This window comes from Leucopleurus acutus, assembly GCF_964270905.1.
Source record: "Leucopleurus acutus genome assembly, chromosome: 3".
NCBI lineage: Eukaryota > Metazoa > Chordata > Mammalia > Artiodactyla > Delphinidae > Leucopleurus > Leucopleurus acutus.
The window spans coordinates 82956607-83028695 of record NC_139145.1 but is presented as its reverse complement, the minus strand read 5'-3'; positions in this window follow the sequence as shown (position 1 = coordinate 83028695).

Genomic DNA, 72089 nt, shown 5'->3' with positions numbered 1-72089 from the left:
GAGATGTGGAGAGAGGAGACAGCCTCCCAGTACCTCAGAAGAAAGGTAAGAGGTTCCAGTTTTACATGCCTGGCCTGTAAGTGTGGAACATGCTGTGCTTGCAGGTTTGCCACAGTAGAGAGATCTCAACAGCCTGACTGCACAGTATGGAAGGAAGGCAGGACTGTGAGCGGGTGAAGAAAATTTACAACCTGTTCATTGCAAGAGCAGGACCTAGCTGATCAGAACAGACGGCTCCCAGTGAACTAGAACTAATGGAAGAGAATTTAAATAAAAACCTATGGGAACTCTCAAGGAGATAAAACAAGAGCATTGAAAGTACTCAGGGAACAAGATACCAATCTTTCTGCATTTCAAAATTGAAAGGATGAACCTCAAAATAGATGATTTCTTCTGAGCACAGAATTAGTACCTTGAAAGAGATATCTCACAACAGAAAGCCAAAACACAGAGGTAGATATCATGTAGAACAGGGGTCCGCGGCCTGTTAAGAACTGGGCCGCACAGCAGCAGGTGAGCGGCCGGTGAGTGAGTGAAGCTTTATCTGCCGCTCCGCATTGCTCCCTATCGCTCGCGTTACTGCCTGAACCAACCCGCTGCACCCCACTTCCGTGGAAAAATTGTCTTCCACGGAACCGGTGCCTAGTGCCAAAAAGTTTGCTGATGTAGAAGACGATAAGATGTTTGGAGGATAGCCCTAGGAGAATTATGCTGGGTATCCTGAATTCTAAAATACAAGAAAAAATATTTTTAGATTCCAGCAGGGAAAGAAAAGATGCTCTTTATATATGAAAAAATATCCAAATAGCTTCGGATATCTTGTCAGCATCACTAGAAAGTAGAAGACAATGGAATAAATTAGTGGGTCATTGAGAGCGAAAAACTGTGGTCCAAGAACTGAATTTCCAGTTGATAAATCATTTATCACTCATCTATGAGAATAGTATGGTAGGCAGAATTGTAAAGATGTGATCCCAGCATTCCTCCCTTATTAGTCAAACACTAATCTAGATACTGATGTGAAGGGATTTTGCAGATGTGATTAAAGACCCGAGTCAGTTGGCCTTAAGATATGGATATTATCCACATAGGTCTGACCCAATCAGGTGGGCCCTTTATAAACAAGAGAGTTTTCTCTGACTGGTAGCAGAAGATAAAGTCAGAGATTTACCCCATTGCTGGCTTTGAAGATGGAGGGGACCACATGCTAAAGAGTGCGGGCAGCCTTTGGGAGCTGAGAGTGGTCCCTAGCTGACAGCCAACAAGAAAATGAAGACAGCCCTGCTGTACAATCACAGGGAACTGAATTTGACCATCACTCTGTATGAGTGAAGAAGTGGATTCTTATCCAGAATTTCCAGATAAGGAAATATCTTGGACAACACCTTGACTTTGGCCTATGAATCCTTAAGCAGAGATTCCAGCCAAGTTTCCCTGAATTTCTGACCTATAGAGTTTTGATATAATAAATGTTTTAAATTGTGGGGTTTTTCCCCCCAGTTTTATTGAGAAGTAATTGACATACATCACTGTCTAAATTTAAGGCCTACAGCATGGTGGTTTGGTTGTGAAATGATTACCACAGTAGGTTCAGCTAACATACATCATCTCATATAGATACATTTTAAAAAGAAGGAAAGAAGAAAAAAATATTTTTCTCCTTGTGATAAGTACTCTTAGGATTAACGCTCTTAACATCTTTCCTACATACCATACAACAGTGTTACCTGCAGTCACCATGTTGTACATTACCTTCCCAGTAGTTATTTATCTTATAACTAGAAGTTTGTACATTTTGACCACCTTCCTCTAATTCCCTCTCCCCCTACCCTCTGTCTCTGGTAACAACAAGTCTGATCCTTTCTTCTATGAGTTTTTTTGGGTTTTTTTCAGATTCCACATATAAGTGAGGTCATACAGTATTTGTCTGTCTCTGTCAGACTTATTTTACTTAATGTAATGCCTCTAAGTTCCATCCATGCTGCTGCAAATGGTACGATTTCCTCATTTTTCATGGCTGAGTAATATTTCATTTTATATATATATGTGTGTGTGTGTGTGTGTGTATACACAGACACACACACACACACACACACACACACACACATATATATTTATCAGAACTTCTTTACCCATTCATCCATCCATGGACACTTAGGATTATTTTCACTTATTGGATATTATAAATAATGCTGCTGTGTACATGGGGTTGCAGATATCTTTTTGAGTTATTGTGTTCATTTTCTCTAGCTATATTCCCAGAAGTGGAATTATTTGCTGGATCATATGGTAGTTCTACTTTTAATTTTTTGAGGAATATCCATACTGTTTTCCATAGTGGCTGCACCAATTTACATTCCCACCAACAGTGCACAAAGCTTCCCTTTTCTCCACACCCTCATTAGCCTTTGTTATCTCTTGTCTTTTTTTAATAGATGTTTATTGGAGTATAATTGCTTCAAAATACTGTATTAGCGTCTGTTGCACAACAAAGCAAATCAGCTATATGCATACACATGTCCCCCTTATCTCTTGTCTTTTTGATGATGGCTATTCTAACAGATGTAAGGTGATATTTCATTGTGGTTCTGTAAATTGTAAGGTTTGTGTTCATCTGTTATTCAGCAATAGAAAATTAATACAAAGGTATTTTGAATCATATATGTTTTCAGAGAGAGCTCTGCCCCATACCATATCTTGAAGGAAACACTGAAGAAAGTACTCTCATTGAATCAAAATAGAAATTTCAAGATAGAGGAAAGCAAATGTAGAGCCAACAGGGATGAGCACTGAGCCTTTCATTATAGGTGATTAAATGTACATGAAAATGATTGAAATTGGTAAGATGAAAATTCATGTAAATGTTATTGAGTTAACCTGGTACTTAAAATTCTAAATTATCTCAGCAAAATCCAGAACATGAAAGGGATTGGTGGTAAAGTATCAGCATCTCTTCCTAAATGTTTTACTTGGTCAGTGAGAATAGGGATGGGAGAGCGGAGGGAAAAGTCACACAAGACTTTAGTTAAGGAGGTAGAATGAAGAGATGGTTCACTCAGCCAGTAAAAGTGAGGGAAGGAGAAAAGAAGAAACAACTAAATTTATTAAATAATTAAAATAAGATGGAGGAAAGAAATCCAGGTATATTGGCTGCTGTAATAAATGGGAAGTGCTGAATCCCCCATCGAAAGACAGAGGCAGTCGGATTGGGTTAAAAATCAGTACTTGTGTTATTTGCAATACATTTAAAACAAAGCGATAGAGAAATGTAAAAAGTGAAAGATTAAGCAGAGATGTATAAAGCAAACACAAACTCAAAGGAAACAGGAACATACCTGGTGTAATAAAAGGACCTTCAAAGCCAAAAGCATTTAATGAGACAAAAAGGGATGTTATATGGTGATAAAAGTCACAATCCACCAAGAAGATAAAATGACCACAAACTTGAGTCATCAAATAAGAACTGCGAAGTGTATAAAGCAAAAATTCCTTAAAATACAAAGAGATGAAGATAAAAATGAAATGATGCCTCTTAATATATGTCTCTTAGAATTTAATGAATCAAGGAGGTAGAGGATTTAAATAATACAACCAACAAAATTGTATATCTATATTTTATAACTATTTGGAGAGATAAGAACATAGGACAGTTGCAGAACTTTGTACAGTACAATAAAATATGCTTTGCTTTCTCATGCTCATGGAACATGAGCATGAAAAAGCCGGCTGTTTTTTTTTTTTTAACATCTTTATTGGAGTATAATTGCTTTACAATGTTGTGTTAGTTTCTGTTGTATAACAAAGTGAATCATCTATACGTATGCATATATCCCCGTATCCCCTCCCTCTTCATCTCCCTCCCACCCTCCCTATCCCACCCCTGTAGGTGGTCACAAAGCACTGAGCTGATCTCCCTATGCTATGCCACTGCTTCCCACTAGCTATCTATTTTACATTTGGTAGTGTATATATGTCCATGCCACTGTCTCACTTCATCCCAGCTTACCCTTCGCCCTCCCCATGTCCTCAAGTCCATTCTCTATATCTGCATCCTTATTCCTGTCCTGCCCATAGGTTCATTAGAACCTTTTTTTTTTCTTTAGATTCCATATATATGTGTTAGGATATGGTATTTGTTTTTCTCTTTCTGACTTACTTCACCCTGTATGACAAAATTGTATATCTATATTTTATAACTATAAAAAGGACCATCCACCTCACTACAAATAACTCAATTTCGTTTCTTTTTATGGCTGAGTAATATTCCATTGTATATATGTGCCACATCTTCTTTATCCATTCATCTGTCGATGGACACTTAGGTTGCTTCCATGTCCTGGCTATTGTAAATAGAGCTGCAATGTACATTGTAGTACATGACCCTTTTTGAATTATGGTTTTCTCAGGGTATATGCCCAGTAGTGGGATTGCTGGGTCATATGGTAGTTCTATTTTTAGTTTTTTAAGGAACCTCCATACTGTTCCCTATACTGGCTGTATCAATTTACATTCCCTCCAACAGTGCAAGAGGGTTCCCTTTTCTCCACACCCTCTCCAGCATTTATTGTTTGTAGATTTTTAATGATGGCCATTCTGACTGGTGTGAGGTGATACCTCATTGTGGTTTTGATTTGCATTTCTCTAATGATGAGTGATGTTGAGCATCCTTTCATGTGTTTGTTGGCAATCTGCATATCTTCTTTGGAGAAATGTCTATTTATGTCTTCTGCCCATTGTTGCATTGGGTTGTTTGTTTTCTTGATATTGAGCTGCTTGAGCTGCTTGTATATTTTGGAGATTAATCCTCTTGTCAGTTGCTTCGTTTGCAAATATTTTCTCCCATTCTGAGGGTTGTCTTTTCATGTTGTTTATGGTTTCCTTTTCTGTAGCATGCTGGGTTATTTTTACACCAGTTGTGTGCTTAGACAAATAAAGCTTAATACATTTTAAAATTCAGAAATTTTACAGGCTATATTATCTTACCATAATCTAGTAAAACCAACTACCAGAATTTTAACTATGTGAAAAGTAAAAATTCACTGTTAAAAATGTGTGTATCAAAGAGGAAATCAAAGTTGAACTCAAATATTATCTATAAATTTGCAAAAATGAGAAAAAAAATTTCAACCAAGACAGAAGAACATAACTAAATCTACACACAGAGGAAATTTTATGGTCTTAAAACATATTAACCGGAAAGGAGAGACTGAAAATAAACTAATAGATTATCTAATGATTAAACATTTTTCCATTTCTGGAATAGAACAACTTCATCATAATGTATATTTTTATATTGTTTCTTTGGCTAACTAATATTTTGTTTAGAATATTTGTATATATTTTATTATTAAAAATAGTCAATTTTATTTTTATAGTATCTGTCACATTTTGATATCAGGTTTATACTTGTCTTATAAAATGAGTTGGGTGGTATTCTTTTTTTTTCTCCATGTTAGAATTTGTTTAAGCTTGTTATTATTATTGTCACTATAACTATTTCTGTTAAGTGCAATGTTTAGTAGTACTTGACCAAAAAGTATGTGGGCTTGATGCTGTCTTTGTGGGAAAGAATATTTACTACTGATTAAATTTCTCAAGCAATTAATGATTTTTAATTTCTTCTTAAATCATTTTGGTAATTTGTATTTTCCTAGGAATGTGTGCATTTCATCAAAGTCTTTAAATGTGTTGATGTAAAGTTGTTCATAATATGCTCTTATCTTTTAAATCTGTGTTCCACCTAGAGTTCTCTCTCCCTTTTCATTGCTAATATTGTTTCTTTGTATCTCCTTTTTTCTTGATTAATCTTGACAAAGATTTTTTTAAACTAGGCTTTTCAAAGCACCAACTTTGATTTTGTTGATCCTTTCATTTTATTTATTTCTGATCTTAATATTTCATTTTTTCTACATCATTTGTAATTTTTTTCTGTTTTTCTTTCTTTAGCTGCTTCTGCCATTTATCTTTCTCCTACTATAAGCAATTACAGGTGTAATTTTCTTCTGAGCATCACTCTAGCTGTAACTGCAGCTAGAGCCCATAGTATTTTTTAACATTGTGCTATATTTGCACTCTCTTCCTCTCTCTCCCCAACCATACAGACACACACTCGTACACATACATAAATCTGCACACAAAAAAATAGCAATTCCTTATGGTTCAACCATAAAATGTAAAAATATATCATCAGTCATAGAAAAATTACTTAATTTTGTATTGATATTAGTCAGATTTCTAAGAATGTATCCAAAAACCTGTTTAATTGGGTGTTTGTGTATATGTCCTTCATCTAAGCTCATGTCCTTCTATAATGATTGCAGAGTGATAAAATGTTTTGTCTTCTTGCCCTGGTTTTAGTTTCACTGTTGAAGTTGATATACTATTTTACTAATTTGGATTTTAGATTGGTTTCTGATTTTATGAAAAATATTCCACAACATTCAACATTCACATTTTCTTTGCTTTGCAGTCCCTCTAATGGTAGCCTATAGTGAATATTCAAACAGTGGAAAAGGCAGCAACCTTGATTGTGTAGTTTTAAAAAAAAATGTAATGTTCTGATCTCCTGGCAAAATTAACACTACTTCACAGAATCACGTGTCAATGTTGCCAATTTAAGGACTTATTTTGCTACTGAAACTTATTTTTTAGAATACCACTTAAAGGATGTGTATAGGGTATATTATGCATATAAATTTCTTGATCTTAATTTTATTTGTAAGAATGCCTCATTGTTGCCAACACGCAGGGCCACAAAGGAGCACTTACAATGTGGTAGCGTTACAAGCAAGGTGGATTAGATAGTGATGACTTCTTTCTTCCATACCCCGGGCACCTGCTAGTGTTTCCTGATCTTGCTTTCTACTTGACGTGGGTGCATTCCTTTGAACCACTAACATCTCTGTGTTGATTAAACCCTAAGACTCATAGCAGAAGTATACATCTCCAAATTTTCTGTTTCTCAACTGATTTTTCTGGAATTTAAGATTTGGAAAAACTTGCACATCTGCCTGGAAATGCTGCAGAGGAACTCCTATGTGGACACACTGCCTTTGTGTTTACTGGTCTGTGCGTTCCGTCTCTTCTACATCTCTGACCTTCCTCCTGCCATCATTATTCCTTTGTCTTGGGGCATCTTTTCTCTAGTGAGAGGCTGCTGATAATGAAAATGTCTTTATTCAAACTCATTCTTGACAGATAATATTAATGAGCATTCAATTCTTGTTTGATGGCTACTTTCTCTAATCACTTTAAGGTTATTATTACTTAGTTCTTGCCTTGCTGTTGTTGGGAAATCAACTCCTGGTAGTGTTGACTTCTCTGAGTAGAGAGTAACCTACTTTGCCTTAGACAGAGTGGGGGTTGCAAAACAGCTGTTGCTGATTAAAAGGATTACTGTTGACCTTGGGTCGGGTCCCAGGAAAATGAAAACGATCCCATGTGTCTTTGACTTTTACGTCATTGTAAGGGGCCAATTATATGGGCCCAGAAGTTTGAACTCACTATTATATACAAAATTCAGAGGTTGTTGTTTTTTAAAGAAATAGAACTAGCAAATGTTAGCTTCAGATGTTTATAAGAAATTATATTACTGTTTTGCTATAATATAGGTACTCATTACATATGTTAGAGAGGATTTTTATTCATATTTTTTAAAATTAATTAATTATTTTTGGCTGTGTTGGGTCTTCGTTTCTGTGCGAGGGCTTTCTCTAGTTATGGCGAGTGGGGGCCACTCTTCATCGCGGTATGCGGGCCTCTCACTGTTGTGGCCTCTCCCATTGCGGAGCACAGGCTCCAGACGCGCAGGCTCAGTAGTTGTGGCTCACGGGCCCAGCTGCTCTGCGGCATGTGGGATCTTCCCAGACCAGGGCCCAAACCCGTGTCCCCTGCATTGGCAGACAGATTCTCAACCACTGTGCCATGAGGGAAGCCCTATTCATATTTATTTTAAATTCCTATGTTCTTTATTTCTTTAGTCAGAGTGCATAAGAAAAGAACTAGAATAAATTTTCTATCAAAGTCAAGGAAAATACATAGCAAATGTTCTTACATTTTCATGTAAATTATTGTAGAAAATGTGGATTCAAAGTCTGCTTGGTTTAATATGACACTGTGGCATAATAGATCTAGGAATGGCTCCAACAATTGAATTCAATTATCAAAATACAAGTTGACCAACAAGCTAATAAAACTTAACCTTGTCAAAGCAATTTCTCTAAGTATAAATTAAATACCTACTATCTCACTACTTTAACCAATTAGCAGAGACTACATTTTAGATGAGGCGTTCATTGAATTATACATGAATAACATTTCCTGTGTTGATACAGCATATGCTAGTCTTACTGTAACCCTAGTGCCTTTCAAAGTAAATCACTGCTTTGTAGAAAGTACTTGTTATATGTGTTAGTATTTGATATTCTGCAAAACATCATTTACTCTCTACTATATTTTTCACACTTGCTAGGAAAGAGTATTTGTCTCTTTTGGGAAAGGTGAAAAATTTAGTTTTGTTTCACTGTCTATTCATATTTGAGGAGGATAATTAAATATTGTATGTGTGACAAGTTTAGTATTTATTTGCAGGATTAGCCTAGTATCTAAAATGAAAAACATTGGTCTGATAAATGTTTTCTCTTCTTAAGATATGGATGATTTTGAGATACAAAAGTAGCAATAATATTTAACTACTATTAATATGACTGAGTCAAGTTATTGTTCTAAGGTTATAAAATGGAGTGTAATAGCATTAATTTGTTATGCTCAAGTACATGCTTATTCATGCTTATTCATTTTTAAACTAAGTGTTGTGAACCTACCTTACCTGCACTAGGTACTTGGGAGATATGGCGGTAAATAAGAGAACCCCTACCCTCGTGAAATTTGTAGTTTATCAAGGAAAGTCTGTAATGAACAAATATTAACTGTTGCACTTAATACAGGTATATCTTCTAGAGCTGGTATTAAAGTTTCCAAATAATTCATATTCTACAAAATTATTTAATAAAACAGGGCTTTATTGGAATAAGCTAAGTTTTGATGAGTTAACAAGAACAACAAATGTTCCTTAGTGATAAGAAGCAACAAATTTGTATTTCTCACTTAAGCTAGATATCCAGAGCTGGTTGGCAAAGGGCATCTGTTCATCTTAGTCTGATGGAGGCAAAATTATCTTATAATGCTGCCATTTCAACTGGGGTCATTTAGGGTCCAATTTAGTAGAGGCAGAGAGGTAGAAATTCTTGTACTGGCAATTAAATGCTTCTGCCCCAAAGGGACATATGTTATTTTCACTCACATTTCGCATGGCCATCTAATTTCAATAGGATGGAAGAGTGCAGTCCTCTAGGTACCTGAGAAGTAAAAGAGAACAGAACATTGATGAACAATGGTAATATTTCCCACAGATCGTAAATCTGATTACCAAATTTTCAATACAGTCTTTCTCCCACCCACGTTACACACTCCACCCTCAACAAGGGAGATAATCTCAAATTCTCATTTAATCGTGGCATTAAGATCAAAATCCAGGATTTCTGAATGATCCAAAGTATTCTTCATATCAAAGGATAATGTGTAGTGGTTATCAGATTCAGCTATGGTTACTGTTGATCCTAAGAATTCTGAAGTAAAAATACAAGTTATCTCCCCTGACCCCATGCCACGTACCCAATATATAATGGTGAGATAAAGATAGGATAACAGTAATAAACAACCCCATTTATGATGAGAAAAAATAGAAGACACACAAGAGTCACTGGTTCATACATTTTCTAAATTCCACTGGCAGGTAACGGTGAGGGCCACATACTTTGGGAGTGAGGACTGCTCATTAATAAGCCCTTGAAAATACTCTTAGGAGGAGATCCCTTGCTCACTGTTGTCCGTGGCCCTTAGCTCCGTCCTCCTAGAGAGCCTGCCTTTTCTATTATACTGCTTGGCCAAATCTGAAATAGGTATTGGGGAATGTGCTGATACTGGGAACTTTGTAAGTTAATTGATCACTTTCTATGTGTGGGCATCTGGGTGACCAAGAGTCATGTTAAGTCTCAAATAGTCATGAGCTCTTGATTCTTTTATCAGTACAGCTCTCTCAAAAATTTAATAGCATTCTTATCTATTCGATTCTAGAAATCTCAATCTGCCAGTAGCCACACCCCTCATTCTTCGCAAGGATCCCAAAACTGCTACCTGGGCAAAGTTGAATCAACAATATTTTTCTCCACTTTTTGACTAATGGAAGGCACCTTGAGTCTGTTGGCTTTGGTGCAAGAGCCACATCTTATACTCTTTACACTGAGTCATTTTTTTTTAACATCTTTATTGGGGTATAATTGCTTTACAATGGTGTGTTAGTTTCTGCTTTATAACAAAGTGAATCAGTTATACTGAGTCATTTTTTTCCGGTTGAAAAGTTACTGTGTCAGGACTCCCATTTCTGGCCATGATGGCAAAACATGCACCTGATTTAATCTCCCACTTTATACAACTAAAGAGCTGGGAAAATATATGAAACAACTGTTTTCACATATTGGATATAAGGCAGCACAGGACTGTGATTGCTGAGAAATAGGAAACAAATGAATTGAGTTCTAGGATGGCCTAATTTTCTACCTGGAGCCACATTTGGACCAGTGAAGAAGGAAGAGGATGCCAAACAGAACTTCAGTTGCCTCAATAAGTTAAGAAGGCAGAGGTGAGAGTTCAGAGTGTCTGAGGTAGTCAGAAATTGCGAAAGAGTTCTAGAGGGGAAAAAAAAATGTCACAGAAAAGAGCTTAAGAAATCTGACTATGAGTTCCCTAGACTCTTTAGCTGAAAAACAATCTGTTTGTGCCTCGGATGAAATTCTGTAAGATCAAGCAAGGGAGCCTCTGGGGAGCTGTGAGCTGAACAGTTCCCAGAACTCACCCAGAGCCACAGTAAAGAGTTCTCGATGATCACTCAGCAGAGACTAAGGAGGGCCACACCTTAGTCATGGGGTTAAACTAGACCTAAAAGTAAAGGCTACTCTACATCCTAACAAATCTTAAACAAAACTTGGAAGGATCCAACTAAACAGCAAGTATAATAACTTAATTGTCCAGCAGAACAAAGCCCAAACTCCTTAAAGGAAGACAACAAAATCAAGATTCTCATCAATATAAACTTCATGATGTCCTGGGTGTGAAAAAAATTTCTAAATATAAAAAAATCAGGAAAATGAAACCCATAATTAGAGGACAAGTCAGTCAACAGAAACAGACCCAGTAGCCAATAAATATTAGTAGAGAAAATGCAGTCTTTTAAACAAACTGTGCTGGCTTTATTATATCTATAAGGAGGACAAATGAATTTTGACTTTTACCTCATGCCATACATAAGAATAAACTTGAAATGGATAACTAAATATATATGCTAAAGCTATAAATCTTCTATAAGAATAAATAGGTAAAAATCTTTATGACCTTGGGATAAGCAAAGTTTTTTGATAAACACCAAAAGCATAAAAATCATTGATACATTAGAGTTTATCATTATTGAAACAGCCACTCTTTGGAAGACATCATTAAGAAACTGAAAGTAGAAACTACAGATTAAATAAAAATATCCAACAGGTACATAAAATACATGTAAGAGTTATTTATATATTCTAAATACATAAAGAACTCTTGCAACTCATAATAAGAAGACAAATTGTCCAATATACTAAGAACCAGAGATCTGAACAGGCATTTCACAAGAGTGTGTACGGTGGTCAGTAAGCACATGAAACAATGCTCAACATTATTAGTCATCAAAGAAATGCAAATTAAGTTCACAATGAATAGCACTACACATTAACTTGAATCGCTGAAATTAAAACTGACAACCCTAAATGTTGGTGAGGATGTGAAGCAATTGAAACTGTCATATATTGCTGGTGGGAAGGTAAAATGGTACAACCACACTGGAAAACTCTTTGGCATTTTCTTATCAAGATAAACAGGTACATATCATATGACCCAGCAATTCTACATCTAGATAGTTACTCAAGGGAAATAGAAACATTTGCCTACACAAAGACTTGTATATGATTGCTCAAAGAAGCCTTATTTATCATAGACAAAAACTGCATACCATCCAAATTTTCATCAGTGTATGAATGGATAAACAAATTGCAGTAGTCCGTGCAATAGTATACTACTTAGCAAAAAAACAAAATGACTTTCTGATACACATACCAGCACAGACAAATTTTTTAAACATGCTGGGTGGAAGAAGCCAGATACAAAGAAGTACATACTGTATAATTTTGTTTTATAAAATTCTAAGGAAGACATATGTAATCTATAGTGGCAGAAAGCAGATCAACTGCTGTTTGGGGGCCAGGAGTAGAGAGAGATTGGGAAAGGACATGAAGGAAACCCTTTATGAAGATGAAAATGTTCTGTATTTTGATTGTGTATTGTTGCCAAAAGTCACCAAACTTATAATTTAAAATATATGAATTTTATTGTTCGTAAATACAGTTGATTTATTACATTATGGTTCTTTGTCTCTTAAAGGCATACTCAAGCTTACCCTTTATTCTTCAAAGTCAAGAAAAACTTTTCATTTTGAACTTTTACCTCTACAAGACCCTGAATATTTTGTGTTCTGTCTGTTCCACTTTCCCTTGAAAACCAAACAATTCTTTTATGAGCCCAAGTCTTTTTTATTTTACCTTGTCAGATACAGCCTATGTTAGTCTTCTAAGGCTGTCATAACAAAATACCACAGACTGGGTGGCTTAAATAACAGAAATTTATTTTCTCACAATTCTGGAGGCTGGAAGTCCAAGATAAGGTGCTGGCAGGGTTGATTTCTCCTGAGGCCTCTCTCCTTGGCTTGCAGACAGCTGTCTTTTGGCTGTGTCTTCACAAGGCTTTTTTCTCTGTGCTTCGGTCCCTAGTGTCTCTCTCTCTCTCTCTTCTTACAAGGACAACAGTCATATTGGATTATGCCTCGCCCTTTTGACCTCTTTTAACTTTACCTCTTTAAAGGTCCTATATCAAAATATTGTCACATTGGGCATTAAGGCTTCAACACAGGAACTGGGGGGACATGTTCCAGCCTGTAACTTTCTGCTCTTTCCCCTGCCCCCAGATTCATGTCCTTTTCACATGCAAAAACATTCATGTCGTCTCAATAGACCCCAAATTCTTAATTCATTCTAGCATAAGCTCAAGCCCAAAGTCTCATCTAAATATCTAAATCAGGTATGGGTGAGACTCGAGGTACAGTTCATTCTGAGGCAAAATTCCTCTCCAGCTGTGAACGTATGAAGCCAGACAAGTTATGTGATTCCAGAATACAATGGTGGGACAGGCGTAGTTCAGATATTCCCAGGTCAAAAGGGAGAAATTAGAAAGACAAAAGGCGTGATGGGTTCCAAGCAAGTCCACAACCTAGCAAGGCAAATTTCATTAGATTTTTTTTTTTTTCCATTAGATCTTAAAGCTCAGGAATAATCCTCTTTGGTTCCACTCTCTCTGCTCTCCAGGCCCACTGGGGCATAACTCTTTGGCGGGGGCAACACAGTCCTCCAAGGCTCTGAGTCATAGTCTTGCCTTTGAAGCCAAGGAGAAGGTAGCCCTGACCCTGCCTGTGGTGGCAGTGGCAGCCCTACTGATTTCTGACTCATCCTTGGTCACTCTTACCTTTTCTTGAGCCACAATGCATGTTGGCAGTCAGATAGCTCTATTGTCCCATCCTGTAGAATCCCAGAATTCTGACAGCTGTCCTTCATTTCATCCTGCCTCTGTCCCCTTTACTTCATACTGGTAGTGTCCCTGCTGATATAATCCCATCTCTATTCCTGGTTTCTGCTGCAATGGCTGATTAAACCCACGAGTCACACCCAGGATCTCTTTATCAAATGATTTTCCAACCACTCCCTTGCTATTCTTTTCTGAACTCATTTTCTCATTTTTTACAATATGGATAGGCTGAGAATTTTCCAAATCTTCAAGTTCTGGTTACTTTTTGCTTAAAAATTACTTCAATTTCTCTCTTTCCTCTCACATCTTACTATAAGCTGTCAGGAGGAATCAGGCTGCACTTTCAACACTTTGCTTAGAAATCTCCTCAGCTAAGTATCTAAGTTCATCACTTTTAACTTCTACTTTCCACAAAATATAGAACACAGTTTGGCCAAGTTCTTTGCCACCTAGCTGGCACTGTAAGTCTTCACAGGGCCATTCTACCATTCTATCAAGCTCAGGATGGTGGGGAAGATGGTAATACCGGTGAATTCTATGAGCACGGGTCCATTGTCTCACTTCATTTGCTGTACAGTGAGTTCCTTGATCAGAAGCAGTGCTGTGTGGAATACCGCGACAGTGGGTAAGGCATTCTTTACGTCCAAGGATGCTACTTTTGGCAGAAGCATTGCATGCACGGAAGACAAATCCATATCCAGAGTAAGTGTCTCTTCCAGTAAGAACAAAATGTTGTCCTATCCATGGTGGAAGGGATTCAGTGTGATCAAACTGCCACCAGGTAACTGGCTGATTATCTTGGGCAATGGTGCCACACTGGGGACTCAGTATCATTCTTTACTGCTGGCAGACTGGGCACTCAGTAGCAGCAATAGTGCAGTCAGCCTTGGCGAGTGGACGTCCATGTTGCTGAGTCCATGCACAACCTTTATCCTCGCCACCATGGCCACTTTGTCCCTGAGCCCATTGGGTGATGACAGGGGTGACTGCGAAAAGAGGCTAACTAGTATCCACAGAACAGGTCATTCTTCCGTTTAATTATTCAAATCCTCCTCTGCTGAGGTCACCCATTGGTGAACATTCACATTGGATACAAATATATTCACATTTTTTTTCCCATTCAGAGAGGTTTATTCACATAAATGGTCCCCAGATTTCCTTGTACCAATCTTCCATTGCTGCTCGTTCCTTGGTACATAATCTAACCCCAAGTTTCTGCAGGCAACAGTGTTATCAAATATTTTTCCATTGTGTAACATGGACACTATTTTTAAACTTCCATTATCATTATCCGTTACCTACAGAAGAACTACTTAAGCCAGCCGCACATATTTTAAGATTTTTGTTGTGGCATCATCCTACTCCTCACACCAAACTATGAATTAATCAGGTTGGTCTACGATCAATCTCAGGGGCTTAAAGCAGCAGATATTTATGCTTCATGCCCATTACTTGTCCAAAATGAGTCTTCTGCGGGGGTGCTCTGCTCATCATTGTTGCGCAGGGACTCAGGCTGAGGGAGACCCCATACATGGCTTCAGGGTGAGAGAGAGGTGGAAAGCTTCACATTGTCAAAGTGGTAGAGAAGTATTATCCTTTTTTTGTACTCAGGATTAGAGGATGTTAGTGTTAGTGTACTTAAGTATTTTCTACCTTAAGAGCATAAGTTTAGACATTGAAACTCACCACCTGCTTTCCATCACTGAGAACCTATGCAACTCTGTAACTAGGGCACCAACAAAAGCAATCACAAATTCTTGCACAGTTAAAAAGCATAAACTCTATGATACATATAGATCTTTGCTTAAAAAAACAGAAAGGTAGGCTTGGCTTGACGGAGTTGTTATACAGAAGAGTTGAGGTTCTTGAGTTATGGAGCTAGGAGAAAAACATACATAGTTTTGGGGAATCGTGCAATAAGCCCTTCTAAGAGAGAACAGTTGGCTAAACTCAACCCAAGAAAAATATGATTGAATAGGTTTCATGTACACATTCCTATTTCTCTGTGGCTTGCTGTATTTTGCTATATTAGTGGAGTTTGTTTTGAACTGTGTTACTTGTGTAACACGTTAGTATGCTGGAGAGAAAAAATTCATATATGAACCAATGCGACTTCAAGAGTACATTGTTATTCCCTACTCACCAGTGACATATGAGCTTATTTATATTGCAGGAAATATGCATTGTAGCAGAAAGGCTGTATTAATTAGAAAAGTGGAAGGGTGCCAGAGAATCTATAGTTGTCAGCCTTATTCTAATCTGAAGTCATGAGGGAAGGCTTTCTGGAGGAAGTGATTGACGCTAACACCTGCAGGATTTTTCAAGACCATGTTGTTGTAAAGGTTAAGAGAAAAGCATTTCAAACAGAGGGAAAATTTGGGGAGAAATATTCAGAGACAAAAGGGCAAAAACAAACAAAAATCTGGGACTTTTGCAAGGAGCTAAAGAAAGTTCAGTATTTTTGGAGGTGAGAGAGCAGTTGGTGTGAGATGAAATGAGAGATGTACAACAGGGCCAGACCAGGATTTTCTTCCTTAGTAGAAATGGAAGACAGTGACAAGAAAAAATTTGGTTGTTAAATGGAGAATGGTTTATTACAGGGGCGACAGTGGGATCAGGGAGACCAGCGAGAAGGTTATTGCAGTTGTCGAAGAAAAAATTTGATTGTGGCTTGAACACAGCTAATGACAGTGGGGAAAAGAGCAAATGGATTCAAGAGCTACCAAGGAGGTAAAACAAGTAACACCTAGGGCTGTGTGTTTGCGTGTCAGGGGTCAGAACAGGAAGCATGAAGAATCAAGAATATAAGGTTAATTTTAGATCTGTTATACCTGAAACAGTAGAGATATTGCCCAGTTGCTAGTCAGATATATGAGCCTGGATTTCAGAAATCAAGTATGGGCTGAGGATAAATTTGGGAGTTGACGACACAAAGATGGCTGTTAAAACCATGGGGTGAATGTAAGAATTTAGGAAGAGAGTGCAGAGAAGAAAACAAAATTGAGCTTGTATGACTCTTGTTTCCCAATTGATTTTTTTTAACATCTTTATTGGGGTATAATTCCTTTACAATGGTGTGTTAGTTTCTGCTTTATAACAAAGTGAATCAGTTATACATATACATATGTTCCCATATCTCTTCCCTCTTGCGTCTCCCTCCCTCCCACCCTCCCTATCCCAATTGATTTTTGTACCCCAGAGAAGCTTCCCTGGCTTTCTGTGCTCTTGGTCAGTTTAGCTTAACCCCTGCGGAAACAATGGCTGTGGTGATGATCATGATGGAGCAGGTCAAGTGGCAGATTGGGCCCCAAAGAGGTGCATGGCTAAGACTTCAAGGGTGTTTATCCATGTTGGCTGCTCAGTGGTGGAGTGCCAGGAAGAACAGGAGGCAACCAGCTTTCTTCTTCTAGTCTAGTCTTCAAAATAGACAGGTTGCCTGAACTGCTTCCTGTGGCAGGCACTGGAACCAGTCCAAGATGCTGGGCAGCTATGACTGGTTTCTCTGAATTACACACAGGTAATGCCATAGTCAGGTGCATTGGCTCTACCATTTAATAGTCATGGCACCTTGAGCAGCTTCTCCGTGACTCAGTTTACTTCCATGGAAAATGGGTATAATTATAGTAATTATCCAATGGGGATATTGTGGGGATTAAGTTATTCAATGCATGTAAAGCACTTAGACCTGCACTTGGCATGTAGTAACTTGAAATAAGCATAAGCTATAATTATTACTTATCTTTAGGTTCAGTGTGGGCACAGAGGTAGGGATCAAGGGAAAAATGGTAGGTAGATAACTCAAGGAGGATGGAGCTTGGCAGCTCTCCTCTATGAGCACAGTGGGAAATAAACAGAAGTTAGTGGGTACAGTACTAAATATGCCCATTCTCCTGGATTGTTACACAGCCATCTGCTAAGTGGTTCAGTGTCTCCAGTGCCAGGCACTGTGCACGCCTATGGTAATGTCAGGAGTCAATGACAAAAGTGACATTTTCTTTAACATCTTTACTGGTTACCATTTAAATTGGGCAATCACCGTTCATGAATCAGTTTTTCTGAGGCGAAAGTAAAATCATGTTTAATGAGACCAAATTTACTGGGCTGGATATTGGCAGGACTTGAATCACTAACCTGTACTCCGGTTTATTTAGTAACTCTGAAGCTGTCCTTCATACCAAACTTGGGTGTAACACCTGTAATCATTCATTCATTCATTCAACAAATATTTATTGAGAGCCTACATTGTGCTGGGGTGCCATTCTAAGGTATGTTAGTGATCCAAACAGGCAAAGATTCTCATCCTTGTACAACCTGTATCCTATGTTATAAGGAAGGCACAGGGAAGGTGTGGATAATTCATGTAAAACAATTTGCACAGGTTTTCTGGAAACAAAATTTCCCACCTGATTGACACAGTTTTCCATTAGTTCAACCTGCCTTTCTGACAAACTGTATTTTTGTCCTGGTAAGCCTCCCTTCTCTCTGGGACTTCCTGTGTTCTCAGTTGATATCACACACTTCAGATCTTTAAGTATACTGGAGACCATCTGGTCCAAAAGTCTCATTTTATAGATGTGACAGTTGAGGCCCAGAAAATAAAAGGAACTTGGCTTATGTCTTCAGAGCAAGTGACTGCCTTTGTCAGATGTAAGATTACTTGTAACAAGTTTCCCCTGAGAATTAGATGAAAATAAAAGAAAATAGTTCAGTGACTCCCTACACCCACCCCAATGCATGATGCTCCAACTCTTGAGTCTTCCAATTGCTGTTTACTTAGAGTGTATTTCTGTATAGAAGACATAGAGCTTACATCCCTCAGAAATGGTTTTGGTGCAGCCAGCCGTAAATACCAAAACAGCAGTGGCTTAAATAAAAGAGAAATTGATTTCTGTCTCATGTAAAAGAAATGCAGAGATAGGCAGCTCAGGGGTGGTGAGGTTGCTCTGTAATCTTCATGATTCAGGTCTTTCTAGCTCACCTCTCCACCATCCCTGGGGCGTGGCCCTTGTCCTCACGTCCAAGTTGGCTCGTCTGGCCATCATATCCGTATTCTAGAGAGCAGCGTAGTGTAAAGGGAAGAAAGAGGTGAAGTATGAGTGTTACTGTGTCCGTATCAGCCAGGTGTGATCAGAAAAGCAGGTCTACTAAGAGTGAAGTAGAAGAAGGGATTTATTTTAGGGACTTGACCTTCCCTAAAGGGCATGGGTTAAACTGTTTATGTTCTGCTATGTTGGTTCTGTATATGGTGCTGGGCCTGAAGATAGCACGGCAGGCCATTTAAAAGGAAAGATGGACGTGTTCATGGTCAGTTTTATGTGTCATCTTGGCTAGTCTGTCATCCCCAGTCATTCAGTCAGTTGCTGTGAGGGTATTTTGTAGATGTGACTGAAGTCTGTAATCAGTTTACCTTAAGTACGGAAGATTATCCTTGATAACCTGAGTAGGCCTGATTCATTCAGTCGAAAGGCAGAACCGAGGCTTCCCAGAAGAAGAAATTCCACCTTTGGATAGCAGCTTCTCCTCGTGCCTGAGAGGTCCAGCCTGCCCTTCCTGATGGCCTGCCTAACAGACATTGGTCTTGCCTAGCTAGCTTTCAGTGTAAGCCAATTCCTTGCAGTGATTCTCTTCTTTTGTATCTCCTACTGGTTCTGTTTGTCTGGCAGAACCCTGACGGACACAGATCTGGTGTGAGAGAAACAAGGATGCCCTGGAACCCACGAGGATGAAGTAGAACCTACATTCATCTCTAACTGCCTCCAAACCTCCAACTCTGATGAGGCTGGTGAAAAGCTGGCCCCCTTTGTCACGGAGCTAACGCACCTTGTCCAGAAGCTGGAGAAGCAGCAGGATCCAGCAGGAACTGCGGCAGACCCAGCTGCTATGTCATGCTGACAGGATGAGCCAGCAGATCCGAGACAAGGTGCGTGAGCTGCAAGGGCACCTGACTTTACTGTGACCTTCCTAGTGTAAACATGGCTGCCGCTTCACTTCTGCCTTCCTAACCTTGCGCGAATTTCTCCCGTGCCCCATCCTAGCCCAGGACGATACAGAGGAGAGGAGTCTGGGAAACACTGTTCCAGTTTAGTTAGGTTGACACAGCACAAAACCACCACTGCCAGGTATCTTGGGGGAGGTTTCTTGGAAGCTTCCATATGCCACTTTATTTTATAGCTTACTGTCTAGGACATGCAGAACATATCTGGCTGTATTTCTAAAAATCAGAGGTCCTCTGGGCTTCCCTGGTGGCGCAGTGGTTGAGAGTCCGCCTGCCGATGCAGGGGACACGGGTTCGTGCCCCGGTCTGGGAAGATCCCACATGCCGCGGAGTGGCTGGGCCCGTGAGCCATGGCCGCTGAGCCTGTGCGTCCGGAGCCTGTGCTCTGCAACGGCAGAGGCCACAACAGGGAGAGGCCTGCGTACCGCAAAAAAAAAAAAAAAAAAAAATCAGAGGTGCTCTTCATTTGAAAGGGAGGATGACATTGGTAACAAAACCTTTCCACCAGAGGACTACTCTTTACAGGACCCAGTTCCTACCTTCTAGAGCCTAATTTTTAGGAGGGGAAATAAGATATTGTATGAACCTTTGTTGAGCTTTGTAAATAGAAATGCTTTTCCTTCATAGTCCCTTGGAAAACTTCATGGAGTGTTTTCATGTTTAACAAACTTTTCATATATCAAAGTATTATCCCCAGGACAGCAGTGAACCACTGTAAGCGGGTGATTCTTTACCCTAGGTGTCAGGGTGTATCTTATATAGATTAGCAGCAGGACTTTTTAAAAGCCTTTTGAGGGGATTTTGTCTTTCCCTGGAAGAAGAAAATGCAGGGTCAGTGACCAGGGGCTTCCCGTATATATGGAACGCCTTCAGGGATCTGCTTTAGTGTAATGCAGAGGAAACTCACCTCTATTGTAGATTTACGTAGCTCAAATAGACTTTATTTAAATGCCTCTTTGTCTGTACAAATTCAACCAATCCAATTCCAGTTCATATTTGTGCAGTAATAATGCCATACAATGTATATTGAGCTTTACCACAGGCCAGGCACTGGTCTAAGCAACTTAAGTAGATTATCACATTAAAATTTCACAAGAAGCCCATGAAATACTTACTATCACTATGATTCATATTTTACAGATTAGGAACTGAAGCACAAACAGGTAAAGTAAATTCAACAAGATCATATAAACAGCCGGGATGAACTCAGGACATGGGACTCCGGAGCCCTTCTCTTGCATTTCCCTGATTCACTCCTAGATCCTGACTCATTACAGAAATAATACATCCAGTACCCTTTCTGCTCTAAGGCAGGAAGGTGAATGCAGGAAAACGTGTTTTAACAATGACGACTTAAAGCAGGAGTTTCCACTTAGCCCACAGATAACTGCAAAGTTAAATTAATTACCCTATTTTAGGATCATTCTGATTAAATACAGTTAAATAAATAATAACCTCTGACTATATTGGGATCACCTCTAAAGGAAAGACCCTGAGACTGGAAGGTGGAAGACAGGGAAAAAGAGGCAGGGCTGGGGGGGCTTAGCACCCCGACATCAGACCTGCAGGAGTGCCCTTTGATGGGGTCCAGGCTTCCCTCTACACCTAGTGCACAGAGCCCTCCTGGCTCAGTTCTGTGAGGGCAGATGCTGTTTCATGCTCCTCTGCAGCATCCAGGGGTTCTTCAGGGGCTTTGCACAACCCAGGGGCTCAAGAACTGTTTTGGGAAGGAGTACTTGAAGGAAGGGGCTTGGGAGCCATGTGTTAGGTTAGGATCTTCTAGGCTGATGCAATCTGCTCCATTATATGCTGAAGGTAAGACTCAGCAGCAGATGTTGTTTTCTCCTGTGTCACCAGTATCCACTGGAGCCAGAAACCCGTATGTGACACCATAACTAACCTGTTGTGTTTTTTTTGGGGGGGGGGGGGCGGGTCAGTGTGGGATTTGATACAGAGACCACCCAGAGGTGTGTATTCTGCTGACAGCAGCCCTGAGACCCCCGGTAAGCATGCAATCCACTGGCAGAGGATGTGATTCTTCATTGCCCTTGAAGTCACTTCCAACCTGTTTTGACCGTGTGACTGACAGACAAAAACCCAAACAGGTTGAGTATTGCAGAAAATATGAAATGAGCCTGAAGCCGGTAAATCCATGGAGGATAATTTTTTTTTCCCTAGGCATCTGATAACAAAAGGTCGCCAGCATGACAAACCGCCTGCCTGCAATTCACCTATCTCAAAGTTCTCTTGGCTCTCTTCCTCTGTCTCTCTTTTTTTAACCTTGGACATGGCATGTGTGAAAGACAGACTGAACAGTATCAATAAAAATCCCGAAGGCTAGAGACGTTTCTGCCATTCACAGAATTTATGAAAAACCCCCTGTCTGTGGAAGGCTCTCCCAGCTCGAAAGGCTCAGCGTGGCTGGCGAGCTCCCTGCAGCAGCTGGAAGCGGAGCTATAAATAGAGCTAGGCTGGAAGCGCCCTCCGCAGGGGGAGTGGGCGGGAGATCCCCGGCTCTTCCCTCCCCATCAGCCCGCGGCGCGCGCTCTCTGCCGGGGAAGCCTGCTCTGCGGGCTGACGGCGTTAACCCTCCCGACTCCGGGCAACTCCGGGAGGCAGCGGGGAGGACGTGATGGCGAACGGGCTGGGAAGGGAAATGAAGACACGCTTCTCACCTAGTACTGGCAAACCACATTCTGGGATTTCTCTCCCTCCCTCTCTTTCCCCCCAAGCTCTGGTTAACCCTTGAAATTCGGCCTTGAAATACACAGAGGGAATTTGTTCCATGACTTAAAAAAAAAAAAATTGAGCGGCTGAAATCCAAATCTTTAAATTAAAACCATTCCCAATTTGGTTTGCGGAATAATGTTGGTTGTCATATTTCACCGTAGGGTTCCCTCGCCCGTGCTGCTTCTGGACAGTTACTTTCCTCGGGAGGGAACTGTCAAACGGGGTGTGTGTGTGTGTGTGTGTGTGTCTGTGGCCGTGTGTGTTATTTTCGGCTGATGCACACCCCTCGGTAGCCTCAAGGTCGGCAATACCCTGAGCCTTCTCGGCCCCCGCCTTCCGGGCTGGTTGCTGCCAGCCAAGGACTGGAAAAGGAGGGAGTCCCCAGTCCCGGCAGGGCATCCTGCTAACAGGTTCAGATTTCCGCAGGGTCGGTGCTGAAGCAGGGACGGGCAAGCGGCAGCTGGGCTCCAGGAAGGTGCACTCGGAAGAGCCACCAGTGGGCGGCAGGGACCCGGCCCGGCCCCCGCGCGCCCGGGCTCCCCCGGCGGGTGCTCGGAGCCCCGGAGAGGAGGCGCAGGCAGGGGACGCGGTGCTCTCCCCGGCGGCGAACTGTCACGGAATTCGACACCCGGAAAGGCAGCTGGTCCCTGGCCAGCACTCCTGATCCTTCTCAAATGGAAACACTTTCTCCCGATGAACCTGCCGGAATTCTCAGTGGCATCTCACCTCGGCCTTGCCTCCTGGCGCATTTAACATAAGCCGCATTTATCACTTTGAGACAAGGAAGGTTCCAAATGGAGCGGGGCTCTCGGTTGCAGAACAAGGTATGCTGGAGACTAAGGTGACATTGACATGGGGGGGCAGGGGGGAGGGGGACATATTTAACCGGGACCATCCTCCCCTAGGCAAGACAGCGAGATGAAGTTTGCCTTGGGCTTCCCCTCTTCCTGCCCCTCCCCAGGCCTTTCTGCTTCACCTTTTCCCTACCCCCACTCACGCCTTATATAGGAAAATTCCCCTGAGTGGGTGGCTGGTGGAGACTCCCTTATGTTCTTATTTTCAGCATTTTCATGTTCAACACTAGACACAGGTGCCACAGTGCGACCTGAAATTTCCCATGTCTGCTCCTCTTCCTCCTTCCCTCCTTTCTCTCTTGCCTGAGTTCCCTGCTATCCTCTCTCCTGATGCAGCCTACTTTTATTTCTTTGCCCTTCCCCTTTCTAAGTTCCCTTTTCCCTCTTTGCAAATATGAACCAAGATGCAGGGAGGGAGGGGGGAGTGTTGTGACTCTGTGTGTAATGTAGGCCTGGGGTTATAGGGGGTATGGACTGATGGTCTATGAAGGATCTATTCAGCAAGCATTGTTGAGCACTGACTCTGTCTGACCACATTACTGTTCATGTGTACGATGACTGGATTCTCATTTTCTCGAGAATAAACTGCTCCCCAGCTTTTCCCTGGGCACCTCTCTGCTTTCCTCTAGGCTGCGGGAATGGGCATCTGTAGGACATAAGGAAGAGGAGGAAGCTCCTTAGGTCCAAGCTAGTTGGGTGCCTCTGTGCTCTCACGCTATGGAGTAGTACTAACTATAATCACACATTAATCATGATAACCATTTATCGAGCACTTGCTATGTTTGTGGTATTGTTCTAAGAACTTTACAAGTATTCACTCATTTAAACCTCATAACAACCCCATGAAGTAAGGACAATTGTTATCTCTTTCTTACACAGGGGACAACTCAGGAACAGAAGATTTAAATAATTTGTTCATGATCACACAGCTATTAAGTGGGGGAGCTGCCATTGAAACTCAGAACATCTGACTCTGGACCATAACTCTTAATCTATTACATAGCTCTGTCATCACATATTCATCCATCTATTCTGAGACGGAGGAGTGAACAAGGCAATCAGGATCCTTGGAGCTTGTATTTAAGTTGAGGGAAATAGACAATATATTCAGCAAACAGATTGGATAATTCAGGTAGTGGTAGATGCCACAAAGAAAAGAGAACAGAGTAGTGTAATAGGGAGTGGCGACCTTCACATGGAGTGTGGTAGGAACATTCAGGCTGAGACCTTAAAGCTCTGAGGAGAGGAAATACAAATAGCTTGGGAACATATGATAGTTATTACCTTTAGTACTTACGGGAATGCAAATCGAAGTCACATTGGGTATCCCTTTACACCCATTTAGTTGGCCCCATATTAAAAGGTTTGACAATATCAGGTGATTGAAGAGGATGTGGCTCTGGATCCACAGGACCTTCCAACATTGCTGGCAGGAGTATAAACTGGCACAGTGAGTTCGGGAAACGGTTGGCATTGTATCCTAATTTGAACATTTGTACACCTGTGATCCAACCGTTTAACTCACTTCTAGATTTATATCTATTAGAATCTCTTGTATATGTTCAACAGGAGACCTGTGTGTGAACCTTTGTAACAGTCTGGTTCCCAGTAATGAAACCCTGGAAAGAACTTCAATGCCCATCACGAAGGAATAGATGAATAGTGTAATATTGTTATATAGAGGAATATCATACAGCAATCAAAAATGAATAAAATAAGTGACACGTAACAATATGACTGGATATAAGCTATATAATAGTAAATGAAAATTGGCCGAAAGATTACATATATCATTACATATAACATGACAATCTTTTATAATATTGAAAATTACTATAATAAAAACCCCTACTACTTAGGAATATATGTAGATACAATAACATTATATAAATAGGAAAGCAAGAGAATGAGAACCTGAGGTTTGTACTTGTGGTTACCTTAGATGGGGAGAAGCAGGGCCACCATATGGTTTGTTAGAGGTGAGGCAGTGGCAGGGTCTCAGCTGAGTTTTGGCTGGTAGGGCCAGGTGTGCTTATTACATTGTTAAAAATAACTCGTAAATAACGAAATAGGACAGGCCATGCATGGACTAACGAGAGTAAATGATGAACTAAATATTAAGACTAATCCTGTTTTATGTACTGTGGTCCAGGGTGGAAGGTAGGAAAGAGCAGAAGGTAGACACCTCGGTCTGGGAAGGGGAGCTTGGTGTTCTTCAGGAAGAGGAAGGCCGCCAGAGTAAACATGGGCCAGCAGATCAGAGACGTAATCTGGGACCAGAACATGCAGAGCCTTGTAGGTCAAAGTAAAGATTGAAGGGTTTTAATCAGGGAAGTGAAATAAAATTGAATTTGAGGTTTTAAAAGGCTACGCTGGGGCTATGTGGAGAATAGACAATACGGGAGGGGCACTTGGGAGGCCACTGCAACAGGAGAGGAGAGAAGATGGTGGCGGGGGTGTGACTGTGTTTCTGCAGGTTATTTACTGCGTCGGGCACCAGCCTGGAGGTCAAGTGGAGGTCAAAATCTAGCCTGTGCTCTCTTGCCAGCAAATGTCCTGTCACAGGGCTTTGAAGGCCTGGAGGCGGGGCATCTTTTTCAAATCTACATGAAGGGCTCTGTGTGCCAGCAGCAGCTCAGGGGTGATCAGGCAGGGCTGTGAGAATGGACTTGAAGAGAAGTAGATGGATTCGGGACATACTTTGAAGGTAGAATGAACAGGGCTTGTTGATGGATTTAGATATGGGGGTTAGTAAGGGAAAGAGAGGAGTCAAAAGTGACACCTAGATTTTTTATTTGGCGGTGAGGATATTGATGCTGTGTACGGAGACGAGGAAGAGCAGAGAAGGGAAGAAAATCATATTTTAAATGTATTAATTTTGAAATGCTGTTAGACAGCCGAGTGTAGATGTCAGGTAGGGAGCTGATTTGAGTCTGAAGCTTGAAGGAGAATTTGGGGCAAGAGACTTAAATGTGGAAAGTATAAGCCTGTAGATGGTATAGTCCAAATTCCTCCACTTCAGTTGTCATTGTCAGATTGTGAATTCCTTGGGGGCGGAGAAAGTTTTTACTTTGTCTTTTTTAATCCCCAGAGGAGGGTATAGTAGAGTAGGTTATCAGTACATATTGGTTGAATAGATGACAGAAGGGTGCATCAACAGTACAGACGTGGAGAAATAGAGGGGACGTGGAGGAAGTGTCCCAGGTGACTGGACCCTGCCCGCGTCTCAGAGTTGACACCGTGTCCTTTTCCTCCTGAGGCTGAAGCAAGTCTAATGGTGGTGGCACCCCATTAGGAGGATGTGACCTAGGGACCTTGGGGCCATTGTCATGTGTGGTATCCAGAGCTATTCAGAGAAACCAAAAATGGCACGGACTAGAGGGTGAAAGCCAGAAGAGCCCTGCGGGTCGGAGAAGCCAGATGAGGAAGCACTGAGCTAGCACAGGCACTCAGCCAAGAACGCAGCAGACCTCGTGGAGGCAGGGACAGGTGAAATCAGCAAGAGGAGACAGGCCCCGGGGGCTGAGCGAAAGGGCGCAAGGCAGTGGGTACACGTGGAGCCGCAGGTTCGGTTTAAAAGCCAGTGTATATTGCAGACATATTTGATAATTACCAGGTAACTGGCTTGGGACTGGCCACAACCTTCTCACCACCCCCAGGCCCACAGGATCTCAGGCTGTGCAGTCCTTTGGGGCATCTCATTTAGAAGATGGTTGCTGAATGTTTTTATTTCCATTATATAAAAAAATTATTTTGCTTCTATTACCATTGTTAGAATCAAACCTTATTTTGAAAGAAATGCCTCCATGCAGGACAACTGATGGACTAGATGGCAGAGAGTATTTTTAATGGTCGATGATTCCACTCTGGGCATAAAGGGAGAATGGGTTATAATTCTTCCCTTGGTTTCTTTCAGGAAATGTAACGGACTACAGTCATTGGCTTTATTTTCCTAACTTTATAAGTTTTAGTTCCCTTTCTTTTTTGATTTTCCATTTATAACTCTTTGTAATAAATACAAATGAGAAATATAAAATATAAGTAATAAAAGTAAAAGATGGAAAAGAAGGAAAAAAGAAAATGGTTGCTGAGGCCTTCCCATCCCAGATATCGCATCCCATCCCCCTGCTGGGCCTCCTAGGCAGTACTTCCCCCACAATACCCTCCAGTGCCAGGCTTGAGGGGCTGGCCCGGCACGACTACATTTGGGCCTGACAAGGTTCCCCCATGTCATCATATTCCATCACTCTGCTGACATCTAGTTCTCCAGCCACCACCCTCGCATGGCAGTTCACATCTGTTCACTTGTCTGTCTCCTTCCCTCAAATGGTACCCCTTGCTCCTGTTCACTGGTGTATCTCTGGTGCGAGCACAGTGACTGCCTTAGGGGCTGTCTGCAGGAATTGTGAAAGGAAGAGAGGGAGGTAGGAGGAAGAATTCCCCTTTTTGCTTGGCTTTCAGTTGATCAGGATGAGACCATCCCATTCTCACTAATGAGAGGTGCACGAGGGCCTCTCTTTCCTTGGACAGCTGGGTACAGTATTGCTTAAGAATGTAAGCTTTGGGATAAAATCGACCTGGAATTCAGTTTGGGCTCTACCTCATACAGCTTGGTGAGGTAACTTCACTCCTCTCACAGACTCAATTTTTTCATATGTCAAATATAGATAATAACAAAACCTCCCTTATGCTGTCATTGTGAATTTTAAATAAGACAATGATGTGAAGCTTCTAAGCACAGTGCCTGGCATAAAATAGGGACGCAGTACAGTTTAGGTATTCTTATTTCCTAAGGCATTTGATTGTCAGTGCCTCCTTTATTGACCAGCTTCAAGGAATGCTTCTAATTCTGAGGACTTAGCCTCCTTATCCAGAGGCGCCTGTGCTCTGACAGTGAGGTAGTAGCCATTTCTGGCAGATGGGGAACGATTCTTGGGCACATGGGCATTTGATGTCTCATCTCTCACATTACGCCACATAGTATTCCATTGCACATAATTCATGGCCAGCCAGGAGTCTGAATAACAGTGAGGACTCAGAATTTATTCATTCAACATGTGACTGAATGTCTTACTATGTAAATGGAGGTGCAGTGATGACTAAGACACAGTCCCTGCTTTCAAGGAAATCACAGTCTAGTTAGGGGGGCAGACAAATACATACTGACAATTACAGTCTACACATTCAGCGGATCACTTCTGATCCAGACCCCTGACCACAAGATACCCTGCCCAGTGCTGGGAGGAATGATGTAAACGTAGTAATGTTACCGACCTGGGTCCTTGGACTCTTTAATCAACAGAAATTGATAAGAGGCCAGATGAGAAATTCACGCAAGGCTTTACTGAGGCTCCTGCTGCAGCAGGGGGGAGCAAAAACAAGTAAGAGGTGCCCTTGCCCGCTCCCCGAGGAGGGCAGCGAGGAGGGCAGGAGGGCGGGCAGCTTCCTTAAGTGGGGTGAGGGTTAGGGGCGGGTCCGTGGGTGGGGCTGGAGGAGTGGCTTAGGTGGTCGGCCCACGCCCTTGGTGGCGCTGTGTGCAGGGATCATGCGCAGTACTCAGTTTTGCTCCTGGCACCTCAGAAATAGCAGTTGGTTTGTGGCCTTATTGTATCTTATTGTTCATAATTTGCTAGGACTGCACATGCGTGCAGTTATTTTTAATCCCTTATAGTTTCTTTGTATTCTGTTGCAGGAGGAGACCTTTGTCCGGGAGCAAGCGCCCTGACAAAGGATTCCAGGTCCCAGCCTATCTCAGTAATAGTGTTGGTCCCTTGTATTTGCACATGTATTTACCTGGTACAAGTCAGGTTCACTTTGAAATTTTTCATTTGATTTTCATGACAACTTTATGAGGTAGGTAGAGATTACTACTCATTTTATGAATGAAATCTAAGACTCCATTGAGCAGATGCATTTACATGAGACAAGCTGTCTTAGGCCATGATCTATCCTTCCAGCCTCTCCTATTCTCCCCGTGCAGGGGTCTGTCCAGCTCACCACCCTTGTGGAATGGGGTTTAGTTTTGATTCTGAGTTTATTCCGTTGGATCTGATGGCCAAGTTTAGCTTCCATGTTGGGACCTTTGCTCTCTGTAGACTTAAACTGACACCTGATCCCATTTGGTCAACTTGGTGCAACCCTTTTGATCTCCAGGAGTCCGTCTTGGTACTGGCCACTGGCCATTAGGCAAAGCCCAGGTGAGGGTCATGACGGCTTCCCTGAGAAAGGGGATAGATGCTAGGTTGATTAACTATGCTTGTGCAACTGGGAAGTGAAGGAAGTGGCAGAAGAATCTTTTCATTCCCCAGTTTCACGATGCTGGTTTAGTCAGTTGTATTCCTGGATGTTTCTCCTAAAAAGGGAAAGTATATAGGGATCACTCGAACCTCCTTAAGAATGGAATGACTTATTTACACTTTCTCAGAGATGTTTTAACTGAAGTTGGTCATTTATGAAATACTTATAAGTCTACAAAATACATCGTTGATTAAAATCTGTTTATGGTTATTTACAACAATAATGTTTATATATTTAAATTTAATGAGAGAAAGTAAATCTCACAGACTTGTCCTGTGATTATAACATGGGGAAGTGGGTTTTTTGTTGAGAAAATGCGTTTTTCAAATCAACTGTATTTTCACCTTTGTGAAAGATGTTATTAGGTATTTTTGCTGCCCACAGCAAAAATACCTGGGTGGGGCAGCTCAAACACCTCCTGCCAGGCCTGCAGTGCAGCAAGAGGATGATTTTGACTGTAGTGGTTCAGAAATACTGAAGGAGCAATCTCCTTCCCCAGATTTTTAACCTTACCACAATGACTTTGATTAGATTATTTTATGCAGGGGGAAAATTGGTAACTGGTCATTTTCTTTGAATTTAAATATGAAGTTTGTGAAACACATGAGAAATAAAAGTCATAATTTATCAAAGGTGAGTTTTCAAAAGGGCTTTTAAAATTCCATATGCTTCAGTGGATTGGGGATCAAGTTATATGTTAATTGATTGGTAAAGAAATACTACTAGAATTTTTGTTCTGTATTCAGGGAGACTGGTCTGAATTCGTAGAAGGTCTGAATTACAGTGTGTCTGAGTGCTTTAAGAAATATCTTTGTTTTACTTTCAGCTCATGCAGTAATAGTACCAACAGAGTGTTTTGGATGAGAGCCTCTTCTTTCATGTATGGATAAAATTCATATGCAGTTATTAAAATCAGTTGAATATAAACAGGTAAGTCCTTCAACAAATCTGGTTTTGTTTTAAAGTGGTTAACATTTTAGGGTATTAATTTGCTTGGCAGAACTCGTCATTGTTCCTAGGTAACTTCAGCTCAAGCTGGTTCAAAAAAACCTACTTTCTAAATTACTGAAACCTGAATGATTTTTACTATAAATTCAAATTGAAAACCAAGCATCCAGTCCCAGATAAAGCTTGATTTTCTGCTTAACTTTAAGGGAAAGATTTTTTTTTTTCCTTTCAGGTTGGAGCAAAAATTACCACCTGAATTGTACTGACAGCTGTGATGTGTTCTGGAAGAGATGGGCCCTGCCAACTTCAGGCAGCTGTGCTCAGCACGCCCCTCATTCCAGGCTCCAGCCTCTATTGTTAATATAACAATTTTTTATACAGCCTCTCAGATAAATGGCTGGCAAAAACTATGCCAAAAATGATGATTATCATGGTTATGTCCGAAGATGCTGGCTGCCCTTGGTCAAGGCATCTCTGGCCAATTAGCATTGAATCTTCCTGCTGTGCTTTTTATACTTTTACAGCAAAACAGAAACCTGATCTTGCCTCATGTGGAAGGGTAGAGATAGATGGAGATGAGAGCACGGCAGGCCAGACCAGTGCTTCTCAAATTCATGTTTTTCAAAACACAGATTTCTAGGCCCTAATCCCAGATATTCTGACTCTGTTAGAATTTCCCCAGATTTCCATTGCTAACAAACTCTCTCAGGTGATGCTGATACTGCAGGTCCATGGACCACACTCAGGCAGCTCTGGCCTAGGTGATTAATTTTGAGGAGACTTAGGTATTAACAGTGGGAATACATTTTAGAAAGGAAGCTCACTAGAACATGACCTGTCCTGCAGAGGGAGGGAAGGCAATGCTAGGGTGACCAACTGTCCAGTTAGACTCAGAGTGTCCTGGTTTTAGCACTGAAAGTCTTGTGTCCCAGGAAACTATTCAGTCCCAGGCAAACTAGAAGACTGGTCATTCTACAAGGCAGACTGGCATATCATGGCAGCTTTATTGTGCTTTGAAGAGATGGGCGTTTGGCTTAAATTTTAAACCCGAGAAAGAACACTGAGCATGCTGTGAAATGACACGTAATCACGTGTAACTGAGGACTGCCAGTTAGAATCTTCAGCTTTTCTAAATCTCTTTTCTCACAAGTTGTGCTGGATTGGAGGTTCCCAAACTTGTGTGCACACTGGAATCATCCAGGGAGCTTAAAAAAAAAAGAAAGGGACGCCCGTGTTCTGCCCTCTCCGGCATCGTGAATTAATTGGTTTAAGGTGTGCACTGTGCTCTGCTAGTTTTAAAAGGCCCCCAGATGATTCCAATCTGCAGATCAGTCTGGGAATCAGCCTGGTAGAGAGTCTCCAAAGATGGCCGCCAGCAACGTCTCCTTCTTTCTACACATATGCCGTTTGCCGTGAGGTAGGTCTGTTTTCTGCCTGTTGAGTCATCCTACCTTTGTGACTTGCTTTGAACAATGAAATTCAATGACTTTGAATTCTGGGGCTTGTGGCCTGGTAGCTTTTGTTGCTTCCCTCTTGGAAGCCAGCCTCCTTGAGAGAGGTCTGACTATTCTGAATCCACAGTGCTGTGAGGAAACCCCGGCTCGCCTTGGGGAGAGCAAGCCGCTGTGTGAAGGAGGGGCTGGGCACGTATATGTGAGTGAAGCTTTCTTAGACCTTGTAGCCCGACCCAGTAACAACTGAATTTGACCAAGTGAGTGACCCAGGTTGGCGTCACCAGGTTCAGAACCGTGCAGGCAAGCCCCCCTCATCTTTGCCTTAAGTAATTTCATTTTGGGTGGTTGGTTTTGGAACAATATACAGCTGAAACACAAGTGTATTCCTTGCGCTTATTGGTAATAATAATGCAAAGGGGGCATTTTGAAAGACCCCGTATGAATGAGGAATGATTTATTTGCCATCCAGATCAAAGTGCAATGCAAATGCAAACCGTATTGCTGAATATTTGAAGGGGAAATTATTATTATATTCATAAAATTATTATGGTGACAAAGAGATTTCACTGTTGTTAACATAGTAGCCTCAACTATGCCTTCTGTTGCGTCCTCTAGAAAGCCGAGCCCAAGGCAATGCTCAGAGTGCTATCAGCTGATTTGGGCTGTGCAACTCGGAGAGCAAGGGTGACAAGGCAAGAGAGAGAGTTGATGTGATTCAGTGTAATGCCGTGTATTGCCACACTAGCTACTGCTTAACAAGGAGCTGCGCTGAGACACACTGTGTCACTCTATACTGTCTTACTTGACATTTGGGGCTTCCCTGGAGGTGTTGCAGAAAAGAACGATACCTTGGTGTAGTGAATGGAAGAGGAAAAGAAAGAGGAACTTGGCTTCCCAGTTTCCTCTCATTTCATTTCTCACTGATGCAGTTTTACTTCATGGGAAGCTAACTCTCACTACTCCTGTGTCTCTGGCTGCTCAGGAATCTGGGCACCGTGCTACACAGTACGTTATTTTCCCCAAGTCTGAAAGTAGAGGCGCTGCACCTGTGTGTGGATCAGGTGCTCACCAAGAGAGACAGACATGAGGAGAGGTTGAGGGAATCTGAGAAGGTGCATAATGTTTTTGTGTGGGTTCTGTTTGTTTGCTTGTTCATTGGTTTTTACTAAAACAGTATGAGGTATCTGACTTTGATACTGTTTTTGCAAATTACGTTCTGAGGCTGAGATGATCCGTTAGCCTAGATTGCCATCCTGCTTTTACCCATATGCTCAGTATCAATTCCAACATAAATGCAATATTAGTCCTGACTGGTCTTTTACCTTCCAATAATCTTACGAAACGCAACCATCTCCCTGGACATTTGCAAAAGTCAAATCCAAGGATTTGGTTTTTATTTTACTGTTTTGCACAGCCCAGTCTTTTCTTGATAGAATGGAGTGTGCGTGCCTTCTAGCCTTGAGAGAAGCAGGACACCAATGAGCTATCACTTCTGAACATCCATCCTTCTTGACAGGCTGTTAAGTCTTTTCCTAGTCAGGTCCTTTTCGAAATGGGGAAAGAGATAAAGAGCAAAAACATGCCATGTTTAGTTATTTCATGAGGCTAGGGAGTTCCTAAACATCAGGGGCTTTATATGACTGATGGCATTATATTTTGTAACCCAGTCCCACTCTAGTTGTAGGAACCATTATGTAGGGAATCAAAAGTCTATTTAACACATTGAAGGGTTTAGTGTTCAGTGTATGATTTGGGGGGAGAAAATTGTTTCCACTAGTTTCTCATCAATTTGCTGATGAGATTTTCTTTTTAATTGTCTCACGTATATAAACAGTGAAGGTCATCTAACTTCAAAAAGGTAGGCAGAAAGAATCTCGTCTGTAATTAAAAGTCTGTGGAGTTAATCTGGCCATTGCTTTTCCTGTGGACAGGTAACAACCTCCCCTCCTATTTCCCATGACTGAGGTGATTGACTGTGATGATATCTGGTCATCACTTTTTCTTCCCTACTTGGGGCACAGAGAGGTATACTTCCTTTCATTTTTATAGAAATGTTCCTGAGAAATAAACATGGGAAGACTCATATGCCATAGATCAAGATATAAAAATTGTAAAACACCTCATGCCTTTGTTCCCTCCCCATGTTGCAAAGTCCTAAGCCTGTGGTATCATTGTTTTCCAGTGACAATTCTTAAGTTCACCTTATTCTCAAATGAAGGAGAATTGGCATGCAGTTAATGTCCAGCAGGTCCCTGCTTCCTGCGAGGATGGATTTTGTAAATGTTCCCCTGAACAGGTGGTAGATCTTTGGACCTAATTGTTGCTCTTGAATGGAAGGTATACTATGTATGCGGAGATACAGATGTGTTGTTTTATTTAAGACTCTTGAGTAAATGAAAGAAGTCCAATTCAAACTGGCTCAAAAAAACAAAGGAAATTCATTGGCTCATGTAAGAGAGGTACAGGTGGGACCAACTGTATCCATGATTCAAACAATGATATCATAAAGAACTCTTTCTTTCTCTCTCTCTCATTTTATCTCTAACTCTTGATTTTTTTTTTTTTTTTTTGGTCTACAATGGCGTTGTTCTCAGGCACTCTTTTCTCTAGTGGCTCCATGCCAGGCACCAACAGATCTAAGCTTTACCTCTAAAGCTTAGCTTTGTTTAAAAACATTCTAGGATTGAGTTTAAAAGGACAAGCTATGTTCAGATTTGGGAGGAATCTGAGAACAGAAGAGAGGTGATTCCCCAGGGGAAATTCAAGATGCTGTACCAGAAAAATGGAAAAGGATGCCAGTCTGGCAAAAACAACAAATACCCATTTCTTTGGAAAAGGGGGCCACTACCTGCTAGCTAAGAGACTAGCTTTGAGAGCTCATATGCCTTGTTTTGTCAGTTATCTGAAAATGGACTCAAGTTTCAGGAGTAGACTCACATTGACTGAACCCAGAGAGACTGATATATAAACCGAATGCCAATTTATTAGTTCACAGCCAGGACATGGAAACAACCTTAAATGCCAATGTTGACAGAGCAGTCCATTTTCTTCCCTGTAGGAAAACCACAAGGAAAGCCAATCATAAGAAATCTGCTAAATAAGGATGGATCAGAGCAAGAGGAGATAGTGTAATTGCCCCCAGTAGGATCTGCCCTGGGAACCAGAGAACAGGGGTTCCCAGGGACAGAGCAGCATTGTTCCTGGCTGGTATATGGAGAGTCTCTATGAAATTTTGATACTTTGGACTTTGCTTTTGGCCTGTATTTATCAAAGTGTATCCGCAACCAACTCATTAGAACTACCAGGGAGCTTGATAACATGCAGGTTTCTGGTCTCACCCAGACCTGCTTAATTGGAATTGATGAAATGAATCTACATTTCAACAACCTTCTGATTTTGTCTCTGTAGCATGAGAGTTTCTCCTCTTAGCTAATCAAACCCTCTTCACACAGTCTTTATTCTAACAGGATATAAATGATCAGCTTTCTGCTTAATAAATTATTAAACATTTTCATTTTGACTACCCATCATAGTGCTCAATTTAAGGTATTTTTAGGTTCACTTTAATTATAAAATTCTGATTAGAAAGTAATAATGTAGAATGTTGGGAAAGAGTGGAAATATATAATGCATTTAGTAAAATCATCTGTACTTTGATTACCATTTCTTGTCTTTCTTTTTTTGTGTGTGGGTATCCATATCCTATTCCTCCCAAACAGAGGTCTGAGTATATGGTATATAGCATTTGATTCCTGCTTTATTTACTGCAATTTAATTTGAGAGCATCTTCATATTGTTACTCTTTGCTTACATGATATTAATGGCTATTCTCAAAATTTTCATTTGTCTATTTTATAGATGGAATTTTATTCCTACAGATCCTTAATCATATATATTATGTGTAGTTTTTCCAAATGTGGAAGAATGAGGTGTTGTGCTTTACTTTAAAATTAAACGGATAGAATCACATTTATTTTACAAACAAAAGGTAACTTTTTGTAGGAGGGAGATTTTTAGATATGCTTTTAATAAGGGAATATTATAACAAAGTCACAGAGGTCATGGTTGATGGTTAATTGTCACAAGATTGTTAAGTACATTTAACCTCCTGTTATTGAAATCGTTTATATGTTTAACCGAAAAAAACTTAACTTTTACATGAACTATTCTAATGAATGTATTTTCTCTAACAAATATACTTAGCTTCAGAGCCAGTTGTCCTTGGAAGAGAACTATTAAATACATCTCTGAACATTACATGCAAGATATTGCCTCTTTTAGAAGACAGATTTGTGCAGAAACTCAACTTTAGCTTTTAAGATAGAGAAGAAATATGGATTTAACAGAAAATTTATGACCACAGAAAAATTTTATGGTTATATGTGGTCTGCAGTCATAGCAGACTCTACTGATTCACTGTTCCAGGTCAGCTTAACCCTGCCTGCACCCTGGGCCTCAGATTTGCAGCCAGTGTTTATTCACACTGTTTCCATGGATGAAAGCTCAGGCTGCTGTCACTTCTTCTGTCACACATTCCAGGGTCCCCACATATAGCACAAACTGACAAGGAGAGACTTCAGAGGCTCTGCCTTCCCACATGCTGCTGGAGGGGCTGGTGACAATCCAGAGTGGTGGAGGGGTGGGATTTAATGCATAACGAAATGGGCTTTGACCAAAGAGAGAAAGAGGAGAGAAAAAGCCTGTGGATAAACCGTTTGCCCTTCTTCTCCTACCTGCAGACTGTGCTAAGATGCAGGAGTCAATACCCCCCATGTGGAGATGACATGGAGGCTTGCACAGCCAACTTTGTCCGTGGTGGAGCCCCGTTACATGCTCCCTCGTGTTTGCTCTCCTTATTTTTCTGCCTAACTCTGCTTCCCCAAGATTACATCTCACTGCCACCATCCTCACCAGGAAAATTTGCATGCAGTCTGTTGTCTCTCAGCTTTTTATGGTAATGCATAAATTAGTAATTTCCTCCTTGAAAGCACTTGTGCCAACACCTTCTCTCCAGTTTTTAAAGTAATACCGTTGAAGATGAAAAATCTTCAACTATAGATTTCTAAGACTTTGAAACCATTTAGTAGGGTTCATGGCAATATTATTTTTGTTTGTAAGATTCTGAGGCCAGCCTTATTTTCCTTTTCTCTAAATCTTATGGGTCTCCACACTAGCCACATATATCACCAGCAGTATAATTTTCCAGTTACAGAATGAAAATCTCAAAATCATTGCAGATTGTTCTGGAATGCCAGAACCTGATTTCCCAGCCCTGCCTCCAGAGGTCTTAATTGCCTCCTGGCTCAACCCTGAGTGACCTTCTCCAGTATCCACCATTGTGGATGCCAATCCTATCACAGTTGTCATTCCCTCATCGGTTCATCTCAGCTAAAGGTCAGAGGTGTAGCAACGGGAGTGCGAGTGATCATGGGTGTGCCACAAGATACCAGTAAGAGAAAGTTTTGTTACGATTTTCCGCTAAATAACTAGATTTATTGAGTTTGATTTATTGAGAATATGAGTACGTCCTACTTTACCATTTATTCATTTCTGAGTGAATTCTGAGGAGGCAACTCAAACATTTTAATTATACCCAGACGCCTTTTATTTTCACTGTGTCACTGCTAAATTTAGTAGAACAGTGATTGGACTGGGCTCCCCTTCCTTAATAGTGTGCATATCTACTCTTTTCTCTATCCCTGCCTTCCTCTGATAGTTTAAGCTATCATTAATTATCTCAACCTCGGACTCTAGCAATTATCTCCTGACTGGTCTTCCTACCAGTCTCGCCAGCTTCCCGTCTCTGGGGCGTAATGCCACCACGACCTCCTTTGGAATGAAATCTGGTTGTGCAGGCTTCTGTTTCAACCTTTCAAATGTTCCCTTGGCTTCTGTCCTAACTCACCAGCATGGGATACAAGGCCTCTCATGGGTTCACTTCTGCTACTCTCTAGCCTTCTCTTTCACTGCTCAACTAGCATGATTTTCATGTTTCAGCTGCACTTCATTACTTATTATTTACCCAGTGAGCTCTGTCTTTACCTGTGCTTTATCTTTCTTGTCTTCCTCTATTTGGTAATGCCCACTCTTCCTTCAAGAGCTAGTCTTAGAAAATTTCCTCAGAGGAGATGCTAGGCTGCTTCTTAAAGGGGCCAGTTAGCAAGTTAACTGAGAGCTAACTTGATGAAGTTCCCACAAACCAGGAACTAACCTTGTTTCTGCAGGTCCCGAAACTTGTATTTTGCCAGTGTCCTCAGCAATTAACAGTATCCTCAGAACTGGTGCAGACTAATGAAACTCATGGAGATGAAGCTTTCAGCCCTGGTGATAATTCGTCAGGTTTGTTTGTCGATTATAACTACAGAGGGTTGTGATGCTCTAATATGTGTCCCTGAGTGAGACGGACCAGGGTTCGTGGTCACTAGCGTGTGACGTAGGGCAGGGTACCAGACCTCTCTAAACGTCAGTGTGTTTACGTGTAGGATTGTGGGAATGATACTTTTTATTTCTGAGGAGTGTGAGGAATTAATGCCTTTTTCTAAATTCCAGTCATTCATACGGAAGTTATTGAGATTTTCCAAGTTCAAAGAGTCAGTCAAGGGTAGATCCAGGTTTGGAACTCAAGCAATTTGGCTCCAAAGTCCATGTGCATCACCACCTGTCCTAAATAGTTTTCTTAAATTAACTACTTTTTTTTAACATTAACCTCACGCAAGGTAATGATTTTTTTTTTAAATCATAAGGTTTGATGCACTAGCTGTATACATGTATTATAATGTGTGTGTATTATACATATTACATATGTAAAGGTAATTGGTCACAAACAATAGTATCGACTCTAGCTAGTTTAAACAGGAAGAACTTTTATTAAAGGATGTTAGATAGCTCCCAGAATTTCTGGAAGGCCCAGAGAATCAGCCTTGGGAATAATCATCTAGGAATACTGGCGCGAAGAAGCACACAGCCAGGAGACATATGCCAAACCACTGAGAAACGCCATTTAACAGAAACAACGTTGCTCCATGACAGCTACCCCAGAAGGACATTCACCACCCTCAACCTTGTCAGGAAATCTGAACTTCCACTCTGGGCTGAAAAAGTCACATTGTTCATTCCCACACTGACATTTTGTGAAGATGTGTCTGAAAAAACTTAGGTCACATGCTTGCACCAGGGCTGCAGGGGATTCCAGGGAATGCTGTTGAGTCCTCTGACCTCTATAGTAGAGAAAGGCGACTACCGGGAGACTGAAATAGGCGTTAAGTCAAAATACAGCGTCTGCCACACACATTAAAATAAAGTTCATTGGTATATCACCTGCAATCTTCATAGATAGAAAGTGTATGTGTTGAATTTGGAAAGAAAAATGAAGCAATGTTTCCATGGTGCTGGGTACACAAAGCTCTCAATAAGTGATGGTGCAGGTGATGTTATTGCTGTTCTCTTTGAGCTCCAGCATCTTCTCAGGGCAGCACCAGAAGGACACTGTCAGATGCTCCTTCTTATATTCATACTCATAAGTGATAGCATGTGAGGTAGAATGATGTAGTGGTGAAGCACATGGACTTTGGAGCCCAAGTGCTTGGGTTCCAATCCTGGATCTCCCATTGGCTGGCTCTTTGAACTTGGACATTTAATTAACTTCTCTGTGCCTCTGGTTCACTCATCGGTATCATGGAGGTAACTATTCATATCTCGTATGGTAGCAACAAAGATGAATAAGTTAATATTTTCAAAGTATTTAAAACAGTACTTAAAAATAAGAGCTATATAAATGTTAGATAAATTACGTGCTGCTAATAATGTCTATTTTCAGATAATTAGGACAGTTTTAATCCCCTGCCTGCAGTCTTATATGTAGATGCACAGTGACCATTGTTTAGTCACAGTGATTTTTCTCTGGTCACTCATAAGTAGGAGGCAACTTCTGTTATAGTTTTAGAGGCATTGGCTCTCCAATATACCTTTTTTTACATATGAAATCCAAGACTGTTGTCATAACTTCTCTGTTCCCTTAGTCAGTGTCTTCTTTCTATTCTTTTGCACCCTGGGTAGCACTGATCTTACTGGAATATTCTCACCAGTTGTACCCCAGAGGTTTGGTCTGAGGAGTACAGCAGTCTCTCTGCGGCAGACCCAAGGGTAAGCACGTGGGATGTCTTTAACTGGCTTGATCACATTGGCCATCATTCATTTTCAAAATGTCTTTACCTTTGAGTAACTTCTCATCTGCTTATTCTCTTGACACATTCACTCTCTCCCTGTAAATCTGCATTCCAGACTTTATCCTGATCGTTCAATTAGCACAGACTACACTGCTGGCTCCTTGTTAGTATTACTGCTGTTATAATAACCTTTTTAGAACCTGGTTCAGTGTGGATTCAAAAGAGCCTTACCATTTACAGTCCCACAAGCCTGATAACACCCCAAGTCTAAAGTTTCTGTCTACCCTTATCTCCCCCTCTCCCCATTGCCACCGTCTCCTCTGTAGAAAATAGGCATATGTGTTAGCTGAACATCACATTTAAGACTCTTCACTCCTTATATTTGCCTTTGAGTTCCCTTGAGAGCAGGCCCGAAGGTCTATTCAGCGTTGTGTTCCTATTTTCTGGCACAGTGCCTGACTCACAGTAGATGTTCAAAAACTTTTAAAAACGAGTAACTTGAATAGTACATACAGATGAAGCTATTTCAGCATAAAAAGAAAGCATTGAGTATTAACCTCAGTGATGGAAAATAAGCTACGATTAATACTTGCTTAAGAAAGCAGTTACAAAATCAGACAAAATATAGTTCCTTCACTTTGTACAATATAATATAGGGTTTCATCTGAATATATTCTGGTGGTAAGAGGAATTGTTTTTCTCTCAAGTTTCTCAGGATGGGATTCTAAGGATAATATCAACAACTTTCAGAATTTTGCCTGGGTTTTATTAGAACTTCTACTCACAGTCCGTATTTTATTCTTTGAGGAAAAATTGTCTATTTAAAAAAATTTCCTCAATGATTTTTTTTCTGTGGAGATCTAGAAAGGAATTTTTATTGAGCTCTGATTGACATATAACATTATGTTGGTTTCAGGTGTACAACATAATAATTTGATATTTGTACATATTGTGAAATGATAGCCACACTGTCCAGTTAACATCTGTCACCTCACAATGACGTTTTTCTTGTGATGAGAACTTTTGCTCTCTTAGCAACTTCCAAATATACAATACAGCATTATTAACTTTAGTCACCGTCCTATATGTTATATCCCATGACTTATTTATTTTTTAGCTGCAAGTTTATACCTTTGACCACCTTCATCCATTTCACCCACCATATCCCCTGCCTCTCGAGAACCTGTTCTTGATTCTATGAATTTGGTTTTTTGTTTGTTTTTAATTTTGTTTTAATTCCACATAAGTGAGATCATATGGTATTTGACTTTCTCTGACCTACTTCACTTAGCATAATGCCCCAAAGGTCCATTCGTGTTGTCACAAATGGCAAGATTTCCCTCTTTTTTATGGCTGAATAATATTCTAGTGTATGTCTTCTTTATCCATTCATCCGTTGATGAACACTTACGTTGCTTCCATATCTTGGCTATTGTTCATAATGCTGCAGTGAACAGGGTGGTGCCCATGTCTTTTCAAGTTAATGTTTTCATTTCCTTCAGATAAATACCCAGAAGTGGAATTGCTGTACCATATGGCCGTTCTGTTTTTAACTTTTTGGGGGAACATCCATACTGTTTTCCATGGAGGCTGCATCAACTTAGACTCCCACCAACAGGGCACAGAGTTCCCTTTTCTCCACACCTCAGCAACACTTACTATTTGTTGTCTTTTTGATGCTAGCCATTCTGGCAGGTATGAGGTGATATCTCACTGTGGTTTTGATTTGCATTTTCCTGATGATTAGTGATGTTGAGCATCTTTTCATGTACCTGTTGGCCATCTGTACGTCTTCCTTGGAAAATGGAGGGACTTTAAACTGATTAGCAAAGCTAGGTACAATTCATGTTCTCTGGGCTTCTGAGTTGATGGAACCTGTCTTGAGAGCAGGCATGCTTTACCAAAATATCTCTTACTGTACTATCTAAAATTTCATCAACAGAGCTAATCTCTCATGAGTTATAAAGGCTGTGGTATATGAAAGAGAGAGAAGGAAAGGGAGGATCTTTAAGGTAGCCTATTAAAAAATGAAAACTTCCACAAGGAGACAAGTACTATAAGTTGTTACTAAAAATAGCATCAAAAAAATCTCTATAATTTGTGCAGTTAAAATAGAGAGGAAAACATCAAGAAGAACATTTGAAAGGATAGATCAGGGGCCGAAAGTGGACTTTGCCTGTTTCAAACCTGTTGAGAACCAGCCTTTGTGGATTTTTAAAGAAAGTTGTTAGGGGGCTTCCCTGGTGGCGCAGTGGTTGAGAGTCTGCCTGCCGATGCAGGGGACACAGGTTCGTGCCCTGGTCCGGGAAGATCCCACATGCCGCGGAGCGGCTGGACTCGTGAGCCATGGCCGCTGAGCCTGTGCGTCCAGAGCCTGTGCTCTGCAACGGGAGAGGCCACAGCAGTGAGAGGCCCACGTACAGGAAAAAAAAAAAAAAAAAAAGAAAGAAAGAAAGTTGTTAGGAGCAATGACACTGGCCCATGTCTTCAGCCCCTCTACATGCTGTTCCAGTCCTGTGTAGTCAAGCAAGCTTCCTTTGAAGTATTATCTAAGTGAGAGGCTGGTTCCCTGTAAGAGGAAATTGACTCAGAATTTTTTTCAACTGCCCAAAGAAATTAATGTCCTCAGAAGGAGCTTGAGGACACGGTCAGAATTAAAAAGAACTTGGTGACAATTTAACAATGAAAAGTCACTTTTAAACCTTCAGAGGAGCCAGACTATGAAAATTTAAAGGGATCCATTGGAGGTTGTTTAAAATGCAAAGTTCACTTTAATTTTGAAAATGAATTGAAGTTCTTGAACTGTATTCCTTGTAAAAGTTACTGGTTTGCATCCCACTGAACCCCAAGACACAAGAAGGCTGGTTCATTTCTTCTCTCCCATCCTCCTTCCTTCCTGTCTCTATTATATCTGAACCCTTAGCACAGTGCCTAGTTAATTGGTAAGAAATAGAAATTAAATGAGTTACTGTCAAATGAAACTGGTACAATGCTCAGTTTAATTGCCAGACACAGATTGGAGACTGGAAAAAGTGGTATACATTATATAGCCATGCACTGTGATTTCTCATGAATTTCTTAAAGGTGTCATTGAGGGACTTGCGTGAAGGCATGAGCTCAGAGAGTTGGATTTTAGAAGTGCAAGAATAATATGAGATACAGAGAAGCAAACCATCCATGTGGAATTCCTTACATTTGCATTTCCACATATAACTTTGGATGGAGTCCTAAAGGATAAGTGAGGCTTATAATTTGTAAAAAAAAAATAAATAAAATAAAATTCTCCAATTCCTCTTTGATCTGCAGGCTCACAAATTTCATTTATTATTGAAATTTTCTGTAAAATATGCTGCTGAGTAAAATGCAAGAATCATTTCACTTATTTACTTGGCAATATGAATTTGGGAATAAAAGTAAGGTCACATTGACAGGCACAAATCTGTATTTCTCTTTGTGGTAGGTTGTGTGAATGGCCACAAATCCTTTCCCTCCTTCCACTCATACACATAGAAAGTGACATTAGAAATCCTTTTATCAAGAGGTAGAGCTCATGTCCTTACCCCTTTGATCACGGTTGGCCATGTGACTTACTTTAGCCAGTGGGGCATTAGCAGATATGCCTCAAGTAGAGTTTTGAAAAATGCTTGCATGTTGGACTTGTGTTTCACAGCCCTGGGGACCCATGTGAAGAAGCCTAGGCTACCCTAGTGGGTGATGACAGGACACACAGTTGCACACGCAGGTAGAAGCAGAGCCACTTAGCTCACCATGGGTGCATGATTTAGCCCACATGGGGCAAGCAGAAGAAGCATCCCACTGTGCCCAGCCTAAATTGTGAGCTAGATAAATAGTTGTTTTAAGCCACTCAGTTTGGAATGGCTTGTTATTCAGCAGTAGATAACTAATACACCCTGGTAGTGCTGTGCAGGAATCCCACCCTTTCTTAAATTCCTCCTCAATAGTTCTAGGGGTCCCCAGTGGATTTCGCTGATGTTCTTTGAGGTATAATACTCTTGGCTGCTATGACTCACCTGCGTTCCTCCTCTTTGACTCAGGGTCCCTGTGGTGCTGGTGTCTTTGGTGGTGGTCAGTGTCCAAAGGGGCAGTTCTGCTGGTGACACTGGAGATGACAGCCCTCCTGGCATCTACCAGAGATGCCCACACTGTAATGTGCAGTACAACTCATTTTGGGACCTCTGCTGTTTCATAATTAGGACAAAGGGAGAGGGATAATTAGGACAAAATCATAAAAGATGTGTGATTTGAGAGCTGGAGGGACCTTAGAGATTATCTATTCCAACTTCTCATTTTATAAAAGAGGATCCTTGCACAGAGAACTTTATCACTGGCCCAAGGTCCCATGATATATGAATGCCAGATCTGGGACCAGAACAGAAATCTTTTCACTCCAAATCTAGGGATTATTTCCATTCATTTATATCAGTTTTGCTTTTCTTAATTTTCCAAAAGAATGTAGGTTTTGGGAGAACTTACCAAGAGTGATAAGTAAAAAGTCTGAGGTGTGATTGTAATGGGAGACAGATACCCATTTTCCCTTTCAGATTTGTGTCAGCCTGTTTAAATGGCTGTTTCATTTGAGAAGTGCTTTGGAGATGGAGCTATAGTTTAAGCAGGCCTGGTGATATTTGGAGACCTAAGCAGCTTCCCCCAGCCAATCAGGGTCGCATGCAGTTGGAGTGGTGCGCTCTATGGAAACTCACACCGCTACTCGTGGTGTCTGCCTTAGCTCAGACACTGATTCCACACTGGAGCACACTTGGTCCATATGGGGGGCCTCAGAACCACCTCCACATTACTGAGACCTTGGGTGGGAGTAAGGCTCAGTACAGCAGAGAGAGGTCTGGAGTGCCGACAGCCATGGTTGCCAGACTGGATCCTATGTTGTGGGGATTCTACTGTACTGCAGGGGCAGCAAGACTTATAGGATGCAGGACACTAAAAGTGCTATAGGGTGTTCATATCCCAGTATCAAGCCGTAAAGTTCCCCCCCGAGCCCCTGGATCCTGAGGGCCTGCAGCTCTTCTCTCTGTTCAGGTGACAGATGGCCCTTTGGAGGCATTCCCTTTCACCTTCACTAAGAGCATTGTGACTGGTTTTTGCTTGCAAAACTTGAAAAGCCTCGGAGAAGTTGGGGGTTGGAGCCACTGAGGGGGAGGGTACACATCTATGTTCTCGGGAAGGCTTCAAGCCCACCCAGTGCTGGAGCAGTCAGGCAGTCACTTTGAGGTATCGCCAAAAAAAGTGCTGCCAGACACAAAGCAGGTGTGTGAACACAGGAGAACACAACTCTGCTCCAACCAGCGGGAGGCTTCCCTGTGGCCAGGATCAGAGGAGGGCCTGGCAGGGGCATGCTGCTCCCCTCACCGGCCACTCTGTGCCGTCAGAAATGGAGATCAGGGGCTTCCCTGGTGGTGCAGTGGTTGAGAGTCCGCCTGCCGATGCAGGGGACACGGGTTCGCGCCCCGGTCTGGGAAGATCCCACATGCCACGGAGCGGCTGGGCCCGTGAGCCCTGGCCGCTGAGCCTGCGCGTCCAGAGCCTGTGCTCCACGATGGGAGAGGCCACAACAGTGAGAGGCCCGCGTACCGCAAAAAAAAAAAAAAAAAAAAAAAAAAAAAAAAAAAGAAATGGAGATCAGGAGAGATATTATTTACTTAGACAAATGTATTTGTCTTTGATATATTTTAAAAATATTCCCAAGCCTTTCTTTCTGGGCATACTCTTTTATCTCTGATATTGGTTTAATAATGCTGCTTCCAATAAGGAAAAGAAATATGACTTGAGGAAAGTGATCTGTATATTTACAGTACAGATCTGAGGAGACCATTCGTTGTGTGAATGTAGCACAGGAAAATTAGGGCAGTCTACTTATCACATTTCAATTTCAAGCTTCTGATGGGTATTAAAAAGTGATTAAAAGAGATTTAAAAAAAGTACCTTAAGGATCTCGCTTTAAATTGGAAATCCAAATTGAGAATCACGTCAATGATTTAAGGTAACTTAGAATATGGCACACATGGGCCCTACAAAGCAATGACCTCGGTGGTGAATTGAGAATGGGCGCTGACTCATCCCTGTCCTGTTGCCATGTGAACTAGTGGAGCTTCGTTTCTTGGCTTGATTTCCTTTCCATACATGTTAATTCATATATTTGCTCTTTTTTTTTTTAAGTTTTTTTTGATGTGGACCATTTTTAAAGTCTTTATCGAATTTGTTACAATACTGCTTCTATTTTATGTTATGGTTTTTTGGCTGCGAGGCATGTGGGATCTTAGCTCCCTAACCAGGGATCGAACCTGCACCCCCTGCACTGGAAGGCAAAGTCTTAATCACTGGACCACCAAGGTGGTCCCCATGTTTTTGCTCTTTATTCAGTGCCTAATTGGGGTTATCACTGAGCTAGTTGCTAGCAACTAGCTAACACAGGTTGTTAGGAGTTTGGGTATATTTGAGGCTGGGGGTAGTAAGAAAGTATGAGTCTCTAAGAAGAAAGGACACAACCCAGTCTCCTTTCCCCATGCCCCGCACCCTGATAAGGACAAATGATGAGCAGGTCATCAGACAATAGTGCAACTTTCTCTGACAACCAGGTGGAAAGAGGTGAGTTACCATGGGGATGAGGTTGTTTTCTGTGTGGTTTTTTTTTTTGCGGTACGCGGGCCTCTCACTGTCGTGGCCTCTCCCGTTGCGGAGCAGCGGCTCCGGACGCGCAGACTCAGCGGCCATGGTTCACGGGCCCAGCCGCTCTGCGGCATGTGGGATCTTCGCTGACCGGGGCATGAACCCGTGTCCCCTGCATCGGCAGGTGGACTCTCAACCACTGCGCCACCGGGGAAGCCCCGGGGATGAGGTTTTATGAAAGAGAAGGTAGTTGAGCCTTACAGGCTGCTAAAAGGTGAAGATGGATGGCTTCTCTTTTAGAGGCCTAGAGGAATCTTTAGAAAGTGGCTTGCTATTTGTTGTGGCTTCTGTGGCATGGGTAAGAAAATGTAGGGTCGAGCTCTATTGCCGGAGGTTTGGGACTCCAAATCAGGAATTAGGACTTGATACCTCATTCCCTATTCCCACTGCCAACAGATAACTTGCTCACATCAAATGCAGGTGAGGTATTTATCAACATTATTAGCAAGAAAGAATATGACATTTTTTGGTATATGTCTATCAATCTTATGATCTGACATCAGAAATTTACATGAAAGTTCCCTTTGCATTGTGGAGATTTGGATTAGGACTTTATTTTTATAGTCCGAGTACAATCATACTTTCGTACTACCCCCAGCTTCAACAGCCTGTGTAAAAACCTTTGCAGAGGCATCCATTCACTAAGTTTCTGGGTGAGGTCAAGGACTCTATTAAGTTGTTTATTTCTACTTCATGATTAAGGGGAAAAGTATTTTAAGAATTTTTGCATTTCCACCTAGCAGAATTTTAAACGTAGTCTCATAAAAATTTCAAATCCAAAATCAGTCATTCAAAAATATAACAGATGTGCAGTGCCTATAATACAGCACTATTAGCCATGATAAGATACAAATCAGTTACTCCACTAGGAAGTTGTAAAATATAATCAGAATCAAGTTAAGCTCTTTCTAAATTAGGCAGCGGCAGCATGGCAGAGTGGAAATAGCACGGCAGGACTAGTTGCACATTTATGTTCTGATTTTGCTATCAAGGGAATCCTAGCCACATAAAAAGAGTTGGGAGTTTTTTCATCTGTTTTCTGAAAGAATTGATATAAGATCTATGTATGTTTGACAGGATATTCTACTGAAGCCTTCTGGGCCTGTGGATATCTGTGTGAGAAGGTTTTTATTTACACAATCAATTTCTTTACACAGGGGACTATTTAGATCATGTTTCTTTTGTGTAAGTTTTGAGTCTCCCATGGAATTTGTCCATTTTATCTATTTTGATATTTATTGATATAAAATTATTTGTAATATAGTCCCTTATAGTCTGTATGATTCTGTAGGAGCCAAAGTGATAGCTTCTTTTATTTTTGATTAGTCTATCTAGAAGTTTATTTTTTGAAAAACAATTTTGCATTTCACTGACTTTTTTCATTATTTTTTATTCCTTTGATATGTTGCTTGTATCTTTATTGTATCTCCTTTCTACTTACTTTGTGTTCAATTAGGCTTTTTGACTTTTTGAGAGAGAAGTTTACATAATTAATTTTAGACACTTTTTTTTCTTTCTTGAATAAGGGTTTGAAGCTGTACATTTCCCTCTAAGCCCTGCTTGTAAGTTTTGAAATTTGTGTTTTTATTTTCATTTAGTTCAGAATGTTTTCTAATTTCCCTTATTTCCTTGTTGACCTATTTTTGGAAGTAGGTTTTTGAAAATTAATAGACTATTTTTAGAATAATTTTAGGTTTACAGAAAATTGAGCAGAAAATAGTTCCCATACACCCACTCTCTCCCTTGTTCATAGTTTCCCCTGTTATTAACATCTTAGTGTGGTACATTTGTTACAATTGATGAACCAATAGTGATACATTATTATTAACTAAAGTACATATTTTACATTAGGATTCCCCCTTTTATTTTTACAGTTCTGTGGGTTTTGACAAATGCATACTGTCCTATATCTACCATTACAATATCGTACAGAATAGTTTCACTGCCCTAAAAATCCCTTGTGCTTCCCTGATTCATCCCTCTCTCTCCACTCCAGTCCCTGGCAACCACTTATATTTTTCTTGTTTCCATAGTTTTGCTTTTTCCAGAATGTTGGAATCATACAGTATGTAGCTTTTTCAGATTGGCTTCTTTCACTTAATAATATGCATTTAAGGTTCCTCCATGTCTTTTCATGGCTTGATAGCTTGTTTCCTTTTATTGCTGAATAATATTCCATCGTGTGCATCTATCAGCCTGTTTATCCTCTCACCTTTTGAAGGATATCTTGGTTGCTTCCGATTTGGGGCAGTTATGAATAAAACTGCTCATAGAACATTTCATATGCAGGTTTTTGTGTAAATATGTTTTCAAATCAGTTGGGTAAATATCTAGGTTCGTGACTGCTGGATCATATAAGACGACTATGCTTAGTTTTGAAAACAAACGAACAGAAAACACCGAACAGTCTTCCAAGGTGGCTGTGTCATTTTGCATTCTCACCAGCAGTGAATGAGAATTGTTCTTGCTCCACAGCCTTGTTAGCATATGATATTGTCAGTTTTTTATTTTAGCCAGTCTTAGAGGTATGTAGCGGTATCTCATTGTTGCTTTAATTTTGCAGTTCCGTAATGACATGTGATGTGGAGCTTCTTTTTGTATGCTTATTTTCCATCTGTATATCTTCTCTGGTGAGGTGTTTATTTAGACTTTTGCTTGTTGTCATATTTCTTTTCCTTATTGAGTTTTAAGAGTCTTTGTATATTGTAGATAGAGATCCTTTATGAGATACGTGTTATGCACATATTTTCTCTGAGTCTGTGGCTTATCTTTATATTCTCTTAACAGTGTCATTCACAGGGCAGACATTTTTAACTTTAATTAGGCCCTACTTACCAATATTTTTCTGTCATGCGTCCTGCTTTAGGTATTTCTCTAAAAATTATGAAACCCAAGTTCACCTAGGTTTTCTCTTATGTTTTAGAAATTTTCTAATTTTGTGTTTTACATTTAGGTCTTGGTCCATTTTGAGTTAATTTCTGTGAAAGGTATAATGTCTGTGTCTAGATTAATTTTTTTTTTAATGTGGATTGCCAACTGTTCTGACACCATTTGTTGAAAACACTATGCTTTCTCTATTGAATTGCCTTTGTCAGCAATCAGTTGACTTTGTGTGGATATATTTCTGGGCTCTTTATTCTGTTCCACTGATACGTGTGCCTATTCTTTATCCAATACCATGCTGTCTTGATTACTGTAGGTTAATAGTAAGTCTTAAAGTCACTTGTATCCATTCTTCAACTTTGTTCTTTTTCTTCAGTATTGGCTATTCTGGGTCTTTTTCCTTTTCACATAAACTTTAGAATCAGTTTACTGATTTCCACCAAATAGATTGCTGAGATTTTGATTGGGATTGTGGGAGGAGCTTCAAGTTGGGAAGAGCTGACATCTTAATAATAATGAATCTACAAATCCATGCACATGAAATCTCTCTCCATTTATTTAGATCGTCTTTCATTGCTTTTCATTGGAGTTCTATAGTTTTCTCCATAGAGATCCTGTATATATTTTACTAGACTTATGCTTATGTATTTCATTTTTGGGTTTCATTGGAGTTCTATAGTTTTCTCCATAGAGATCCTGTATATATTTTACTAGACTTATGCTTATGTATTTCATTTTTGGGTGATGCTATTATAAATGGTATTATGTTTTCATTTCAAATCCCAATTGCTTATTTCTGGTATATATAGAAAAGCAATTGACTTTTATATATTAACCTTGTATCCTCAATTTTATTGTAATCACAGATTTTGAAAATTGATTTCCAGTTAAATTCTGTTATGTAAGAGAACACACTCTAAAATTTCAATCCTTTTAAATTTACTGAGACATGTTTTATAACCCAGCATATGATAAAACTTGGTAAATGTTCCAGGTGCACTTGAAAATAATTTTATTTTGCAGTTCTTGAGTAGATTGTTCTATAAATGTTATTAACTCTGTTGGTTGATAGTGTGGTTTTTTTAAGTCTTCTTTATCTTACTCAATTTTATCTTTCACCATTTGCTGAAAAAGTATTATTGAAACCTATCATGATAATTATTGATAATTAGCTTGTGCTTACTGAGATGTAATGTGTGTTAAATCACTGTCTTAGATAACAGAGTAATTGAAGAATTTAAGAAAGCTTCTAGAATTTTTCAGTCCTCTTATGTATTTTAAGTACAAATCAGGGATATAAATATGTATCTTTAAATGTTTCTTAATACCTTTATTATTTTATAATATTTTCCTTGTGAGGTTGGAGGTTGAATGGATATTTATTCTCATGGTTGGGTCTAAGGAAAAACTGGAGGGCTTGAATCAGTAGATTCCCTTAATTAAGTGGGAAAAACTGAATTTTGGAATGTGAACTATGCTGTGCTGTCGCTTCAGGTATCTTTTCATGTATTTAGAGCAAAGGCAATTTCATAGATTTTTTTAATGATCTAAAATCGGAGAGGTGGTATGTCTTATAGTGTTATATAAGTTGATGGGTAAAGGTTCAGGAAAATCTTTACAGTTTTACAGTGGTCAGTAAGCCTGCCGTAAGAGTGAGAAGAAAAATTTCAGGATACTTTGATTCTCTTAAGTTTCTCTATGGTACACCCAAATAACACAACGATGAGCTAAAGTTTCCAGGAAAAAATGCATCAGTACATGTATAACCTAAGGAGGAGAACTGGTTTTATTGCTCTGCAGAGAACAGCCATGGATAATTATCTAAAATTGGAAGGTTGGATAAAATCTTCACAGCTTTATGTATCCTACAGGAAAGACTGCAGCTGTAACCATTACTGTACGTGTTGCCTTCTCTTATTAAATTTCTTCAGTGAAGAAAGGTTATAATTTTAATCATATTCTTGTTCAACCTTCTATCAGAAGGAATTCTTCCCTTAGGCAGACTGGAACAAGTATTGTGATACTTCAGACCTCAAATCTTAAGATAAATTGAGAACCAGCAGCCAATCACCATAGTCAGGCACTGTGACAAAATCTAAAAAAATGGTCTCATAATATTTTTTCTCTTTATACTATACTTAGTATGTCTTTATAGTTATGAATTTCGGGGAGATCCAAATATAAATTGAATAAGGACATTTGAATAGAGCTTTATGGTTTGTAAAATATTTTTCCCATTATTTTAATCCTCATATTACCACCCTGAAAAAGATAGTGTAGAGATCTATGATACTTATGGTTTTCTCTGCTCAGCACTTTTTCCGGTTTCTTTTCTTCTGATACCAATAACCATCTTCCAGCTTCCTTAGGGAAATCCCTGCTCTGCTTACATGGTTCCAAGAAAGGCTGTTAATCATAGTCTCCTCTGTAACTGTCCCTAGGCTACAGTGTCTGGTCAGTCAAAATTGCCGCCTTCACATTCCTATTCACAGTGACTGGTTAAGAAATTGTATGTGATTCTAAAGGGCCTTACACGAGCTCTCCCTGGTACTTTGCTGCTGAAATGGAAATAGAGAAAATATCTTCTTGCTTTTGGACTAGTGTTACTAGATGGATACAAATTTGCAGATGCTTTGAAAATCCAAGAATAGAATGTCTAGAATAAGAGAGAATGGGGTTAACATGGTGAGATGAGAATGGATGAAATAAAAAGATAAGAATTACTTAATGCATTGAACCCCTGGATCTAGCCATATTTGACCATGTTTCGTGAGCTAATAAATTCCTTTTTTTCTTAAGGTAGTTTAAGATGGTTTGTTTTACTTAGTTCATTCAGGCTGCTATAACAAAGTACCATAGACTGGGTGACTTCTAAACAGCAGAAATCTATTTCTCAGAGTTCTGGAGGCTAGAAAACTGAAATCAGGGTGTCAGCATGGTTGAGTTCTGATGACAGCCCTCCTTTAGGCTGTAGACTGTTGACTTCTTCTGTACCCTCACATAGCAGAGAGAAAAAGCAAACTCTGGTAACTCTTATAAGGGCACTGATGTCATACATGAGGGCTTCACCCTTATGTCCTCACCTAGTCCAAAGGGTCCACCTCTGAATGCCATCACAGTGGGGAGTAGGGTTTTAAGATGTGAATTTGGGGGGGTGATACAAACATTCAGTTCATGACAGTAGATTTTTCTATTTGCAACCTAAAGAATTTTCCCCATTACAGATACTTTTGCAACCTTTCACAGGTGAAAAGCTGAGGTTCTGTGAGGTTAAGTAACCAATCTATATGTATAGTGGGGAGACTTGAATAAAGTGTATTCTCATTTCAACTAACCATTCTGTCTGCCAATTACCATGCCGCTTAAGACTAAAAATCTTATGGTGGTTTTTGTTGTTGTTGTTGTTGTTGTTGGTGTGTGTGTGTGTGTGTGTGTGTGTGTGTGTGTGTGTGTGTGTGTGTGTCTGACCATTTTTGTTCCCTAAAGAAAGTTTGCTGATCTGACTGTATAAGCTCTTCTGCTCACACCCTAGTAGAGGGATGATGTCTGTGTGGCTCCCTGGCTGTGCTGTGATACTCTTTGCCTGTCCTGCCCCCTCAAGACCAGATTCCCATGCTCCAGGTCTTCCTCTCAGAATAGATTATCTAATGAACCACATCCACCAGGCCTGAGTCATTTGAAATCTGATTCTGATCTGATCCAGCCAAGCTGACCATTTTATCTTAGAATGGGTCTTCACAATTGCAGTCTTTCCAAAGACACCCTGTAGTGGATAGGTGAAGGTAAAAGAAAGGATTCTTCCTATTTGTTTCAATCTGTATTGGCTGGCTTACCTGCCCTTAGACAGTCCCCTAACACCCCTGTGAGCCCAAATGGCAGAAAAATGGGCTTAGACTTGAGAAAAAATACTTCCACATTTTGTGAACAAGAAAAGGAACAAGTAATATTCTTTAAAGGTTAAATACAGTAACACCTCCCAATTCAGCTTTGCCAGAGGAAGAGCTGCTCCATAAGTGAATTTTAAAGAAACACTTTAAGCATCAAAAACTTTATAAAAACCTATTTTGAACATTATAAGGTTGAAATCTTTCTAAGATCTATTGCACACACCCCTGCTTTGCTTTTTGAATCACACCACTCCTAATATAAACTATTTCCTTAGAGACCTAGGGGTCTTGTTGTTTCTGGATGACCACCCAGTGGAGTACTCTGTGCTTTTGTATAATTCCATCCTGCTTTTTAATGTATTTTCCTACATATTTTTAAATGCTAATTTTTTCTACTAACTGCTCCTTTTGATGACTGTTAATATATTCTTTGCCATTGCTTTAAATCTTCTGTCTTATTTTATACATAGTCTGCATGACACATGGCCTCCCACCCTCTCTTAGAGTAGAGGGTGAAGAATTTGTGGCAGTTTTTTCTCTCGTAACACGCAGATAACTCTTCCATTTACATCTGTTGTTTCCAGGCAGGCTTGGACACAAAGCATCACTGGGTCCAAGGGAGAGAGAGGAAGCAGAACTTGGCCAAAGACCTACTTAATAACTGGCATTTCACTGACCACTTGTGAGGTTGTCAGCACTATGCCTTATTTCATTTAAACCTCACAACAAGGCTTAGAGCAAAATTTTCCAGGCATTGTACTAAGTGCTTTACATATATTATTTCCCTTAGTGATCAAAACATCTCTATGTATCTCACAGGAGGAAGGTAACTTGGAGGTAAAACAGAGCACAGACTTTGACCTAGGCACACTGGATCCTGGGGCGACTTGGCAACATGATAGAATTACAAATTCTATCCTAAAAGCTTCTATTTAACACGTTTCATTTCCCAGGGTCACAAAGCAAGTGGCAGAACTGAGATACAATTCTGATATATATATATATATATATATATATATATATATATATATATATATATATTCTTTCCCCCAGAGGTCATGCTCTTAACCGCGATCCACTTGGCCTTAATTCCTTATCTGCATCTCCTACTTTGTTTCTCTGCTTAGTGCATCAGGCTTCCTTTAGGGCTTGGTTTGCCTAACTCCTATCTCTTCCTCCCTGGGGTGAAATTCTTCTCACCGTATACTCTACTTATCTGTACACTTATGTCACCAGTAATTCCTATATGGCTTTCGAATTGGGCCCTGTACATGCCCCTGCTGTATCCTTTCCACAGAATGCTTAAAATAGATAATTTAAATCTACATTTATATGAGTGAGTCTGTCTTTTATTAAGCACATCAACACTACATGTCTCTGAAAATGGGCTATATTAGTATATATCTGGTCTATGGAAAATGCACATATGGATTTTCAGACCCCTTGCCTTGACAGTCTCCTGGGTCTGGAGTCCAAAGGTTGAGATCACTGCTTTGGAGCAGCATAATGTAATGGCAGAGAGCCAGGCTCAGGGGCCAAACAGACTTGGGTTCAAACCATGACTCTGCAACCCCAGAGGTTCCATGATCTTGGTCATGAGTCTCAACCACCCCCCAAAAAGACTACCTTTGTCTGAGGCTTCATTGTCCCATTTAGATGAGATCAGGCATTTAAAGTACTTAGGCAGCATCCTATTCCTGTATGGGAGTCCATGGTTTGGAAGTTAAAAGACGTAAAGAATGATAAACCAACTTTGATCATGGCACACTGGATCCTGGGCTGATTTGGTAACACAATCTGGAATTACAAGTTGTGTTACATAATGAAATCAAAATAAGGACTTGCACTGTCTAGTTGGTACAGAGACTTGTAACCAAGTTATATAATGATAACCCATACTTCACAGGGTCATTCTATGGGGTATCATTCCCTTCTCACCTCTTTGTCAGGGGCTGTTGTTCAGAATTCAGAAGACCTGGACCTTCATACCTTTCTCATTTCCCCCAGATGTGGGCGGTATCACTGTAACCTCAGGACAGTCTCTCTCTCCCTCCTGGTTCTGCCAAGCTCTGCCTCTTCCCACAGACCTTCTCCTTTCCCTCCTTCTACATCCCCACCTGACTCCCAGTTCTCCTGAGAGCCAAGGCTTCTATCACAAATGCCAGGTAGCCCTTGCAGGCTATTTCTGTTTGGGACTCTGTACAAACCTATACCAGGAGTGGGGAGAAGATGATGTGCAGTGTGCTTGATGGGGAAGGGAAGATGGAAATGGCAGGTAGAGAAATTCCCCCTAACTTAGTATATGCATAGAAGTGTTATTGAACCTCTCTGTTGGACTGACGTGTGTCAGCCCTAGTGAAAGGTGATGTGGAGGATCCAGAGCCCTGCAGGCTTCATTTTTCCTCAGCAGGAAGTCCCTAAGACTCTGCCACAGAAACTCTAGGGATCCACCAAGCCGAATGAAAACCATAGATATGAAAGAAAAAAAGCTCAGATAGAACTTTATGTTTAATCCTTCAGAGGGTAGCCCAAAATAATGGCTACTGAAGCAAGAATACTTTCTGTACCATATCCCATTTAGTCAGTCCATGACCCTCATGAAGCAGGTTCTGCTGTTAATTCCATTTTATAGATGAGGAAACAGACTCAGACCAAGTAACTGGCCCAGAATTACCCAGCTAGTAAGTAGATGAGCAGAGATTTGAACACATGTCTCTCTGACTCTGTGCTCTGACATTTATATCTCTTGCTATAAAGGGATCCTGAATGTATTAATTCTAAAGGGTAGACCTAGTCTAACGGTTAGACTTGATAAAAAATTCTTTTGACAATAAACTTTTAAGGAAGCTTTTTTCCCTAGGCGACATTACAGGTTAAATATTGGTGCTACCTTAGTTTTCATATGGTGGGAAGTAACTATGGTTGGTCAGGTGGTTCCCACAGAGTTCAGTCAATTTCAGTCTGTTTGGATTACAAACTCTCTGACCTGTAAATGAGTTCCAGCATTTCAGAGGAGAATAAAAACAAAGAGTGTTGCAATATCTGTGAAACTTCATTAGCACTGCTGGAAAACTGTGTCTTGTTGGTGAGTCATAAGTGTCACTTGTGTTTGTTTAACATTCATCCATGCTTTATGGATAAAGTAGATGAAGTTCCCCATCCATTTCAAGTATTGGAATACAAACTCTTTAATTAGAACCTCTCTTCTGCCTTAAGCTCTGGGTCTGGCCACCAGCTCCACCCAGATTTGTCAAGTGAGTCACCTTTGTCAAGTGCCTTGTCTTCCTCCTCGCTGGTTCCTCCTCTCAATTTTATGCTAATTGGTCTCCAGTGCCCTAGGCTTCCTTTAACTTCCTGTATTAGTTTCTTTTTGCTACTGTAACAAAGTACCATACATTTAGGGGCTTAAAATGACACAAGTTTATTATGTTACAGTTCTGGAGTTCAGAAGTCCAAAAAGAGTTTTACAGAGATAAAAACAAGCTAATGGCAGGGCTGATTTCTTCTGGATGATCTAGGGGAGAATCCATTTTCTTGCTTTTCCCAGCTTCTAGAAGCTGTCTTCATGCCTTGGCTTGTCTCCTTTTCTCCCTCTGCTTCATTACTGGGCCTTCTCTGTCTGACTTTCCTGCCTCCCTCTTTTAAGGACCCTTGCGATTACATTGGACCCACTTGGATAATTTTCCCATCTCAAGGTCCTTAATTTAATCACAACTTCAAGCCCCTTTTTACGTGTAAGATAATATTCATAGGTTCCAGGGATTATGAAGTGTCCACATAGCTTAGGAGGCCATCGTTCTGTCTACCATACCTCCTTCTTATGAAGGGCTTCTCAAAGAAAAATATTCTGTGGTGTCATGAACATGATGTGAAACTTGGAGCAGGGATTAGACTCCAGTCTTGAATCTGACATTATGTCCATTGTCAGACCATGAACAAAGCACTTCACTGCTCAGATAAAATTGTGTGATTGAGGTCTTCGATTAATTCACTGATGTCTCTCTTAGCTATAAAATTCCATACTTGACAAATTTATTTATATTAAAATATAAATGACTTGAAGCAATTTTACTGTGGATTAGGCTTTTCTCCAAAGGATTGACTTTACTCTAAAAATAATAATTCATCAAATTTGATGTGAGAATAACTTTCTTTAGGCAAAGAAACATATTTACTACTGGAACCACACCACATAGTCCACCAAGTTCTTCCTTCAATATTAAGGCCTGTTCAACTTGGGACCAGTCATATACATGAATATGTAGACCAAGGTTTTTCAGTGTGGTCCATGGGTCATCTGCAATCATATCACCTGGGACACTTGTTAAAAACGGATAGTTCAGGGCCCCAGCCCAGACCTATATTATAAGGGCTGATAAGTGACATATAATGAATGGCTTAAAGTGAATAATTTGGACAATAAAGTTTGAGAGTTACTATAACGTAAACATAATTACTGGTTACAGCTTGTAACGTTACAAAAATCACAACTTGTTAGACTGAAAAAGGTTATCCCACTCCCTTTTCCCACCTTCATATTCATTTTGCATATAAGAAACCTGAGATTTAGAGGAGTGAAATTTCTTGCCCAGGTCCCAACAACTACTTTGAGGCAGAGTCAAGACTACAAATGAAGTCTTCAGGCATCACGTTCAGAGCTCATTGACAGTTGAGCTATTTAAATTTTTCTTCTGAAAAAAAATATGTTGACCAGGTTAATTTTCTTTGAACGCAGTAATCCCTCCTTTTCAAAAGTAAAAGATACTTAGTCAAAAAGACTGTCTCTAGAATGACTAATCATTTTTAATTGGTTTCTATTCTTGATGTTAAAGACATCCTTACACAAAAAGATTTAACACATGTTTAAAATATTGATTTTGAAACATTAAAACAATATTCAAGTAAGTCATTAAATATTTGTATGCTTTAAAATGTAAAATACCATAATTAAAATGTGCTCCTTTGATATTAACTCCATAGGAATATGAGATGCTCCATGTATTACTTCACAAATTACAATCTATTTTATCTCTATTCCAAATTGAAACATCCCTATAAATCTTATAGGCCACAAGTAAATGAAATTAGTTATTTATAGGCAGTGGATGAAAATAGACTAGAAAGGAATGAGACATTGATGAGTATAATTTTAATGTAGCTTTGACTTTGAACCATGTTAATGTTTTACATATTCCAAAAGGAAAAATGAATTTAAAAGGATGGGAAAAACTCCTAAAGTTAATTGACTTTAAATATTTATCAACTTTATAACCACAAAGAGGAAAAAAATAGTCCAAGTAACTTTTATATGTAGTTCTCTAACTTTATTCATTTAGTGGGATATATTCTAAGAGCAAAATTTGTTGCAAGTGGTGTGGGTGTAGTATTGCTGAATTTTGTGTATTAAAGGATTAATCAAAAAAGTTAATATATTGTTCTTGGAAACCAATATTCTCACTGTGGAGGAGGAAAAATAAAATATGGAATGAGAAAAGAAGAGGAATTTTCTCTTTGGATGTATCAGTATGAATATATATAATAAATATGTATATTGCATGTGTCTGTGTGTGTATGTGTTCTGTGCACCTACAGGGCCTAGTAGCAATGACCCCTTGATGGCACTGAGATATCTAGAGCCCAGTCCTTGGTTCCTAAATTAAAGGAACTAGGACTCCTTGCAGAAATTATGGATTCTGCTATGGAAGAAGTATAAATTAAGCTTAAAGTAAGAAGTGCCCCAAAACTGATATAGAGATGTCAAATGATTCAGGAAAGGACTTCTACTGACCAAATTTGGACAATTTGAATATTAAAAGAATAGTTACAATAATAAATTATTAAACACTTAATGAAAAGAATCTATAAGTCCATAGTGATGCAAAATTTTACATATATACATAATTATAAATATATCAACCTTTTAGATCTTTTTCAAAATGTACAATTTCTTTTATTATATATACAGGCATATGTGTCTACTTCTACTAAGTACTTTAATAAATATCTTTCACTATTATTACTATAACTTGTATTTCATTTGATTGTACAGTAAAATTGAATTGCCTATGTATTCTAAACTGAGTGTTTGTGTGTGTAAGTTTTGTGTGTATAATTTGGCAGTTTTTGTAATTTATACTGGGATCTATTTTGTAAGTGTTATGAATAGTTGTAGAATTTTAGAATTGGAAGGATTTTAGGGAATATTTGGTTTAATATTCATTAATCCCACAAAAATGTATTAAGACTTTGACATGACAGCATTATAGTAGAGCTGGTGTAGGTTGTATCCTATACATCTCTAGATGTCACCATTCACATGATGGTTTATGGAATGGTACCACTTGTGTTTCACTTTGTGCTTTGCAAACCACATTTGTTTGCAACACCTTGGTTCCTTGAGATAAAATAGTGAAAAAGACAAAACAGCCCCAGACCTCTGAAACTTCTCAGTCTAGAGAAGAAAATACACATAAAAATAGGCAAATATACAGCTGATAAAGGCAACATGACAGGTTTCTGTGGGAGATCATAGGAGGGGCAACTACCTCATATCTGGAGGATGAGGGGAGGTTTCCTAAGAAAATGTTTCATTTACGCTGAGGTCTGAATGAAAAAGACAGGCTAAAGAAAGCAAAGGAAGGGGAAAGAGATGGAGGAAGATTGTTCTGGCCAACCTAGTGGCAAGTTCTTGAAGGTGAAGAGAGAGGCTAGTGCTCAGGGAGTAGAAATAGTCCTGCCGAAGAAACACAGAAATGGTCTGAAAAACTAGAGGCTGCAAGAGATTAAGTGAGTTGCGTAGTGTCACCTACCCTATCTTCTCTTCTGATTCATTAATGAACACATTAAGTTACAGCAGATTTATTCATCACAAGTACAAATATATACCCTGGGAAATGTTCTGCCAGCAACTATGCTACAGTGTGACCTCAGGTAAATCACCACCCTAGACCAGGGCTTGTCAGTTGCAGAGGGCAGTAGCTATGTCCTTCTCATCTTCACACACACACAGCGTCCATTGATTGGTTGCCCACAGTTCATCTTCAGAGATGTTTTGGTGGTTGAAGTCTCCATCAATATACATAACTGAAATTTAAACAATTATTACGGAAACACGTTTGATCTAGATATGACATACCTGCATATGCAAAAACTAAAAGCAAAACAGAGAAGCTAAGAGCAAAAGCATACCATTTTCTCTGACAGGGTCCTGTTTGCTAGTCCTGTTTGCTTCTGTTCTGGTATGCTTCCTGTTAACAGTCAATACAAATTGTCTGTAAGGCAAACAAAATTGTATTGATAAAATGACATGAGTCCATCTAGAGGATCTTAAAAAAAATCAAGATGAATTGTATTCCCATTTATAAAAATGTTTATGTAATACTCCTTTCATCGAATCAGATTATCTTATAATTTTATTTTAAAACATCAAATATATTTCACATTAATTTGGCTGTTGAAATATCAGGGTAGAGGAGGAGCTTCAAGATGGTGGAAGAGTAAGATGAAGAGATCACCTTCCTCCCACAAATATATCAGAAATACATCTACATGTGGAACAACTCCTACAGAACACCTACTGAACGCTGGCAGAAAAACTTACACCTCCCAAAAGTCTGAGCCGTGTGGATGACAGGCTCTTGGTGCTCCAGCTAGGCATCAGGGCTGTGCCTCTGAGGTGGGAGAGCCAAGTTCAGGACACTGGTCCACAAGAGACCACCCAGCTCCATGTAATATCAAATGGCAAAAGTCTCCCAGAGATCTCCATCTCAATGCCAACACCCAGGTCCGCTCAATGACCAGCAAGCTACAGTGCTGGACACCCTATGCCAAACAACTAGCAAGACAGGAACAAAACCCCTTCCATTAGAGAGGCTGCCTAAAATCATAATAAGGCCACAGACACCCCAAAACACACCACCAGACATGGACCTGCCCACCAGAAAGACAAGATCCAGCCTCCTCCACCAAAACACAGGCACTAGTCCCCTCCACCAGGAAGCCTACACAACCCACTAAACCAAACTGAGCCACTGGGGACAGACACCGAAAACAATGGGAACTACTACCTGTAGCCTGCAAAAAAGAGACCCCAAACACAGTAAGTTAAGAAAATGAGAAGACAGAGAAACACAGCAGATGAAAGAGCGAGGCAAAAACCCACCAGACCTAATAAATGAAGAGGAAACACGCAGTATACCTGAAAAAGGATTCAGAATAATAGTAAAGATGATCCAAAATCTTAGAATGGAGAAAATACAAGAAAAGTTTAACAAGGATAGAAGAACCAAAGAGCAAACAAACAGTGATGAACAACACAATAAATGAAATTAAAAATTCTCTAGAAGGGATTAGTAGCAGAATAACTGAGGCAGAAGAATGCATAAGTGACCTGGAAGATAAAGTAGTGGAAATAACTACTGCAGAGCAGAATAAAGAAAAAAGAATGAAAAGAATTGAGGACAGTCTCAGACTTCTGGGACAATATTAAATGCACCAACATTGGAATTAAAGGGGTCCCAGAAGAAGAAGAGGAAAAGAAAGGGGCTGAGAAAATATTTGAAGAGATTATAGTTGAAAACTTCCCCAATATGGGAAAGGAAATAGTTAATCAAGTCCAGGAAGCACAGAGAGTCCCATAGAGGATAAATCCAAGGAGAAACATGCCAAGACACATATGAATCAAACTATCAAAAACTAAATACAAAGAAAAACTATTAAAAGCAGCAAGGGGAAAACAACAAATAACACACAAGGGGATCCCTATAAGGTGAACAGCTGGTCTTCCAGCAGAAACTCTGCAAGCCACAAGGGAGTGGCAGGACATATTTAAAGTGATGAAGGAGGAAAAACCTACCACCAAGATGACTCTAACCTAGGAGCAGATTCAGATTTGATGGAGAAATTAAAATCTTTACAGACAAGCAAAAGCTAAGAGAATTCAGCACAACCAAACCAGCTTTACAACAAATGCTAAAGGAAAATCTCTAGGCAGGAAACAAGAAGGGAAAGACCTACAATAACAAACCCAAAACAAGTAAGAAAATGGTAATAGGAACATACATATCGATAATTACCTTAAATGTAAATGGATTTAATGCTCCAACGAAAAGACATAGACTGGCTGAATGGATACAAAAACAACACCCATATATTTGCTGCCTACAAGAGACCAACTTCCGACTTAGGGACACATACAGAATGAAAGTGAGGGGGTGGAAAAAGATATTCCATGCAAATGGAAATCAAAAGAAAGCTGGAGTAGCAATTCTCATATCAGACAAAATAGACTTTAAAATGAAGACCACTACGAGAGACAGAGAAGGACAGTACATAATGATCAAGGGATCAATCCAAGAAAAAGATATAACAATTGTAAATATTTATGCACCCAACATACGAGCACCTCAATACATAAGGCAAATACTAACAGCCATAAAAGGGGAAATTGACAGTAACACAATCATAGTAGGGGACTTTAGCACCCCACTTACACCATGGACCGATCATCCAAAATGAAAATAAATAAGGAAACACAAACTTTAAATGATACATTAAACAAGATGGACTTAATTGATATTTACAGGGCATTCCATCCCAAAACAACAGAATACACGTTCTTCTCAAGTGCTCATGGAACATTCTCCAGGATAGATTATATCTTGGGTCACAAATCAAGCTTTGGTAAATTTAAGAAAATTGAAATCGTATCAAGTACCTTTTCCAACCACAATGCTATGAGACTAGATATCAATTACAGGGATAAATCTGTAAAAAAATACAAACACATGGAAGCTAAACAACACACTAATAACCAAGAGATCACTGAAGAAATCAAAGAGGAAATCAAAAAATACCTAGAAACAAATGACAATGAAAACATGATGACCCAAAACCTATGGGATGCAGCAAGAGCAGTTCTAAGAGGGAAGTTTATAGCAATACAATCCTACCTGAAGGAACAAGAAACATCTCAAATAAACAACCTAACCTTATACCTAAAGCAATTAGAAAAAGAAGCACAAAAAAGCCCCAAAATTAGCAGAAGGAAAGAAATCATAAAGATCAAATCAGAAATAAAAAGAAATGAAGGAAACTACAACAAAGATCAAAAAAAGTAAAAGCTGGTTCTTTGAGAAGATAAACAAAATTGATAAACCATTAGCCAGAGACATCAGGGGAAAAAGGGAGAAGACTCAAATCAATAGAATTAGAAATGAAAAAGGAGAACTAACAACTGACACTGCAGAAATACAAAGGATCATGAGAGATTACTACAAGCAACTCTATGCCAATAAAATGGACAACCTGGAAAATGGACAAATTCTTAGAAAAGCACAACCTTCCAAGACTGAACCAGGAAGAAATAGAAAATATGAAAAGACCAATCACAAGCACTGAAATTGAAACTGTGATTTAAAATCTTCCAACAAAAGCCCAAGAGCAGATGGCTTCACAGGCGAATTCTATCAAACATTAAGAGAAGAGCTAACACCTATCCTTCTCAAACTCTTCCAAAATATAGCAGAGGGAGGAACACACCCAAACTCATTCTACGAGGCCACCACCACCCTGATACCAAAACCAGACAAAGATGTCATAAAGAAAGAAAACTACAGGCCAATATCACATCATTAGCATTGATGCAAAAATCCTTAACAAAATACTCGCAAACAGAATCCAACAGCACACTAAAAGGATCATTGGGCTTCCCTGATGGTGCAGTGGTTGAGAGTCTGCCTGCCGATGCAGGGGATGTGGGTTCGTGCCCCGGTCCGGGAAGATCCCGTGTGCCATGGAGCGGCTGGGCCTGTGAGCCATGGCCGCTGAGCCTGTGCATCCGGAGCCTGTGATCCGCAACGGGAGACGCCACAACAGTGAGAGGCCCATGTACTACACACACACACACACACAAAAAAGGATCATGCACCATGATCAAGTGGGGTTTACCCCAGGAATGCAAGAATTCTTCAATATATGCAAATCAATCAATGTAATACACCATATTAACAAATTGAAGGATAAAAACCATATGATCATCTCCATAGATGCAGAGAAAGGTTTTGACAAAATTCAACACCCATTTATAATAAAAACTCTCCAGAAAGTAGGCATAGAGGGAACTTACCTCAATATAATAAAGGCCATATATGACAAACCCACAGCCAACATCGTCCTCAATGGTGAAAAACTGAAATCATTTCCACTAAGATCAGGAACAAGACAAGATTGCCCACTCTCACCACTATTATTCAACATAGTTTTGCAAGTTTTAGCCACAGCAATCAGAGAAGAAAAAGAAATAAAGGAATCCAATTCAGAAAAGAAGTAAAGCTGTCACTGTTTGCAGATGACATGATACTATACATGGAGAATCCTAAAGATGCTACCAGAAAACTACTAGAGCTAATCAATGAAGTTAGTAAAGTAGCAGGATACAAAACTAATGCACAGAAATCTCTTGCATTTCTATACACTAATGATGAAGTATATGAAAGTGAAATTAAGGAAACACTCCCATTTATCATTGCAACAAAAAGAATAAAATATCTAGGAATAAACCTACCTAAGGAGACAAAAGACCTATATGCAGAAAATTATAAGACAATGATGAAAGAAATTAAAGATGATACAAATAGATGGAGAGATATACCATGTTCTTGGATTGGAAGAATCAACATTGTGAAAATGACTCTACTACCCAAAGCAATCTACAGATTCAATGCAATCCCTATCAAACTACCACTGGCATTTTTCACAGAACTAGAACAAAAAATTTCACAATTTATATGGAAACTCCAAATAGCGAAAGCAATGTTGAGAAAGAAAAACGGAGCTGGAGGAATCAGGCTCCCTGACTTCAGACTACACTACAAAGCTACAGTAATCAAAACAGTATGATACTGGCACAGAAACAGAAATATAGATCAATGGAACAGGATAGAAAGCCCAGAGATAAACCCATGCACATATGGTCACCTTATCTTTGATAAAGGAGGCAAGAAGATACAGTGGAGAAAAGACAGCCTCTTCAATAAGTGGTGCTGTGAAAACTGGACAGCTACATGTAAAAAATGAGATTAGAACATTCCGTAACACCATACACAAAAATAAACTCAAAATGGATTAAAGACCAAATGTCAGACCAGACACCATAAAACTCTTAGAGGAAAACATAGGCAGAACTCTCCATGACATAAATCACAGCAAGATCCTTTTTGACCCACCTCCTAGAGAAAGGGAAATAAAAACAAAAATAAACAAATGGGACCTAATGAAACTTACAAGCTTTTGCACAGCAATGGAAACCATAGACAAGACCAAAAGACAACCCTCAGAATGGGAGAAAATACTTGCAAATGAAGCAACTGACAAAGGATTAATCTCCAAAATTTACAAGCAGCTCAATATCAAAAAAACAAACAACCCAATCCAAAAATGGGCAGAAGACCTAAATAGACATTTCTCCAAAGATATACAGATTGCCAACAAACACATGAAAGAATGCTCAACATCATTAATCATTAGAGAAATGCAAATCAAAACTGCAATGAGATATTATCTCACACCGGTCAGAATGGCCGTCATCAAAAAATCTACAAACAATAAATGCTAGAGAGGGTGTGGAGGAAAAGGAGCCCTCTTGCACTGTTGGTGGGAATTTAAATTGATACAGCCACTATGGAGAATAGTATGGAGGTTCCTTAAAAAAACTAAAAATAGAACTACCGTATGACCTAGCAATTCCACTACTGGGTATATAACATGAAAAAACCGTAATTCACAAAGAGTCATGTACCAAAATGTTTATTGCAGCTCTATTTACAATAGCCAGGACATGCAAGCAATCTAAGTGTCCATCGACAGGTGTATGGATAAAGAAGATGTGGCACATATATACAATGAAATATTACTCATCCTTAAAAAGAAATGAAATTGAGTTATTTATATCGAGGTGGATGGACTTAGAGTCTGTCATACAGAGTGAAGTAAGTCAGAAAGAGGAAAACAAATACTGTATGCTAACCCACATATATGGAATCTAAAAAAAAAGAAAAAAGAAAAAGTCATGAAGAACCTAGGGGCAAGATGGGAATAAAGATGCTGACCTACTAGAGAATGGACTTGAGGATACAGGGAGGGGGAAGGGTAAGTTGGGAAAAAATGAGAGAGTAGCATGGACATATATACACTACCAAACGTAAAATAGGTAACTAATGGGAAGCAGCCCGTAGCACAGGGAGATCAGCTCGTTGCTTTGTGACCACCTAGAGGGGTGGGATAGGTGGGGTGGGATAGATAGGGTGGGAGGGAGGGAGAGGCAAGAGGGAAGAGATATGGGGACATACGTATATGTATAACTGATTCACTTTGTTATAAAACAGAAACTAGCACACCATTGTAAAGCAATTATACTCCAATAAAGATGTTTAAAAATACATATATATCAGGGTAATTTGTTGCCAATAGGCTATCTTGGTTGCTTTTTTTTTTATTAGGTTAGTGAAATTTTCAGGAATTATAGTTAGTCCTGAAGGAAGTTAATGAATATCTAAATGAGTCTTCAGTCCTCAGCTGGTTTTGCTTGGCAATGTATATTTAGTCCCTTTGTCTGAGTTAGTTAACATTTCAAAATCTTCCTTTAGCTATGTTATCGTTTTTTGTTTTGGTTTTTCTAAGAGATTTGATATTATTTCTGTCTGTCAGATATGATCATTGATCTTTTATTTTTCCAAAGCTGTTATTGTGTTTATAGTGTGTTTTTCTTTTGAACTCACCATGGTGCTGAAATATATTATTAGTTCTAATCTTTTTTTCTGAACATTTCACCATGAAAAACTTCAAACATATGGAAAAGTTGAAAGCATTTTTCAGTGGATATCCATGTACCCAACCTCTAGTTTCTACTATTAATAGTTTACCATGCCTGCTAATCCTTTTCATTTGATATTTTAAAACTTAATTTTCTTGGATTGTCTAGATAAACAAGTATTATACAAATAATTTTCTCCTATTTATCAATATTATACCTCTTCTTTTCTGGCTTAATTCAAGAAATGCTTTATAATTAATAGCTACTGTTGACTTGTTCCTATGAATAAAAAGAATATGCCCAATAATTTATTGTTCAGTGTAATATTGATGATGATTTGGCTTAGATGTTCTTTTTCATATTAAAGAAGTGTTGTTATTCATAGAATAACATGATTTCTTCATCAGGGCTAGAGGTTGAATATCTTGAAATAACTTTGGACATTTATTGATAATCATTGCTTTTCTCCTTTGATTTTTCTGGTTGACTTATTAATTGATTTTATTCACTACTTTATGAAATATTTATTAAAATCCTATTTTGTCTCAGGCACTGTGCTTGGCACTAAATATACTTGTAGGGATAAAATCTCCAAAAGTCCTGAATCCTATCTTCTTGGGGATTAGAGTCTAATACAGTATGTATGTTAAGTTGTGATAATAGATGTCCTACTATTAAAACATCCTGTAATTAATTGAGTAAAAGCTACTTGGTCTTAGTGTTTTAGTCTTTGAATATATGGATGAGTTAGATTTTCTAATACTTCATTGAGGATCTTGCATTTTTAATTTACAAATAGATTTATTAGTAACTTTTGTTTCGATTTGTTTTTAAGCTGAGTTTGCCGAATTTTCACACACAGGTTATGCTTGCTTTATAATTTGTCTATCTTTTTCTATGATCTGGAAATTTGCATGACATAGCATGAGGATTATCTTTTCCCTAATGATTTGAAAAAAATCTGTCCAGGCAAACTTCTAGGTTAATTCTTTTTAATTCAATTTAATTTGTTTTCCCACAAATTCACGAATTTTACTTTAGATTTTTCTGTTGGCTATTCAGGGTCTTTTGTGTTTCCATACAAATTTTAAAAGTGCTTTTTTACCCCTGTAAAAAAAAAAAATCCGTTAGAATCTTGATAGGGATTTCATTGAATCTATATGTGGCTTTGGTAATATTACCATTTTAACAATATTCTTCCAGTCCATGAACATGAGATGCTTTTCCATTTATTTGTTTCTTTGATTTCTTTCATCATTGTCTTGAAGTTTTCCAAGTAGAGATCTTTTACCTCCTTAGTTAAATTTATTCTTAAATATTTTATTGTTTTTGATGCTATTGTAAATGTGTTCTTTTTTTATTTTTCAGAAAATTTGTTTTTAGTGTATAAAAACTCTGGTTTTTTTTATGTTATTTTTGTATTCTGCAAGTCTCCTGAATTCATTGATTAGATCTAACAGATTTTTGTTATTGTTGAGTCTTTAAGATTTTTTATATATAAAATAATGTCATGTGCAAATGGAGACAATTTTACTACTTTCTTTCCAGTTCTGCTACCTTTTATTACTTTTTCTTGCCTGATTACTCTAGCTAGGACTTCCAGTACTATATTGAACAGGAGTGATGAGCACTCTTGTCTTGTTCCTCATCTTAGAGGAAAAGCTTTCAGCTTTACCACTGAGCATAACGTTAGCTGTGGGTTTGTTATAGATAGCCTTTACTATGTTGAGATGTGTTCCTTCTATGCCTAATTTAAGAGTTTCTATCAAGATTGGATGTTGAATTTTGTCAAATGCTTTTTCTTTGTCTATTGAGATGACCATATGATTCTTTTCTTTCATTCTATTAATGTGATTTATCACATTGATTATTTTGTATATGTTGAAGTATACTTGCATTTTAGGGTTAAATCCCGCTTGATCATGGCAAATGGTCCTCTTAGTGTGCTGCTGAATTCAGTCTTCTAGTATTTTATTGAGGATTTTTGCATCTATATTAATCAGGGATATTGGTCTGTAGTTTTCTTTTCTAGTAGTGTCCTTTGCTGGTTTTGGTATCAGGATAATGCTGGCCTTGTAAAATGTGTTTGGGAGTGTTCCCTCCTCTTCGATTTTTTTGGAAAAGTTTGAGAAGGACTGGTGTTAATTCTTCTTTAAATGTTTGGTAAAATTCACCAGTGAAACCATCTGGTTCTGGGCTTTTCTTTGTCGGAGGTTTTTGATTACTGGTTCAATCTCTACTAGTAATAGTCTATTCAAATTTTCTATTTCTTTTTGATTCAGTCTTGGTTTGTTATGTTTCTAAGAACTTTTCCATTTCACATTGAGTTGCATAGGATATTTTCTTAAAATATTTATTATTAAGTCTCCATTAGTGATTCTATCTCCCTTTTCATTTTTAATTTGTAATATTTGTAAAATTGAAGTTCTGTCTCCTTTTACATGAGATAAATGCTATATCCTTATAAGGGGAATGGTGATACGTTTTAAATAACCTCCTAAGAGTATGCATAATACGATTCCCTTTATCTGTTGACAGTGTCAAAGTCTGTAGAAAAAGAGTAGGGGCTAGGAAATGTCTTTCCTTTTAATTTTATACTTTTCAGTACTGCTTTAGCTTTTTCACTATATGAATTAGTTTCTATTTTATAAAAAGTAAATGAGTTCATTGAATAACAGGTTAATGCTTTTTCATGATCATAGGCCATAGGACTTTCTTTATACTTTTCTGTAGTTTAATGATGTTAGCAAATTTTATTTTAAATTTTAACTATTTTTTTAAATTTAATATCTTTATTAGACTACAATTGCTTTACAATGTTGTGTTAGTTTCTGCTGTACAACAAAGTGAATCAGCTATATGTACACATATATCCCCATATCCCCTCCCTCTTGCATCTCCCTCTTACCCTCCCTATCCCACCACTCTAGGTTGTCACAAGCATCGAGCTGATCTTCCTGTGCTATGCAGCAGCTTCCCACTAGCCATCCATTTTACATTTGGTAGTGTATATATGTCAATGCTACTCTCTCACTTCGTCCCAGCTTCCCCTTCCCCCACTGTGTTTTCAAGTCTGTTTTCTACATCTGCGTCTTTATTCCTGCCCTGCCACTAGGTTCATCAGTACCGTTTTTTTTTTAGATTCCATATATGTGTGTTAGCATACAGTATTTGTTTTTCTCTTTCTAACTTACTTCACTCTGTATGACAGACTCTAGGTCCATCTACCTCATTACAAATAACTCAATTTCGTTCCTTTTTATGGCTGAGTAATATTCCATTGTATATATGTGCCACATCTTCTTTATCCTTTCATTTGTCAATGGACATTTAGGTTGCTTCCATGTCCTGGCTATTGTAAATGGTGCTGCAATGAACTATTTTTAAATCCAGAAGGAAAAAAACATAATAAATTAGGATAGTGGCTAACAGAAACATCTAGATTCATGAGTATATACCTCTGTATCCATTTTGTGATAATACCAATCCTTGTGGGTCAAAGAGAAGAGTGGAATTTGAAGTATGGTTGCCAGTGAATTCTCCAGAATGAAAGTGTTACAGAGGTTTGCGGTCTCAAGGAATCATTTCATTCCTTTTGTTGTTCTACCTCCTAGAAATGCAGGAATGAATTCTTAGGGACTGGCAGTTTAGAACTCTGAAGGTCAAATATAGACAATCTTCAGAATGAAAAAAAGTAATTATTTTTTCTTGAATCGAATGAAGGTTTCCCATAGAACAGAGAAAAATAAGAGTCTTGGGAAAGCAATTGTGTCTACTTTGTAATAAATTATAAGCAGGCGATCAAAGGTCAAGGCACAGTTTCTCTCTCAATTTCTACAGTGTTAGGGACAAAATGTACAAATGTCTGGGAGCAGTACCATGTAACTCTTGATCTTAAGAATCATTTCTGGATTAGTTTGCTGTTTAAGCCTATGCTCTTCCTTTTTAAAGTATGTCCTCTGGCAAGGGAAACATAAATATAGTGGCAATACAGCTCAGTAGTAGGTGGAAGATAAAGGAGTTGTGACCATTTTTTTAGGGCAGTGGTCCATAAACCTTAGTACATATCAAAATACCTAGAAAGCTTGTTAAAACACAGATTTCTGGGCCTCGTCCCCAGAGGTTCTGATTGAGTAGCTCTGGGTGAGGCCTTACAGGTTCTTCAGTGATGTTGATGTTGGGGGTCTGGAGACCACACTTGAAGAATTAAGCCTCCATAAAGGCCCTAAATCACCAGCTGGGGACCTTGATAAATAGATTATGGTATGGCCCTTCTTTCTCTGGTATATTATTTTAAACCTTTAATAAGACCCAAACCACTGATTCTCAAACATTAGTGCCAATAGGAATAAAAATCACCTGAGGAATTGTTGCGTTTTAGGTTCCCAGGGCCTGTCTCCATGGCACTGGGAGGAGCCCAAGCTTTTGAACTCATAGTTAGCATCATAGATGTTTTGATGCAGTGGTCCAGGGACCATGGTTTAATTAAAAACTACATTGCTGACATATTTAGAGGTTGCTATTTCTTAACATCTTGCTCTAAACATTATTAACCCCTAATGTCAGTAGCACTTAAAGACTGATGATGATGACATATGAATAAAGAATAGCAATTTTATTAAGAAAAGGAAGATTTGAAGTG